General features: G+C 43.7%; 1 pseudogene; it reads left to right on the top strand.

The window, feature by feature from the left end:
• The first annotated feature begins 45,481 nt into the window (after window positions 1-45,481).
• Window positions 45,482-46,493, top strand: LOC134621114 (GTPase IMAP family member 9-like; annotated as a pseudogene).
• The last annotated feature ends 25,596 nt before the right edge of the window (window positions 46,494-72,089 follow it).

Raw genomic sequence — 72,089 nt, 5'->3', positions numbered from 1 at the left:
CACAAATATTATAATATAGCAGAAACACTATTCTATAGCAGAAATGCTATATTTAGAAAGAAAAATATAATATAGTACAAATACTATGATTTAGCAGAAATCCTACAATATAGCTTAATAACAATGATTTAGAACAGATAATATGATTGAGCAGAATAGTAATAACTTAAGTGAAAATATTGGAAAGGTAAAATGATAAGCTGAATAAAAAGGAACATGGTTAAGTTCGCTCAAAACTAATTTTCGTTCACCTGTGAAAAAATAAAATAAAAATACATTTAGAAAAAAAGAAATAAGAACAGCCAACAGATACACAAAATCAAATATGGATACACAAATCACCAAATACACAGAAAATCAAATATGGATACACAAATGTACAGAGAGAGACAAACACACGGGGTCTATGCCAGTCAACCAGTCTGAATATATTATATTTTTATCCACCAATGAGATGCTGCCTTAAAAAAGGTCTTTGTGTATGTCTTTCTCTCTCTCTCTCTCTCTCTCTCTCTCACACACACACACACACACAGACACACACAGCAGCAGCAGCAGCAGCAAGTGAACAGGGCCTGTTAACAGCATGTTTCTAGGTCAGTAAAACAGCTGTGAGCTTCTCAATTTGAATCCACCAATCAGAGAGGCTGTGTGCTTTTTCCCGCCAAAACTGGTACACCAAGTGCAGGCTTTTACACATGCTGCACAGAGAGAGACAGGATTTTTGCAGTCTATTTCTCATAGTCATGACTCCCCTCAAACAAACAGCCATAAATTCCTAACCGTAGGGGCTAAAACGGTCATTCTTAGACCGTTTTGTTCAGAAGACATGGGGGAATCTTGAAATGTTGACCATTTAAAATACAAATATGAAATATTAAAGATATATAACATAGATGATTGGTTGGCTTAGAAGCCATGAATGCCCCAATATGCAAATTTGAATGTGCCAGGGCTCAGATATGATTGGCTGGCTGGGAAGCCATGAATGCCCCAATATGCAAATTTGAATGTGCAAGCCCTCAGATATGATTGGCTGGCTGGGAAGCCATGAAGCCAACAATATGCAAATTTGAATGTGCAAGCCCTTAGATATGATTGGTTGTCTTAGAAGCCATATAAAAAGCAATAAAACTGTACTATGATTTGGTAGAAAAACTATAATTAATCAAAAATACTATATTTTTTAGCAGAAATACTAATTTCTGCACAAATCTTATAAAATAGTAGAAATAGTATAATTTTGCAGAAATGCTGTATTTAGCACAAATCTCATAAAATAGCAGAAAAAGTATGATTTAGCAGAAATGCTATATTTAGCACAAATCTCACAAAATATCAGAAATTGTATGATTTAGCAGAAATGCTGTATTTAGCACAAATCTCATAAAAAAGCAGAAAAAGTATGATTTAGCAGAAATGATCTATTTAGCACAAATCTCATAAAAAAGCAGAAATAGTATGATTTAGCAGAAATGCTGTATTTAGCACAAATGCTGAAAAGTGGCAGCAATGCTATGACTTAGCACAATAGTAATAACTTAAATAGAAAAATTGGAAAAGCAAAATGGACAGCTGAAGAAATGCTGAACATGCTAAGGGTCCCTCAAATGTAATTGTTAAATGAAAAAAAAATCTGTAAAAAAAAGTATAACAGTCACACAATCACAAATATGGACACATATAGAAACACACAAGCACAGAGAGACACACACAGAATCAAATTGAGTCAACCAGTCTAAATATATTGAATTTAAATCATACAATAAGATGCTCCCATAAAAAGGCTTTCTCTCTCTCTCTGTGTGTGTCACACACACACACACACACACACACACACACACACACACACACACACACACACACACACACAGGGAGAGAAAATCAAGTTTCTAGGTCAGTCAAGCAGCCAGGGAGCTGCTAAATTTGAATCCACCAATCAGAGAGGCTGTGTGCTTTTTCCCGCCAAAACAGGTGCACCTGTTTTCACACACACGCAGCACAGAGACAGCATTTCTGCAGTCTATTTCTCATAGTCAGGACTCCCCTCAAACAAATGGCTATAATTTCATAATCGTAGGGGCTATAACAGTCATTCTTACACCGTTTTGTTCAGAAGAGATGGGGGAATCTTAAGGTATTGACAATTTAGCATTAAAAATTAAATTATTGAAGATATTTGACTTCTAATGCACCATAACTGAGTAGAGGCGAAGAGAAAACTGCCCTGACTTGCCCTCGAACAAAGCTTTGTAACTCTAAATCTATTTGGAGTATCGATATCATTCTTTCACCGTAAGAGACAGCAGGCTTTGGTGAACAGTCATGGAAATTTTCAGGTCTCTGTGGGAATCCAAAAAAAAGATGCCTCATTTCCAGAGTTTGAAATCTGAAGAAATCTGAGCGAAGGACGAATTTCCTACCCTCAAACAAGTCTAACTCATGTGATTTTACGTAACTCTATTCCAAAGTGCATAAACTTTTAAAAAACTAGAAATGTCAAACTACATCAAAATTCCTTAGATATTTGGAACTGTTGCAACAGTGAGAAAAAGTCAGATGGAAAAGTTCTAAAGTTCAAATGTCTCAAGTGAAACTAACTTACCATACACAACATTAAAAAGAATGTTGGAATTTTTATGTGTATTGGGGTTTGTACGTGCTTTGTCTCTAGCGGGCACCGTAAATATACTTTTATTTATTCTCTCCACATAAAATGTAATAAATAAATCATATAATACAAAAAACAACTATTTAAAGTGAAGCAACACAAAACACTGCAAACCACAACACAAATATAAATTAAAATATGAAAACAAAGAGAAGATGCACATTCTCTGTCATATGGGCCTGCATGAATAAACTTTCTGAATCCTTTATCATCCGCAATTGTAAATAGTTGTGGATGATTACTATACCTTTCTAATGTGACGATGTTGTCCCTGGCTCTCTTTCTCTCTCTCTCCCTCCTGCTCTGTTCCTGTGCTACTGCAAGTGTAACTACCGCCCCTCCCCCCTCTTCCCAGTGCAAAGCACAAGGCTCGCGTGTGGAGTGAAGCCGAAAAAAAGTGCGAGAGAGAGGGTGAGAGAAAGAAAAAAAAAAATACCACACTCGCGTCGTTCACTTCAAAGAGTCGGCTCTAAGAGCGGTTTCGTTTCGACCAACACATCACCAACAACCATGATGAAAAACGCTGTAACACTCATTCTCGCCAGCCTGGGGACCACCATTGGGTGAGCTAAGCCGGAGTCCGAGCCAACCTGAGCCTCTGCAAGGATTGTGTACATAGCCCCTTCCCCTCCCGTGCCTGTGTTCTCCGGAGACCCTCTTCCTGTGCCCCCCCTCACCTGTATATATTCGCACCTGGTGTCTGTGTGTGTGTAAATAAATTGTGAACTCTAGTGACGGTCTGCCTCCAAGTCTCTCCTGAGCCTGACAGAATAATCCAGCCATCGTTATGGACTCGGCAGACCCAGCCTCGGCAGCGACAGCCCCCATGTCTCTGGAGGAGCTTCTGTACCGACACGAACAAATGCTAGTATGGCTCAGTGGAGAAGTGGCATCTCTGACTCAGGCTTTCGCCCAGCGGATTCCTCTGGCCGACAACCCGCTTTCTGCAGCCCCTCCCCAGGTAACACACGCTCCTGCCGTCACTACTGCAGCCACTGCTACTCCGGCTGCTAGCGCGGTAGCTTCAGTAGCTTCCGTGGTGTCGCTGGATAAGCTTTTGCCTTCACCTGAGGCCTTTTCTGGGGAGATGGGAAAATGTGCGGGATTTTTGTTGCAGTGTTCCATGCAGTTTCAATTATTACCGCATGTGTTTGTTACTGACGGAGTTAGGATTGCTTACATCACCCAGCTACTACGAGATCGGGCCCTGGCCCAGGCCCAGGCCCAGCTGCAGGATGTCTTACGATGACTTCCTGTCTCGCTTCAAGTCGGTGTTTGACAAAGGCTCTAGTACGGAGGCTGCCGGCTATCGTTTGATAAATCTGAAGCAAGGTAGGCGAAGCATGGCTGACTTTTCTGATGATTTCTAGACCCTGGCTGCACAGATCAAGTGGGGACCTGAGGCTCTGAAGACCACTCTGTTAAATAATATCCGTGAAGAGCTCAAGGATGAGATAATGGTGCGTGAGCTACCTGCTTCTCTTAACGCTTTAATGTCCCTGTGTATTCAGGTGGATGATCGCCTGCGAGCGTGCCAGAGCTCACGAAGACAGCCGTTTCGCGAGCCTCTGGCTTCTCGGGACCTCCAGCCCGACGCACGGGAGGCTAGAGCCTCCGGAACTGAGGAGGAGGTACCCATGCAGCTGGGACGCTCTCAACTCACTCCTGCGGAACGTCAACGCCGGTTTTCCGCGGGTGAGTGTTTGTATTGCGGTTGCAAGGGGCATTACATCTCTGCCTGCCCGGCGCTGGCAAAGGGAGGCGCCTGCCAGTAATGGAGGGGGTACTGGTGGGCGACCTGTCCGGCAACAAACCTCTACCCCGTCTCTTGCTGTCTGCAGAACTCACCCTTCGGTCGATGTCCCATTCCCTCTCTGTGTTAATTGACTCTGGTGCCGAACAGAATTTCATTGATGCGTCGCTGGTCTCCAAGTTCTGCATTAGCACACGGCCACTGCCTCATCCTCTATGCGTGTCCACCCTGTCCGGTCACCGGCTGCCAGACATCACACACATCACCTTACCTGTCACACTCACTCTGTCCAGTAACCACGTTGAGAACATTTGCTTCTGTGTGTTTAGAGCACCAGTGACCCCGCTCGTATTAGGTTATCCTTGGCTTTCACTACACAACCCCCACATTGACTGGAAGAAGGAGCAAATTATGGGGTGGAGTACAGACTGCCACATGACCTGCCTTCGGGCTGCCTCACCGTCTGTCCCTTCTTCCATCCCTGAGAAGTCTTCAAAAGCGCCAGAGTTATCTGCAGTTCCTTCCGTCTATCATGACCTCGCAGCTGTTTTTAGTAAGGATCAGGCGAGCTCGCTTCCACCACACCGGCCCTATGACTGCGCCATCGATCTTCTCCCTGGGGCTCCCCTGCCCTCTGGCCGCCTTTACAGCCTCACACAGCCCGAAAGGGAAACCATGGAGAGATACATCAATGACTCTCTGGCAGCTGGGATAATTCGCCCGTCGTCTTCTCCAGTGGGGGCAGGTTTCTTCTTTGTTGACAAGAAAGACAAAACGCTCCGGCCGTGTATTGATTACCGCGGCCTCAACAAGATCACAGTAAAAAACAAATACCCTCTTCCCCTCCTGAATTCCGCTTTCGAACTGCTCCAGGGGGCCACAGTGTTCAGCAAACTAGACCTGCGAAACGCATACCACCTGGTGAGAATCCGTGAAGGAGATGAGTGGAAGACCGCCTTCAACACACATATCAGACACTTCGAGTATCTCGTCATGCCCTTTGGCTTAACCAATGCGCCCGCGGTCTTCCAGGCTCTAGTTAATGATGTTTTGAGGGATTTTATTAATCGATGTGCTTTTGTTTACCTTGATGACATTCTCATTTTCTCTAAGTCTCAGGCTGAGCACGAGAGTCCCGTGAGGCGGGTCCTGCAGCTCCTCCTGGAGAACCGGCTGTTTGTGAAGGCAGAGAAATGTGAATTTCACGTGGACACGGTGGCCTTCCTTGGCTATATCATCTATCGTGGGGATCTCAAACCTGACCCTGAAAAGGTCGGGGCTGTGGTGGACTGGCCCCAACCACCGAACCGCCAGCAACTCCGACGGTTCCTAGGATTCGCCAACTTCTACCGACGCTTCATAAAGGACTATAGTAAGATCGCTTCACCTCTCACTAAACTTAACTCTCCCAAAGTTCCTTTTCAGTGGGACCTCTCTGCTCAGGAGGCCTTTTCCCTGCTAAAGGAGAGGTTCGCTACCGCCCCCATCCTCCGTCAACCCGACCTCAGGCAACCGTTCGTGGTGGAGGTAGATGCTTCAGACACTGGAGTGGGAGCTGTTCTGTCACAACGATTCGAAGGTACACTCCATCCCTGTGCATTCTTTTCTTGTCATCTCTCACCTGCAGAACAGAACTACGGCATCGGTGATCGGGAGTTGCTGGCGGTCAAACTGGCTCTGGAGGAGTGGAGGCACTTGCTCTGTTCATCGTGTGGACCGACCATAAGAACCTTGAGTACATCCGGTCCGCCAAACGCTTGAAACTCCTGGCAAGCCAGGTGGGCCCTCTTCTTCACAAGATTCAATTTTTCCATCACCTACAGGCCTGGGTCCCGCAACGTGAAGCCCGATGCACTCTCCCATCAGTTCTCCAGTACGGAGGGGGACCCTGATCCTGAACCGATTCTACCAGCTACCTGTGTTATTACTGACCCCGACCCGGGCACGGGGCCCCCTGGTCGGTTGTTCGTCCCTGCTGCCGTCCGCGCCCAAGTGCTGCACTGGGGCCACACTGCCCGGTTCACCTGTCATCCCGGAGCCCGCCGCACCATCACCTTCTTCCGGCGATTCTTCTGGTGGCCCTCCTTGGACAAGTACGCCAACTGTAAGCTGTCGTTGATCGTTTTTCTAAGGCAGCTCATTTCATCGCCCTCCTGAAGCTTCCTATGGCCCTGGAGACCGCCCGGCTGCTCACCACCCCCGTCTTCCGGCTTCACGGCATCCCAATGGACATCGTCTCTGATCGCAGGCCCCAATTCACCTCTCAGGCTTGGAAGGAATTCTGCACGCAGATCGGCGCCAAGGTCAGTCTCTCTTCGGGCTTCCACCCTCAGAGCAATGGACAGACCAACCAAGAGCTCGAAGCAGCACTCCGCTGTGTCATCTCTGCCAACTAGACCACTTGGAGCGAGCAACTTCCCTGGATTGAGTACGCCCACAACTGCCTGACCTCTTCAGCCACGGGACTGTCGCCGTTCGAAGCCTCACTAGCCTACCAACCACCCCTGTTCCCAGCCGTGGAAGGTGAGCATACCGTCCCTTCAGTACAACATCATTTCCGCAGGTGCCGCCGGGCCTGGCGGTCCACCCAAGCCACTCTGCTACGGACAGCGGAGCGCAACAAGGCGCTCGCCGACCGCCGTCGGATCCCTGCGCCGGACTATACGGTTGGGCAAAAGGTATGGCTCTCCTCGCGCTTTGTTCCCATTCGTGCTGAGTCAAAGAAACTTTCCCGAGCATTCATCGGTCCATTCGAGATCGAGGCCCTGGTCAACCCTGTGTCAGTTCATCTAAAGCTGCCTCGCAACATGCGTATCCATAATGTTTTTCATGTCTCCCAGGTCAAACCCGTGCTCTCCAGCCTGTTGTGCCCTCCTTCCAGGCCCCCTCCGCCCGCCCGGCTCGTGGATGGGCAGGAAGTGTTTAACATCACCTGCATTATGGACTCTCGGCGGCGGGGGAGGGGCGTTCAGTACCTGGTGGACTGGGAGGGCTACGGGCCAGAGGACCGTTCCTGGGTGCCCCGGTCGGCGGTTCTGGCTCCTTGTCTGCTCCGCGAGTTTCACCGGCGGCATCCGGGTAAGCCTGGTGGGTCGCCGAGAGGCTCCCGTTGAGGGGGGGGTACTGTCATGACCCTGTGCCTCCTCGGCTGTCCCTGTATGGCTACAAGTATGTTGCGTCTCTCTCTCCCCTCCTGTTCACTGCGCTCTACCGGGGTGGAGTCATGACGACTCCAGCCCCTGGCTCAAACACCTGCGAATAATCATCTCATCACCACGCTCACTTAAGGCGGCGACTGAGAAGGCTTCTTCGCTGGATTATTGTGTAACACTCATTCTCGCCAGCCTGGGGACCACCATTGGGTGAGCTAAGCCGGAGTCCGAGCCAACCTGAGCCTCTGCAAGGATTGTGTACATAGCCCCTTCGCCTCCCGTGCCTGTGTTCTCCGGAGACCCTCTTCCTGTGCCCCCCCTCATCTGTATATATTCGCACCTGGTGTCTGTGTGTGTGTAAATAAATAGTGAACTCTAGTGACGGTCTGCCTCCGAGTCTCTCCTGAGCCTGACACCCTTTGTCCTCCACGTTCTCAAACACCAGGGAGAGAAAAGGCCGTAACTGACAAAAGACCGCGAAGACTAGACGCTAGGCGGTGCAATCTGCTCCTCCCATTTTTTAAACGAGGCAATAGGAGCTGTTCACATTAAAAAAAACTTTATTTAAAAAGTCATTTTACACCCGATACAAAAATTTTAAAAGTCAAACAATGCACAAGTTTAAAAGAACAATTTTATTTTTGAAAAGTTTTTTAAGCATAGGGATGGTTAATATGTTTTAAAAAAATATATAATATTTATCAAATAATTGTCAGACAAATCAACATCGTAATAAAAATATAATTAATAAAATGTATAATAATGATAAGAAGAATAATAACAGTTTACCCACAAGCTCTTCTAACATTAGACTGCTTTTGAAAAGTTTCAATAGTGTCAATACACCATGAGGACAAGGGAGTTTCACAGTTGAAGTGTGACTGCTTGAAAGACCCCATTCCCTCTGCTTTCCACTAGTTCAAAGAAAATATAAATTATTTCTGGTTATATAATTTCAGGGCACAAGTTTGAAGAGTAACATTTTAACAGATCGGTAATATACTTCAGGAGCTTTACTGGATCTGATTAACCAAAACTTCCAGTTCCATGTAGCTAACTGTCTTTTCTCTAATACAGTAGAGTGTGTCTGATCTACTAAAAATCCTCAACTGCATGTTTGCTCAAGTAAATAGTCTTAATTGTTTGAACAACCAGTAATCCTTAATTTGGAAATGCCAAATCTGGATTTTGTCTGTGTAATTCACTTTTATCTTAGGTTTTTTATTTGTATTTTTTGCTTTTCTTTTTTTCTACTCTTGTGTCCGTTTTAATCACTTATTATTGCTGCTGTGACAAGTGATTTTACCTAAGATTAATCATGAAGTCCTTATTTTATCTTATCTGAGCTTCACCATGCAGCCTAACATGCAGAGTGCTGAAAGTTCAAATTAAGTACTTAAAATGAAATCTAAAATTAAAAAGTAACCAGTTTCAAACCAGTTATTTGGAATAGTGTGCAGAGTGTTTTGAGTAACATTGAATGTTCAAAAACATCAAAGTTCCTATAGTCTCACTTGACAGCTGGGTTGTAGTGTCTGATAACACATAACATCTTGAGGTCTCAACGTGGACTTTAAGTACATTCGCTAGCCAAGGCTAAATACTGAGAGGGTCAAAATTGAAGTGTAAAGAACATCTGACTGTACGTAAGGATAGCAATTTTGATAGACTGAGGTTTTGCGAAATATGTTAAAGTTAGGGTGATTCGTTAGAGTATGGTACCCATGGGTGCCATCTGCAGGTTATAAAAGAGGGTACTTTCTTATAGATTCTTTTTACAATTTGACTTTCAGAACTCCCTGGGTTGTGTGCAATCTGTGATGGGCTTGTTTGGAATAAATCTTCCTTTATTCAAATAACACTTTCTCAGGCTCTTCACAGTAGACGAATCCTCACATAAGCATGTGCTACCATTTTGAACCAATGTACACATTTACCATCACTGACCCAACTAGGACCTACATTGGATGCCCACCCATATGGATTTAATGTGAGAAACCCAAGTGGGTCCCATATATACTAAACAATCTTGAGCCCATGTAAAATATATGCCCATATTAATTTAGCATAACCCATTTGGGGCCCACATAGACATGTTTTCAGGGTCTGACTTGCATTTGCCCATGTGTGACACATATAGTTTGACCAGGTAGGCCCTACCTATGTCATCAGTACCAAAAAATATATACTGATTACCTAACTTTGCCCCACTTGGGGCCCACAGCAAATGCTTTTCTTTAAATGACTGTGTTTGCCCATGTCTAACCCAGGTGAAAAACCCAAGTGGGTCCTACGTGTGTTTCCCATTTTGAACCAAGTGAAGTGTTTCCCATGTTTGACCCAGCCAGGACCTACTATATGTTTCCACTTGTTTTTGCCCATATGGCTTTCATGTGAGAAACCCAAGTGGGTCCCATATATACTAAACAATCTTGAGTCCACGTAAAATATATGCCCATATTAACATAACATAACCCATATGGGGCCCACATAGACATGTTTTCAGGGTCTGACTTGCATTTGCCCATGTGCGACCCATATAGTTTGACCAGGTGTGCCCCACCTGTGTCATCAGTACTAAAAAAATATATACTGATTACCTCACTTTTGCCCCACCTTGGGCCCACATAGACATGTTTTCAGGGTCTGACTTGCATTTGCCCATGTGTGACCCATATAGTTTGACCAGGTGGGCCCCACCTGTGTTATCAGTGCTAAAAAAATATATTGATTACCTCACTTTGCCCTATATGAGGCACACAACAACAGCTTTTCTTTAAAAGACTATGTTAGCACATGTCTAACCGATGTGGAAAACCCAACTGGGTCCCACATGTGTTTCCCATTTTGGACCAAGTGAAGTGTTTCCTATGTTTGACCCAGCCAGGACCTACTATATGTTTCCACTTGGTTTGGCCCATATGGCTTTAATGTGAGAAACCCAAGTGGGTCCCATATATACTAAACAATCTTGAACCCACATAAAATATATGCCCATATTAACTTAACATAACCCACCTGGGGCCCACATAAACATGTTTTCAGGGTCTGACTTGCATTTGCCCATGTGCGACCCATATAGTTTGACCAGGTGTGCCCCACCTGCGTCATCAGTACTAAAAAATATATTGATTACCTCACTTTGCCTCACCTGGGGCCCACATAGACATATTTTCAGGGTCTGACTAGCATTTGCCCATGTGTGACCCATTTAGTTTGACCAGGTGGGCCCCACCTGTGTCATCGATACTAAAACATATATTCATTACCTCACTTTGCCCCACCTGGGGCACACAACAACAGCCTATCCTTAAATGAAAGTGTTTGCCCATGTCTATCCCAGGTGGAAAACCCATGTGGGTCCTGCATGTGTTTCCCATTTTTGACCAAGTTAAGTGTTTCTCATGTTTGACCCAGCTAGGACCTACTAATAGTGCCCACTCGGGATTGCCCATATGGGTTTAATGTGAAGAACCCAAGTAGGCCCCATACAAAAAGCCCAGTATGAGCCCATGCCCACATGGTACCCATCCAGCCCGAGCAAAAACCAGGTGGGGCCCATATATACATGTTGGCTGGGTACTTACACTGAGTGACAAAAATGGGTTTGACCTTAAATGTTAATATTATAAACTTGTAGTCAAATGTTCTAGCCAATGAAACAGACTAGCAAAATGTATTTTAATCTAATTTATTATTTATGTGAATATAACAGTTTGAATGTATGTATTACAATATAACCAGATTATCTTATTACAAATAAACCTACTTATTTGTATATTTTATGTAATGTATCAAAGTGACTGCATCTGTAAGCCAAATTATCAGTGTTTACTCCAAAGTGTAATGTAAAAACTAGAGAGTGAAAATTTCAGAAGAAATTTTAAGTGTGCCTATGCTACTGCCAATGAGTTTAGTTTGCCATTCACACCAATAGAGGGAATAAAACGCAACATGAGTGTAGTTTGCCATTCATACCACTAGATCAGCTATTCTCCACCATGAACTATGGTAGAAACAAACACTGCTCGCGCCTCACAGATGACAGCTTACAGTCCTGTGTAAAGTTGAAGTGACTTCGTACAGCCCCAATTTGAAGACACTGTGCGCAGAGGTTCAGGAGCAGAAGTCCCATTGTACCACAGCAGACCCGACGATGTTTCCATGAACATGCTTTTTAGCATTTCATTATCACTTTTCACAAATGTTTGCTGTACCCACACAGCCGGCTCTAGCTTTTCAATTCACAGCCCGACAAACACACTAACACAACAGCCGAGAGAGCACAGACTTTAAGCCGGCGAGGCGTGATTGCAAAGGTGTGTTCGCCTCTCCTGCAGCAGCACTGCAGATCACGCTCCACCACACACATCAACCACATGAAATAAATATTTATCCAGATATTTTCAAATTCCAAAGGTGATATAAGGATGATGGCCCACTACAGTTTTTCTTTACTATGTGAATAATTTAAGTTCAGCTTCATTTAAAAGAGAAATTCACCTAGGTGTATTTCCTTTTTGTTATTTTTTTTAAGATTTCAAAATGTGTTCATTACATAAATAAAATTAAATTTTCTCTGTAGCACTTCATCGATTACATAAGCAACACAATTTAGTTGTTTATACAAAGCATAATGGTAAAAAAAGAAAACAATAACAGTGTTATCTTAATTTTAGATGTAAAAAAGTATTTGAGGTTCCCAGTGTTTTCTTTTCCATGGAAACTGTGTCCAAATCGCTCTTTAGGTGTTAAGGGTTGATGACCCCTGCACTAGACAACCCAAACGGAATACAGCTGATTTTCAAGTCAAATCAAAGTTGATCTCTCCTATATGAAGTGCAGCATACAGAGAGATGAAAGGACGAGGCTGCAGGTACATCATAGCAAAAAAAGCTAATAAAGAGAAATAAAAGAAGTAAGAAAATAAATATATGCTTAACCCTGATGCTCCCGCCAGGGGGAGCATTGGGGTTGGGGGATGCTGGTCCACCCGCGGAGGGAGGAAGGCGGTTGGGGTTGAGAGATCCCCCGAGGGGATGGGGGAGAGAGAGAGAGATAGAGGGAGGTGTGTGTGTGTGTGTGTGTGTGGGGGGGTCGAGAAACACCCCGGCGAAAGCACAACGTGTCTAGATAAGATGATAAGAGCGTGGATGGCGGGTACTAAGCGTGTTGGGGTTTGGTCGCAGAGGTGGTGTCTGGGCGTGCGCTGTACTACAACAAGAACAACAACAACAACAACAAGGTGCCAAAGAGAAAGAAGAAGACGAAGATGACAATGTCACGCACTAGACCGTGGGAGCCAAAGAGCACTAAGGTCAGTACAGGCGGACCGCTTTCGCCGGAAGTGTCATCGTCGTCATCGTCGTCCTCCTCCTCCTGCTCACCGTCACCATCACCATTGCCAGCGTGTTCGGCGTACGCGGGGTCGGCTCCGGTCGCTCCGTTGTTGCAACAGGCCACGTTTCGCTATCGAGGGCTAGGGGTCAAGGAAGACCAAGAGCAGCAGCAGCAGCAACAACAACCACAGGAGAACTCGGAGGAGGAGCAGGATGAAGAGGTCGAGGAAGAAGAGCAAGAAGCCGAGGGGGATAACCACTCGACAGCCTGAATGCTCTCAGAGGAGGAGCGCTACTATTCGGAGGATAAGGAGAACGAAAATGACGGGGTGGCGGACCATGGGTATGTGGCCGCACAAGATCACGGCTATGAAACGCCGTTGCAACTTTGCCAGGATGGCAGCTCGCAAGGCGAGTCGATCCGCCGAGAGGAAGAGGAAGAAGCAGGCGCTGAACCGGGGCAGGGGACTTGGGAGCTTTGGCAAGAGGATGATGCCGGCCGTGCTGCAGGTGGTGTTCATGATCCTGGGCGCGATCGTGGGCACGGCGCTGTCGGTGAAACTTGCGATGCAGATGTAGCCGACGATTACGACGACGAACAAGAAGACGACGATGACTATGAAGACAAAGACTATGAAGAAGAAGAAGAAGACAACGACGACGACGACCTCGACCCGCAAGGACGAAGCCCCACCGAAGAGGCCATGGCAGCGGCGCGAGACGAGGCCTCCTCGTTCATGGCCTACTTTCCGCCAGAGATAGAGGACTCGGTGATCGCCATGACCAAACTGGAAGCGGACAGGCGCAGGCCCACCACCGATGGGTGGAAGCCCTTGGGCCGCGTCGAGTTCCGGGCCTAGGTGGGGCTGCTCGTGCTCGCCGGCATGTACAGGTCCCGGGGAGAGGCCTGTGAGAGCCTGTGGGACGCCGAGAGCGGCAAGTCTGTGTTCAGAGCCGCGATGCTGCTCAAGACCTTTCGAGCCTAATCTAGCACGCTGCGCTTCGACGACAGAGAGACCAGATGAGCCAGGCGAGGCAAGGGCGGCCACGGCTACGACAAACTGGTCCCCATCAGTAAGTAAGTAAGTAAAATTTATTTATATAGCGCTTTTCACAGATAAAAATCACAAAGTGCTTTACAACACAGGAAATGGGAATATAAAAACAATATAACAGTAAATAAAACAATGTAAAAGGCCGTGCCCGCCATGTACCGCCCGGGACCGGAGGTCATCGTCGACGAGAGACTGGTGCCGTTCAGAGGTACGTACGTGGTGCGTGTTGTGTGTGTATGTGTTGTGTGCGTGCGTGACTGGGGGAAGAGAGGAGGAAGACAAGCGGGAAGGGCGACAACGCTAGCTTGCTTTGCTGTATTTGTGCTGGGTTCTGCGTTTGTGCTTTTTACATGACTTTATCTTCCACGCTTGCACGTGTGCTCTCTGTCAAACTCACTGTTTCTGCCCAAATCTCTCCCCACTTTCCCAAACCTCTCTCTATCTCCCTCTACGTCTGCCTCTCTCTCTGGCTGTGTCCGAATTCAGGGGAAGGATGCTTAAAATGCCATATTTGGATGCAATGACGTCACAGCGACGCGATGAGGACTGTCTGAATTCAAAGAGCACTCAAAATGTGGCAACAAATGTGTCCTATTTTTCCCCAAATTCTAAGGATGGTCCGATGTATCCTTCATGTCCTACTATATCCCAGGATTCATTGCGGGTCATAGAGGAGATTTGTTTCTGATAACGATGGTGGTCGAAGCAGGAGAGGAAAACACTTTCAAATGTAAGTATATGACAATCTGGTTGTACAAAAGTTACATGTTTATAGCGGTCGTTTTGTTAAGCTTTGGGCATCTGCATAGACATGTTTCTTTTATTTAAATAACTGTAAATCAGCTTGTATGGCGGGTCCCGCGGTTTGTCATGTAATGCCGCTTACATACAGCAAATTTTGATTTTTTCAAATTGGTGATATGTTGTGGGGAACAAAGACCAAACGGCTTAATTTATGAAAACGAGGAGAAAACGATCACCTCTTCACTGGGGTGAAGATTTGGGCCGCTACGGCGTGGATTTACAAGAATAAATCAATTTCCACGTCATATTCATATGAGTGCGATCCTATTAACCCCCATGCTGTACAGCAGCGGTCCCCGACCTTTTTGCGCCGCAGACCGGTTTATGTCAGACACGGACCAGCCTTTAAGGTATCGCGGATAAATACGACCACATAAAATGATCCGACCAAGACAAAAACGGTGGTATTTTGTAAATATAATAATAAACGTGACTGTACTGTGTAATTGTGTAACTTTATTTGCAGCGTCCTAGTGAAAATGTGCCAAATTGAGAGTAACATCCTCCTCTCTGCCGCTTAATGCTCTCTGGTAACGTGTAAATATTTCTTTCAAAATAAGACACAAAACTACAACACAGGAAAGACCCAGGGAAACAGAGTTAACAATAAAACCCTGAAAACCATAAATTTCATAGCGGAGCCTTAACTCTCGTGGCCCGGTACCAAACGACTAACGCACCGCTGCTGTACAGAAACTGTGATGTCCAGACGGTATTCTGCTGTGAAAACTTTGGGATTTAGGGATTAACATAGTTGCCATGGTGTCCTTTCTTCTCTCATTTGTTGTGTGTGATCAGGACAACTCTGGAGAAGATGGACCTGCAGGGGAAAGTCACCCCCTTGCAGGCCAGTAGACATGAGATAACTTTAAAGAATACAAAGTACGTATGTGTGTTATCTAGAAAATAATTCTTAGGAACAAAAGTTAATAAATGTGCAATTACTAAGAGTTGTTGTGGTGTTTTTATTTGCCTGCTGTCATTTTTGATTTCCTCTGCCTTTAGGATTGCAAGTATCCAGGCTCAGGAGAGGAGGTCAGTGGGAAGCCCACTGCTGCTACTTGGCCCTGGTTTGCCCTCATGGATGAGGTGATAGGACAGATGCCTTCCATTAAGCCTCTTTTCCCAATTTCCTCTCTCCCTGAGGACACTCCAGGGCCAAGCACAGCAGTGGGTGGCCAAAATAACAGTGATGACGAAGTGGCTCAGCCACCTACGACACGAACAAAGAGGAAAAGAGACAGTGATGATGAGCTGTTCAACAGAGAGGACATGAGGCAGCAAAGAGAGGCTGAGGAGAGGAGAGAGCAGGGAGAGGATGGACAGATTGTTTTCACTTCTAGAAAGATTAGTTTCCAAATGAGTTATGTATTGAGAAATATATTTCTTTTAATATATTTGTTACATTGTTATATGTGTTGCATTACTTTAAAGGTTTTATGTTATTAATAAATTGATTCAAACAAACAGTAATTGTAACTGAACTCAATTTGATTTACAGGCATTTGTAACATATATGAACATAACGCTAACTTTGAACAATATAACTTGGATATTTATTTGATAGTAATAAAGTAAATAACAATAACAATTAAACAAGAATATTTCAAATAAACAGTATGTAAAGATGAAAAAACAACATTTTCAGTTGTTCACACAGGATTAACCTGAGTGACCTGTTCCTGGACCGTTTCTTTAACAACTGTAATAGATTGCAGGAAGTCTCTGGCAGTGTTGCTGAATCTGCCCGAGCAAGATCAGACGTGGATGGGGTGCTGCAACTGAGACCTGCGGTTTGTCTTTTCTGGTCGGGGAGTGGAGAATCACAGAGGGTTGTCTGCAAAGACAGCTTTAGGATGCTTCCTCCCACTGTCCACTGCATCCTCCATCCACAGGGTTTGCAGGGCTGGCTCAATCAACGGCTGCCACACCACTAAGATGTTTTCAGAAATATGCAAGCAGAAGATGGTGAATGCTTTATTATTACTATAATACTTGTAACTCTGTAGCAGACAACAGTTTGATAAAGCGCTGTGTAAAACAAACAAACAAAAGATTAGATTTCAAAGATATATAATTTTATATGATACAGTACATGTGTGAGAATGACCGATGTTGTGGCAAAAAATGATCGTCTGCCACAAACTGATTTCTGGTTTTTGCCCAAAACTGATTGCTGGTATTTAACCTGCTATAATTAACTTGTTGGTCTATAATACGTGAAACATGTCAAATGTGTCCCTCATTAGTGATATCAAGTCACCTGCCACCAGCAACATTCCTGTAACAAGGTAGAAGCTGCAATCAGTTTTTGGCAGTGACTTTTATATGTCCTTTATTTATCCAGTTCCCAAACAATCTTGTTGACATTAGAAATTTATTTTTTTAAGAGTAATCTGGCCAAGAGGACAGCAGACAGCGCAACAAATAAATCAATTGTACCTACATTACAACCAGTTATAAAGATACTTGAAGAACAGGTAATTATTGTATATATAAAACAATCAGTATTATAATCAGTTTTGGCAGGCGAACGCTTTTTTGGCACAACGCTGGCAATAATTCAATTATCCGTGTAATTAGCTCAGTAATTCCTAAATGCGTGTAGATTAAAGGAAATTATTTTACCTGGATATGTTTGTCTCTGATGAGCCCAATGTACAAAACGTGCGGGCGACGACGATAAGGTTTTTTTAGCTCCTCGAGAATTAAAATTAAAACGGAGCGACATTTCTGGGTCCATTTTGAAGTTATCGCGCTGACCGGGAAAAAACGCAAGTAAGGGCGGAATTGAAGGCTAGGTTATGTTGGATACTCATTGTTTGTTCAATAAAGTTTCTATGGAGAAATAAAGGGGGCTGTCCACAGCTGCTCACTTCCTAACTACCTGTCTGTCTAAGGACACTACCTTGTGACGTAGGTAGGTAGTGTCCTTATGAGCATCCTCCCCCTGAATTCGGACACAGCCTCTGTCTCTCTCGCCATCAGGAAGGTGTCCGTTCAGACAGTACATGCCCAGCAAACCGGCCAGGTAAGGGATCAAGATATGGGTGGTGTGCGACGCGCGTTCCAGCTAGGCTTGGAAGATGCAAGTCTACACCGGCAAGCCCGGCAAGCCTGGCAAGCCCGACAAGCGCGGCCCTCCCGAAAAGCACCTGGCCACACGAGTGGTCGTGGACCTCGCCGAGGGACTGGCGCCGGGACGCAACGTCACGTGCAAGAACTTTTCCACCTTGCGCGAGCTCGCCGACAGGCTCTTTTGCCAAAGAGGGCACACCGTGCTGGGCACTCTGCGATCGAACAGACCCGAGATCCCCAGAGAGCTGCGCTGCGTCAAGGGCAGGGCCGTGGGCTCCGTCAAATCCGTAGTACTCGGCGACTCCGCGGCACGAGGAGAGGGAGGAGGAGTTGGCGGAAGAGGCCCAGACACGATCATCCTCTCCTACGTGGCCAAGAAGAACAAGAACGTGTTGCTCCTCACCACTGCTCCTCGTTACCACCACCACCACAACCACCGCTCCGGCCCAGAGCCCCGGCCTAGCCGCAGCAGCAGCAGCAGCAGCAGCAACAGCAAAAGCAGTGGCAGCAGCAGCAGGGGCGGCAGCAGCAGCAGCGGCAAACCTCCCTTGGTGCTGCATTACAACCGCACCAAGGGAGGCATCGACAACCTGGACAAGGTCGTGAGCACGTACAGCTGCAGGAGAAAGACCTGCAGGTGGCCCGTGGCCCTTTTCCACAGGATGGTCGACGTGGCAGCCTACAATGCGTTCGTGCTCCGCTGTCGGCTCCTCTCAGCGCCTTGTACGACACACACAGGGGCCACCTGTTCCTTCGAGGCACACTCATGTCCGGCTGTTCTATTCTGTTACTGTTGTATCTGACGATCGTGTTCTTCGGATCTACGCTTCTGTTTGAGGCGAACACATACCTGGGACTGCTCGTCATGTGCGGCTGTTAAGAGATTTTGTGATGTTTTTCCTTTTCCTTATAATGTTTCATTTACTCAGTTTTCCTTATAATGTTTCATTTACTCAGTTCTCCTTTTTCTGTTTCATTTACCCATTAAGAAAGGCCTGAAAAGCACATAGTGTTCACATATCTTTATGTTTTGTCTTTGCTTCTTCTCACACACATACACATGAGCCCTGCAGTATTCGCTGACTCCTGTGAAAGTATCTTGCAGACACCCTTGGAAACAGGACCCAACTGGCTTCTGTTTTCCTCGAGATAGACAATACACTCACACACACACATATATACACTGTGTCCCATACATGCCCAGATTGTCTGTTACAGCCTGAAAAAACAGGGAATGCTACGATGTATAAATAAAGCTGACTGCAAAGCCTCGGTGTGAGTATCACCCGATCACTCACCCGTGCGCACGTAGTTCTCTGAACAAAACTCTGACTGTTTCTGTATTCTTTCAATGTTTAAAAATGTCTTGCCACTGACATTTAATTGGTCCTTCGAGCCGGATGGTTTATTGATATTATTGTATCATCTAACTATTCACAGACGGAGCCACCGGATCCTGACGTCGTGAGTACCTGCACTGCAACCACCGTTTCTAGCGAAGCGAGGAAAAGCCCAGGGTCGTACATTCGCCTACTGGCCAGTGTCTTATACAGGTCCACGACGCCAGGTTCTCAGTGACGCCGGGAAAAAGAACACAGCGCAACATTGAAGGTGAATATAAAGCAGCCAGAAACACTTTGCGTTGAATAATCGATTTTAGGCTGACACTGCTCAAAGTAGAAGGGTCCTGTGTGGACCGAAAAGGCAAAGGACAGACGTGTTCTGTGTAAAGTAAATGCTCGCCCGTGTAAGACGAAACAACCTGCCCTGTGTGGGCCCGTTTCGCGACATAAGTAAGGGTTGGAAGCCAGTATATCTCACGCTCGCCTGTGTAAGACGGATTAACACGCCCTGAGAGGCTCAATCCGCAGCAAAAATAAAGGTTGGTAGCCAGAGAAACGAGAGTGTCAAATAAAAATAGGATTTTTTCTAAGCGCGCTGAATGTTTGTTGAGGAGTAAGTGCTTCATTGAATAGGAGCTCTAGGCTCCTGCACTACTCCTAGTGTTTTCCTGTGAGTACTGAATGGTGAGGAAGAGAAAGGTTGCGCATCAACGCGTAAAATTAAGTCCGCCCTGAATTTAGTTCAGGGTAGAAGGCTGACTTAATAAACCTCCTCTGACTCTAGTACCAGAACGTCTCACAGTGTGTGCTGGCAGTATTAATAAATCAATAAAATATAAATATTGTATCGACTAAATAAAATTAAAATGGGTAACGAAGCTTCAAAACTCACTGCTGACGAGCAGTGGTTAGAGAAAGAATGTCCAGGCGCCGGACAAATTAGTGCATGTAGATGGAGAAATCCAAAAGAAAACTAAATGTCCTACATGGGAGGGACAATGTAGCCCCTCCGCATTGACTAAATCAAAAGAAACCCTCCAAGCGGAAATAAATACTGAAAATAATCCTAAAAGAAACCAAAGGGTACATAAGAGCTGTAATATTTTAAAGCATGGAAAGAGGAATGAAGTGGAATAAACAAAAGGTTAAATTAAAATAGAGTTTATCTAATGTATTCAAATTAATAATAGGAAGGATAACAACCTGTGTACTGGTATTAACAATGAAATATAGTTGGCATGACGAACGTGCCTAGAATGAATAGAATGCATAAATCCAGATAATTCACACGAAAGTATATCAAATGAAAAAGAAAAATCCATAAGGTATATTATGGCTGTGTCATTGTTCAGCCAAGGAAAGTGTGTCTCCGGCTTGGGTGGGGGTGAAACTGCAGATCACCCCCAGCCCTCGATGGATACATAATAAAATATATATATGAAATATTATAATAGACGATTGTATATTTGTAGTATAGTAGTATATTGTAATATACTATTGTTAAAAGTAGTCTGAATCAAGCTTAAGGTTTGCTCAAACTCAGTATAATGATATATGAGATGAAGAAAATACCAAATCTAATCAAGTGCATAGAGACGCTTGACCTGCTTGTAAACCTGTCATCTTAGATGAGTTTTTGTTAAGATGAAGAGCAAACCTATACTAACAACTAATAAGCCAAACCCTGTATACAACAGCTAAAGCTACAGGTTTGAGAAGTTGAATTAAATATATGGTCACTGCTAAGCTGATGAGTAGGTTACACATTTTTTAGAGCAGGGGCTGCATAAGAACACATCAGAGGGAGGGAAACAGAGCTATTAAAGCTCAAACATGAAGCTGTCTGTGAGCTCAGTTTTTCCCCCATGCTTCTGATTTGTCTTTGGCAGCAGCCTTTTTGCATCCTGACTCGTGTGTAAAGCGTTCAAGCCATCAGTCATTGTTTTTGTTTTGTTTTTTGTTTTGTTGGGTTGAAAAATGAATAAATCAGTGATCATACTTGTGGATCACAGTGGCACATAATGATTAGGCATATGATTTACTAATGCAGATGTAATAACTTTATTCTAAAATTCAAGGAGAACAAACAAGAACAACATCTTCAGTTGTGTCTTGTTGTCGTTCTCTGTGTAGTGCGCTGAACTTTGTTTGTTGTTTCTTTTGTTTTTTGAAATGTTGCCTGAGTGATGAGTACTGTAACTTCTGAAGTAGCTCTCACCATGCGACCTTGATGATGATAAGTCCAGAGCCAGCTGAGAGCTGGGTTGTCTGTTTTTGTTTTGAAATGTAATTTTGTGTTTCTCAGCAAGGAACAACTACAATTTCATTTTCTGTTTTTGAGAAAGGAGAATTTAAAATAATAGTAATAATAATAATAATAAAACAAAGAGTGATGTTTTGTTTAAGTGATGCAAACTGAAACTAAATACTGATTACACAAGAAGTATGATGTGGCCTACAGCAGTAATGATGTGGCCTACAGCAGTAATGATGTGGCCTACAGCAGTATCATGATGCACTCATTTTGTTTACAGGTATAATGTAATGTAATCTCACAACTACTACAAGCACTTTTGCCTTTCTTAGCACACGCGAGTGAAGGGCAACTGTTAGAGACATGCCTTGTTTGAGGAAAAGTTAAAATTAACCTGCCTACAAACGCAATGAAAAAACAGCTTACACTCATGAACACGTGAAGATTTTCCAGCAAGGTTAAAGCAGCAAGAATTAATATACACCTGTTGTTAAATGATGAAGTTTATCTATTACTAACAAATAAACCCTCTGGGTTGCAGGACAACAATTTAACTTCTTCAAAAAGAAAATAAAGAGACTGGTATGACCAACCAGTGATTAAACAACAAATTTGATGGTTAAGAGACAAATTGTGAGATGTTTTCTGCTGATTGAACGACACATGTGATTACTGACGGAAGGAAAATTCCTTTTTGTGCTTTTAAAAATGATCTTAAGAATTTAAATATCTACCTGTGTTGTCCTTTCAACTTGGTGGGTTATCAGTTGATTACATCGTGGGAAAAAAAGGACTGTCGAGAGAAGGCTGACACAGGGCCTGCCCGGTGGTTCTCCCCTCTATTTGTATCACAGCCAACACAACGTCTTTTTCCTGTTCGTACACCTCTGTTTGTTTTTGTTTTGTTTTTGTTTTGTTTTTGTTTTGTTTTTTCTTCTCTTTATGTTTAATTACAGGCTGCTTTGCCGGCCCTGAAAGCCGAGGCTGACCTGGACTCCTGCTCTCCCCTCTACCACCTTCGACGTGACCCTGACCAAATGTTGCAGCAGCTGGACTTACAACAACAATTTCCTGAAAATGTCAACAGGGCTGCGATCTTATGCAGCGGAGACGGAGAGCGGTAAAACCAAGGCCCGTTTCACTACACGGGGGAAAATTCCCAGACAGCTTCAGCTGACAGAGCTGTGACGAGACGCCTGCCAAGCCGAATGACAAGTAAGGCCGAGCAAAAGAATGCTGACCTTAACAATTCTGCATTAACACTGTGCAGGACAGTGATGGACCAACACGGCAGCAAAAAGGGCGTGCCAGAGACAGGAGGAGCAACTGAGGTCGAATGGACAAAACACAGAAGAAGATGCAGTTTTCACCTGCGGTGAGCATGGACACTGGAGAAAAGGACTGTCCCAATTGAGGTCAGAACCAGGACAGACTGAACTTTGGACAGCAGCAATGGTGGCAAGCGGACTGAAAAGGAGGAGGGCAGGACCCCAGGGCACGCTTCAGGCTGTGGTTTACCCAGAACACCAGAACAGGAAAGTGATGAACACACACACATCTACATACACCGATTCAGAATGAAGTGAAACACACACATGAACACATGTGCGCTCGTTGCTAGAGGGAGAAATGGTGCACACACACACGCTTATGCACTGAAGAATGCTTTGCTCGCAAATGCTTGTGCTGATATGCAAAATGCTGCACACAAACATCCCAATACATAACATTTAATAGAAGCAATTGATTACTTAAAATGTGTTTTATGTCACCCAGAGGATATTTATGTAGATTTAAGGAACAAGGTCTAAAATTGTCGGGTTATGAAAACAATGTCTGTGCGTGAGGTCTGTTTATGGCTCAAGGTCTTGATTGAATTGTCTATTGTACTACACACTTCGTAAATGAAGTAATATCAAAAGTCTCTGAAGCACTGGGCTTCAGTATAAAACATCACTTCTCATATCACCCGCAGAGTACCCATTACAAGCGAACCGATAGACAAATCCATAAGAGAAACAACACTAGCAGAATGGATGACAAAACTGTTAGAAAACAAAGAAATAGTTTTGAACAATCAACTGCCAGATGATTCTCTTCCAGTCTCTTCCAGGTTGAAACCAGGAGATTGGATCCTGATAAAAGTGCTCCAGAGGAAAAAGTGGAGCTCCCCGAGGTGGGAAGGACCTTACCAAGTCCTCCTGGCCACACCAACAGCCTGCAAAATTGCTGAACGACCTTCCTGGATTCATCAGAGCCACTGTAAAAAAGTGAGCGACAGTCCACACTAAGACGCCAGCACCCCTGCCTGTTAGTGATCTGGGAGGTGGAGAGAGGGCTGTTTGGGTAAATCCCGCCCTTGTTCTTCTCGCCCCTAGTCTACTCACTCACAGGACCAGGTGTGTTCGGTCATCATGAAGACCATACTCGTTCTGGTGGCCAGTGTCACAATTCTGTTGGGACTGCTGTCACTGATTTCAGAAGAAGAAGGACAAGATTGACACATGACACAATACATCCAGACGACATGACACAAGATCACAACCACCCATGGATGAACAATGCCTGGTACCGTTATGTGTACAACTCCACAAGAGACAGAAACTATTACATCTGTTCGCACATGCCTCTTAATGCAAAACACCTGATAATGTGCATTCCACCAACTTGTCTGACGCACTGAACACGCTACGTCAGCTCAGACGAGTACAGCAGCAAGATTACACACACAACACCGAGGACTGGCTCACATGGCTGCTTAGCGGGTCATGGAAGTCATTACTCACTAAAGGACTAACATTCGTTGGAATGCTCCTTATGCTACTTTGCTTATTTTCCACATGTGTACTGCCTTGTATTCGGAGTATGATAAGCAAAATGTTTACTGTAAGATTGCAAGCTTATGTTGCATTATCTCAAAATGAACAAGCTCAAGAAGAGGTACAAGTTGAAGAAGATGATTTTTAAGCACTAAACTGCGTAAACCCAATAAAGTTGATCATGTACGTTTTCACAAAATGATACTCTAGTTGAAAATGCTTCTGCAAGTGACTAGTAGTTGAAGTACATAAATATATATGAACAACAGCAGGGAATGTTAAGAGATTTTGTGATGTTTTTCCTTTTCCTTATAATGTTTCATTTACTCAGTTTTCCTTATAATGTTTCATTTACTCAGTTCTCCTTTTTCTGTTTCATTTACCCATTAAGAAAGGCCTGAAAAGCACATAGTGTTCACATATCTTTATGTTTTGTCTTTGCTTCTTCTCACACACATACACATGAGCCCTGCAGTATTCGCTGACTCCTGTGAAAGTATCTTGCAGACACCCTTGGAAACAGGACCCAACTGGCTTCTGTTTTCCTCGAGATAGACAATACACTCACACACACACATATATACACTGTGTCCAATACATGCCCAGATTGTCTGTTACAGCCTGAAAAAACAGGGAATGCTACGATGTATAAATAAAGCTGACTGCAAAGCCTCGGTGTGAGTATCACCCGATCACTCACCCGTGCGCACGTAGTTCTCTGAACAAAACTCTGACTGTTTCTGTATTCTTTCAATGTTTAAAAATGTCTTGCCACTGACAGCGGCTTTGTCCTGTTTGACACTAAGCTCATTATCGAGAAAGCAGAGAACGGGACAAGGACTACATCTGGCACTGTGTGACCTTGTTTATGGATTTCATTAGCATTTTTATGAGACTGCTGATCATGCTTTCCACGAAGGAGAAGAACAAGAAGACGAAGACGGTCTCTGAACGCATTCTGTGCAAGATAATACCGACCGATGTGTGAAATGAGTGCATGTGTGCAGTTACATTGCCTGAAAGAACACAAATGCTGTATGGTTTTGTTCATGATTGTTTTATTGTTGACAATAAACAAAGACAACAACATTTTATGTGAGTTGTTTGTACGCTTGGTGAACAAGGTTTTGCTAGAGAGGAGGTTAATGCAGAACGCCGCGTCTCGCTTTAGCCGGCGTTCTGAGGACTTTGCGATTCCTCAGCTGCAATACGTTGATGTCGTCGGGCTCAGCGATGGCTGGCTTGTCATCAGTGTCGGTGCTCTGTGAGGCAGCTTGGTTCAGCCGCAATACGTTGGTGTCGTGGGGCTCGGCGTTGGCTCGGCTGTCTGCGGTGTCCGTGCTCTGGGAGGCAGTTTGATTCTCAGCATTTTCGGCCACATCGGAGGCCATAAGCTCTGTGCCCAGAGCGTATAGGCAGATATAGCCCGTTACCTCCATCATGATATTCCAGACTGGGTCGATGTCCACAACGCCTTGTCTCAAGATGCGAGCGGTCTCGCAGGGACACTTAGCAGTAGGTTCTACCTTGACTCTCACCGTGAAGTCGTGGTCCATTTCAAGGGTGAACCACATTTCGTAATCGTCCTCAGCCAATCCCACATTGTCGTGGCCTGCGCATTTGGGATCGCCCGAATCCTCGTGTAACTTGTCCACAAACCTTGCTATTGTCCTGGCGGTAGCATACAAATCCTTAGCGTACTCGGCATGCTCAATGGGGTGTTCGTGCACATGACGAAGCATAGCCAGACACCAGACGTTGTTTCCCGTAGCACTCAGCGGGTGTCTATACAGAGACATGTTAGACATCATGACCTTGAAAGTTGCAGTAAACGGCTCGACCGTCTTGGCGAACTCTGCAAACGTGTTCAAGTAGACCTGCCGTTTTGCGTTTGAAGTCGCTGACGAGTGCGCACCGTCCAAGAGCACCAACTGCCCGGTCGGGTTCATCTCGGTGTATTTGTGTTATGCTGCTATCCTCTGAGACTCCTATGTCTGGGTGACAGTGTGACTTGTCCGAATGCCAGTGAGCGTAGAACCAGGGGTTCAGTTTTATGTATTCTGTTTAACCATGGGTGGAGTTTTTGCCAAGACTAGAGAGGAGTAAGTGGTTCAATGTTGTTGTGAAACACACAGTCATAGACACGGTTGGTTGTAGCATAAGGTTGTGTACACAGTTTTATTTCAGCAACCGTCGTAGACTCTACTAAGCAACAAATGTAAATAAATGCTTTAATGTAATGCTTATTATATGATTCTGATGCAATGATAAAATAACAGTAAAATATCTCTTCTCACTCCCTCTCATGACCTCTGGATTACTCCAGAGGTCACCACACTTAGTTTTGTGTCACTCCTCGACCTACACAGCCGCTTCCATGTCCATTAATTGCATCATGGGCCCCGGAACCACCATTCCCAGGTCCACTGCCCTTGCTCTGACCCTCTCAAGCCGTCCTCTGGCTCAGGAATGAGTCAACAACCTCAGGTGTTCAAAGAGGCGTTCTCACCACCTTACCCCGGTGAAATCCCCCTTACACTCGTCAGACACATCGTCTGGTGTCCGTTCCTTTCTCTGTAAGAGACAGAAAACCAAAACACCTCCCTGCCTAATCTTCATAATCTAACTTTATTGTTCATTGTTCTTCCAGTACTGCAAATTTGGTTTAGAATATCATGTTCAGGGCTCTCTGACCCAGCGACTTATTCTAACCATAATCTATGTGTGTGTAAGCGTGTTTGCATTTACCCCTCTGCACTCAAGGCCAATACCTACAATATATCAGTCCGGACAATCACGCCGAACGAAGCTTATGACCTTCAAGACCGAGCGCTAACTCATTATGAGCACATTCGCAATGTGTGTATGAAAATTATTAACCACTCATTGTAATCAAAAACAGCAAAAACAAATTAACCATTTTGATTCCAACATTTGCCCCCCTTTTCACAAAAATCATGTGTTTCCTTCAGCCTACCGTCCTAGAGTTTCCTCTCCAGTGTGATACTCAGCATCTCGTGAACACAGGCATTTTATCTTCTAAACGTTATTCAGTTTATTTCAATCATTAACTCTTAAACATGGAAATAATGATTTATGCTCCTCACTGGTTCTCTACAATTAGTCTCGAAACCTGTGGGTCAGTATTAAATTATTAAAAACACAAATCAAGTCATAAAAAATCTTCATATAACCCTTGTTTGATGTTAAAACTCAACTTCCCCCCTTTTGACACAATCCCTTGTGTCGTATTCATCCGAGCTAGAAAATTAAAAGAAAAGGTTAGTGACATCATATCTCAGAAAGTATCAGAATTCTCCTCTCCCGCGTCGTTGCTCCAGCCTTGTCTTCCTGAGCTAGGGAATGAAATCAATTTAGTTATCATGTTAGATCTGTTACACTCCAGGCTCTGCCCAGAGCCTGCATCCGCAGAATCGCCTAGAAACAAAACCTGTATTAATATGAATTTCACATATAAAAACGCCTTTCTAAATTTTTATTTCCCCCTGGTATTCCCTCGCTGACCACAGCAGGGGAATCTATGCCTTGATTCAGCCATGAATCCAGCTCACCTGATTCATCACTGAGCCCAACCGTCACTGGCATCTGATAGTGTGGCACTGTATATTCTTCTCTTAGTGTCACTATTTTCAATCTGTTAATTACAATTCTTGAACCTGAAGTAGACTGTGTTTATAACAAGTCAATACAGCTGTAAATGTGGCCAATTATCAGTCAATTAACAGTCAATAACAAAATGATAGCTTTTGATTTATGCATGTTTAAGTCAACCACTTACCCAGAGGATCCTCAATCCCAGAAAATTTCTTCTCCCCCTTTAATAATGTCTGTCATCCGTCCATGCCCTGGTAACTGGGCTATCCAGAGCTGTATCATTTTGAAATATACATACAACAAACCATGCCTTGGTCACACCAACCACTCTCCACCCTGAGGATGTCCAACACCATCCTAGTCTGGACTGTGAAAGGTGACTTTGACGCCGACTGTTTCAACAATCCAATTTACTGCCTTCCCTGGTCAGGTTAACCAATGTCTGCACACTAGTATAAACATAATCAACATGGTCATTATATTGCATGTTATTTCACAGTATTATAGACTCCAAAACCTCCATCCTTCTGTGGTTCACTAAATTATGTTTATCCAGAACTCCGTTCTGTCTCTAAATTTTGGAGAATTTTCATTCCTTCTCTCACACGGCGCCTAAGTGGCGGCCTTGGCTCCTGTTTTATCTCCTCCTGATGAGATGAGGCAGAAAACCTCTCCGGTATATTCTGCTCTCTGCTAATCAGACAAATAAGGTCATAATTCTCTAAAAACAGTATTTCCTATAACTCCGCAGTATAATGCATCATAAAACAATATCATTCATGCACAATAAATCAGCAGTCTGATGTAATACAAATCAGTTTAACAAGTGTAATAATTATCACCTTCTTCTAATTCAGGAGAATAATGCAAACTAAAACTACATAATAGTTTCACAATCTAGTTTCACAGTATAATAATCTTACAATTCCCCCTTTGTGATCTCTTTTTTAAAGAGATCACCTACACCTCATAATCCAGTTTTGCGAGGTCCATTGCTTCTACCTAAATCTAAGGTCCTCTGTCCCCCTTTAACGAGTGGACCCCCTGTATAATGACTTCTATGCTAGTACATATCAAATGCAACACAAACTAAATTTACAACAACAACACAGTTTTTAATTATAAGAATTCAATGCAAATCTATGGTTTTATCACCCGCATCGGGGCTTACCTTTCCCACTACTGATAATATTTCTCCCTCGAATATTCGCAATTGCCCTCCTTTGGTGGCGAAAAGCTGTTGGTGTGGTCAAGTGGGTGCTATAGGAAACAAAAGCTCAGGACAGAACAGTTATCAGTCATGTACTTCATACAGAATTTGCATACATTTTGATTTCATATTGATCCTCTGAGTGTAATGGTACATTTCACTTCAATTTATCAAAAGGAATTTTATAAAATACACGAAACACAATAGGATTTCTTTCTTTACTTTGCTCTTGTTCTTATGCAGCACCACATCCTATCACATGCCCCTGTCGGTTATATTCTACTTTTTAAATTCCTGACCATTTCAAGAAAGAACCTAATTCACATGGACCAGTGTGTGTTATTACATATCTGTTATTCTGAATGTGAAGTTTTCCATTTCCCTGTTGTTCATACATATTATTAAAACTTTGGCTTTTTCTCTATAAAAGTTCATTGACTCTTTACAGTGGCCTGTTATGGTTAATAATAACATGTTCAGTCATTAGTAAAATCAAACCTTTCCTTCACTGTAGCCTTTGACATTCCCCAACATTTTAAGGTGGATATAATGTAATGACTTTAATCGAAACACAACTAATAAAACACAATTTTCTTAATGCAAACATCAATAACTCAAAATTAGCAACCAAAGGGTTAAGTCTGCAGCTCCACACTCTCATGTGAAGCTACATTCTCCCCCTCCAGTCTCTGTTATCTTCCTACAAAAACAAAGCAAGACAAAACATCCACCCTTCTCTCACAGGCTGGGTGAATTGTCTGTGGAATTTATTAATCCTAAAGTTGGTGCAGTCTTTATCTCAGTCTCAAGTCAGTTAAAACTTTTAGTCGTCAGTCCATCACAGTCCAGTTACATGCATACATTCACACACATTCATACCAGATATTGCTGATAATGGAATCTCACGCACAATCTATTTGAGTATCCATCACCAGCAAGATGACGTCATCATTTTAAAGGAAACAATTCCTTGTTTTTCAGACTGGATTGACTCGCTGCAATCCTTTTAGACCCAGGACTTCTCATGTGATCAGTGTCCCATATAAGTGAATTTCTCCCAAGTCCATTTTAATCATGGAGAAAAACACTTTGCGACTGTTTTCAGTAAAAATGTTTCATAGCGCTTTAAAGTTCAATCTCTCAGGCCTCAATTAAAGAGCTGATTTGTTAAATCAGGAACTCATCAAATACCAAAATATCACCACCGGTGGATCACCCCTCTCAGATTGCCTTATTTCAGTGCTCTGTAACAAAAGCAAAAACAAACGTCACCAATAAAATACTAATACAATACCAAATACTGGGGCCCGTTGCAGACATGTCCATGCATCTCTCTCTCTCTTAGAGAAAGAAAACAACCCAAACCTCACTTATAAAAATCAACCTAGCGCTAAGCAAAACCCTAAAATCAACCAAACCTTCACCAGACAGTTCTCCTCCCTCCCGTGACAATATTGTGTAGGAATACAGGTACCATAATTCCTTTTGCACTGAAAAAAAAAACCCATGTTGGATTTTACTTGATTCAATAGTGGACACTGGTTGCACACAAATATTTTGCATTGGCAGAAACTTAAACAACTGAGTTAAATCAATAAAACTTTTTCATATTCAGTAAACCTGTGCCTTTTGTGTTCATAAAACACGATTGAAACGTGTTCAGATGAAGTAAGTTGAGCTCTTGGAATATTTTAATCCTTCACAATTCTGTCAGTTTATTTCAACACTATTCAATAACACTTATCCAAATACTACTTGGTCACTTAAATAGTACATGTTCTCTTCATGTTACATACTGTTCAACAAAGTCTAGGTCCTGGTTACCATAAAAATTGAATGGGCCTACAACAACCATCCTCCTATCTTTATCCTGGTTGCAGGAGGGCTGGGAAATAGCCCTGAAGAGATACATTACTAGGCGGGGACAGCTCGCCAGTTTAAAAACAAATAACCATTTACACTTACATTCACTGGTAATTTAGAATCATCAATTAACCTAGCTCTAATAACTGCATGACTTTTAACTGTGGCAGGAAACCAGAATACCCAAAGAGAAACCACTGCAAACTAGCCAGACTGTGGACTTGAACCCAGGACGTTCTTTTTTTCTTCCAGTGTGTTCCTCCTTCAATTAAGTCTCCAACACCAACATGTGGTGCTCCGAAATAAAACTCACACTGTTACTTCATCATTTTCACTCTGTACCACACAGGCTGTGTGAAGCAGTCAACAATTCAGTCGAGGCCCTGAGCCATAAACAGACATTGTTTTCATAACCAAACTGCTTTAGACCCTGTCCCTTAAATCTACACAAATGCCCTCTGGGTGACATGAAATGCATTTAACCAAAAAACAATCAATGGCTTCTTGTTGTTGTAACAGATTCTGTGTTTGGATGTTTGTGTGCAGCATTTTGTGTATCAGCATAAGCATTTGTTAGCAAAGCATTCTTCATTGCATCAGCGTGTGTGTGTGTGTATCACTCTTCATTGCACAAGCGTGTGCATGTGTATGTGTGTGGATCACTTCTAAGTGAATCAGCATTTCGATTCAGGTGTGTGGTTGTGTGTGTGTCATTTCTCACTCAATCAACGAGTGCACATGTGTTCATGTGTGTTTCTCTTCATTCTGAGTCAGTGTATGTAGATGTGTGTGTGTGTGTGTGTGTCTGTGTGTGTGTGTGTGTGTTCATCACTTTCCTGTTCTGATGTTTTGGGTAAACCACGGCCTGAAGCGTGCCCTGGGGTCCTGCCCTCCACCATTTCAGTCTGTTTGTGACCATTGCTGCTGTTCAAAGTTCAGTCTGTCCTGGTTCTGGCCCCAAATCAGGCAGTCCTTTTCTCCAGTGTCCATGTTCACCGCAGGTGAAACCTGCATCTTGTCCTTGTCCAGCTCCTCCTGAGCCATGCTCAGTTTCTGCTCTGATGCCTTGAGCTCTTACTGAGGGCAGAAACCTCAGAGTCTTTTCCGTACACGTCATATTCAAGCTTATTGATGTTTTCCTTGCTTTGCTACGAGGCCTTCTGCACCTTTGCCTTCAGCTTAGTTTTCTTCTTGTGCTTTTGTCCATTCTGAGGTGCCTCCTGACCTCAGTTACTCCTCCTGTCTCTGGCATGCCTTTTTTGCTGCCGTGTTGGTCTGTCACTGTCCTGCACAGTGTTAATGCAGAGTTGTTAAGGTCAGCATTATGTTGCTTGACCTCACTTTTCATCCGGGCTTAATGGGCGTCTCGTCACAGCTCCGTCAGCTGAAGCTGTCTGGAAATTTCCCCCATGTAGTGAAACGAGCCTTGGATTTAACGCTCTCCGTCTCTGCTGCATGAGATCGTTTTCCTGCAGCACTGTTTACATTTTCAGGTTGTTGTTGTGGGTCCAGCTGCTGCAGCGTTTGGTCAGGGTCACATCAAAGATGGTAGAGGGGAGAGCAGGAGTCCAGGTCAGCCTCGGCTTTCCGGGCTGGCAAAGCAGCCTGTAATTAAAGATAAAGAGAAAAAACAAAAACAAAACAAAAACAGACGAACAGGAAAATGATGTTTTGGCTGTGTTATTCAGAGAGGGGAGAAACACCGGGCCAGGCCCTGTGTCAGCCTTCTCTCCCCCTTTTTTTGTTTTTTCTCACCATATAATCAACTCATAACCCACCAAGTTGACAGGACAACACAGGTTCATGTTAAAATTCTTAGGATCATGTTTAAAAGCCCAAAAAGAATTTTCCTTTCTTCAGTAATCACTTATATTATTCGATCAGCAGAAAACATCCTCACAATTTGACTCTTAACCACTAAATTTGTTGTTTCAACACTGGTTGGTCATACCAGTGTCTTTCTTTTTGAAGTTAAGTTGTTGTCCTGTAACCCAGAAAGTTTATTTGTTAGTAGTGGATAAACTTCATCATTAAAACAACAGGTGTCTGTTAATTTTTGCTGCTTTAACCTTGCTGGAAAATCTTCACATGTTCATGAGTGTAAGCTGTTTCTTCGTTGCGTGTGTGTGCGTTTGTAGGTGGGTTATTTTAACTTTCTTCTCCAGCAAGGCATTCCTCTAACAGGTGCCCTTCTCATACATTTCTTTGGTTGTGTGTGTGTTTTTATCTTGTTTCCCAAATTTTGATTTCCCACCTTAAATAACAGCATTCCTTGTCTTCAGCCAGGAGTTAGAGCTTGCTCGTGAGATTCAGGGACACATGGTGCCAACAACAATTTAGCCAAAAACTTGCCTGAAAATTTCCAGTGATGGTAACTGATAACCTGAGGAGAAGATGTCGTTTAAGCTTCTTCTCAGGGTGGGGACCAAGTAAGAGGTCAAGGCTGTAAAATTTTGAGCCAGTCTGTCGTCCTAATCCTGTTAATCTATCGTTTTGCCGTTGTACTCAGGTTTCCAGGTTGAGAGAAATCCACCTGTATTAACACACTAAAACATTCAATTAGTATTCCATTTCTGCAAACAGCCATTCACTTCATCTGCCTAGATTTTACTCTCTCTTCCTCTGGGTGCATACTTCACACAGTCTGGCAGTTGCCTTTTATGGGCATGCAGAGTTCCTGTCACACAGACACACAGTTGCTCACAGCCAGCAGCTGCAAAGCCGTCTTCACGTTATCTATCTGCACACTCAGCCACAATCATTCGCTCCTCAATATGAATGTATAAAACCAGTAGTAATTATGCCTAGAAACACACACCTTCAAGAAAATTCACTGTATTTAATCCTTTATTCCTACTCACTGTGACAAATGCAATTCATGTAACGGAAATACCCTATAGGTGAAATTTCAATTCGGCACGGCCCTGAAATAAGCATGCCTTTTATCTACATAAAATGAAGTTGCTACACCACATATAGTGGTGAACTTCGTGCTTAATCACACCCTATATAATGATAGAACCAAAGAGTAAAGTAAATTAAATCTAAATGCTTATATTATTGAACTGAAAGAATAACCACTTAAAAATCTTATAAAATCATGCTTCACACCACAAACATGAACCAAATCATTTTATGATTTTATCAATTACAAATAAAATTTTCTTTAAAGTCTATCTGTAAGTACTAATCAATTCAAACTTTTCACCAGACTTATGTTAAACTGCCCCTAACAAGTCCACTTTATTGCGTGCTCATAGATTTTCTTTTATCAGAGAGATTCACCAAATGTACTTTGTTTAAGCTTATTGCTCTGTCACGCTTATTAGTGGTTCATGACTGCTTAAAGCCTATGTCTGAACTTGACCACAGAGGCAGAGCATCATTCAATCCTCCAGGATGGCAAACTCCACTTTCTCTGTATCAAGATAGCTCATACTCTAAATACACCATACATTATACTAAAGCCAAACGGTAACTTGATTTATCAAATATATCTATCTATGTGTTTTCAAGCTGAGAGAAAAAGAAACTCAACCTTTTATATGATCAGGTATACATTACTCGAATCAAAAGCATTTTCAAACTCTAAAACATCCAGCTTTGCATCACAAGAGAAATATGCCAACCGCAGCCATTAATCATATATCCACAACAATAAATCAAAACTCATTCATGCTCTTATGGTGAACAGAACCAGCATCTTATTTACAGACTTTTAACAATATATGCAAATCATGATTATAAAACGTTAAACAGGACGTACAAGCCCTCTGTGCGGCTCACAGGAGCCACACACAGTCTAAAAATAGCTAAGCAGCGCTGTCATCACACAGAGCCTCCTTTCACACCCGGCTCTCAGTTTGTTACAAAGACGTCTTTTATTTACAACTGCACAGATTATCAGGCCTATTAACACCTACACAATTTCGACAAATTTACTATAACCGCCTCTAACGGACAAACCCCAGGTTTTTTGCGTTCAATTCACCAGTATCAGCCTCAAACTGTTTCTGTCTGATTTCTAAAATCCCTAACCGAATTTAAAAGCGTCAACCAACCCAAACTTTGCCTAAAGCTCTATTTTTGGCATTTCACAGCCAAGGCTTTTCATAAGTTTTAAGTTAAGGTTACACGCCCGAAGTCCAACTTCTGCTGACCAAAAAAGCACAACAAAGAGCCTCAAACTCTTAGCTTGTTCCAGGCTGCCCTGTAATCTGCAGTCAAGCCAACTGTGTTATCCCTATTCGTTGATAGGTCGATGGTTCGCGTCCGAACCAAAGAGGGAGCACAACCTCCGGGCTTTGCGCTTCTTAGCAGTCCAACTGCCGTTCTAGAACAATTTATAATACTTTGAAGCAACAGTCAACCCCTCAAAACAAGTGTATGACTGACACAGGTCCGACCTTATGCCCGATGGGGCCTCTAACCCACTAAATATTTTTAAACAACAATCAATACCTCTGAACAAGTGTATGATTGACGCAGGTCCGACCTTATGACCAATGGGGCCTCTAACCCACAAAATAACCAATTCCCTAACATCTACGTGAGCCTCTAACTCACTTTCATTGTTTTACTTTTCCTTATTCACTTTACTCAACATTTGGGACTCTAACCCACTTAAAACTTTCATTATGTCAACTTCAACTTCTCATGAGCTTTTCACCAAAATCAAAACAGGCATTTACCAGTAATTTCAGTGAGCAGACTTTTAATTTTGTCAATGTCCAATTTGGCACACTTCGGAATGAATCAACAGGTAGTGCCTCACCTTTTTAGATGTGACCGGTCTGCCCCCTCACTTCAACTCACTGGCTCGCGCCTGTCCGTTCGACCACCTCGGACCGTCCAAGCCTCTACATTCAACTTCCACCCCAATACACCATCGGACGAGCCCCCAAAACTGTTACGGGTTCAAAATATTGGGGATGGATACAAGAGGAAAACCAAAATAACAATACTGGTCCGGCCGAGTCAAGTCAAAACGATGATTTTAATGAACACACGCGTGGGAGACGAATACTGCACACGGACAGGATCAATCTCTCCGAAAACCACACAACAATAGTTTTTATGAACATCAGGGTATTAGAACGCCCCCTCATGCGTAAAGTAGGTACAATACAATCAATGTTGACAACTTTTAACCCATTGGAAGAACATCTTCTTCTTCCCGAGGTCAGATCCTTCCCAGTAATCTTCCACTCTGCTTATCCCCTGGAACAAACAGTCTCTCCTGCAAGCACAATCAAACAGCTACAAGGCCTTGCAAACTGTTTTCGAAATATTTGAACTCTCCCCTATACATGGGCCCACTCTTCATATGTGCAATAACCTAACTGAAACCATACAGATAATATGTTAAATAAATGTTCTAATCAAATGCCACTATTCAAAGCTTAATAAAAGAATATAAATGAATAAAGGATAATAATGCATAACATGGTATATGTGTTTTATAAGCGTGTGCGGCCTTCTACGCTCTGAGCCACTTCCCTCAATAGATCAGTCAGACATCCCGCTGACTGTAGCTTTTAACCCTTACTGACTTGAGCACAACTCCATAATAAGCACCAAGCAGCAATATGTATAAAGATGATCATAGTTACACCTGCAATGAAAGATTATATGATTATACTAACACCTGTAAATAGAAGATTAACATGAGGTTATAACAATCACTGTCAGCCAAACTTTAATATAATGTCAATAGCTTCAATAAATGCTTTAATGTAATGCTTATTATATGATTCTGATGCAATGATAAAATAACAGTAAAATATCTCTTCTCAAGAACAAATAAACAAAAACAAGAACAAATTGCCTATGGCATCAAGGCTTTGCGTTCATGTTAATTGAGTGTAAGCTGCTTTCTTCATTGCAAGTGTTTGTTACAATAGGGTTTAATTCATGCATCTTATCACTGAGTTCTAAATTCAAACTATCTCACTTCTGACTCTTCCCAAAAATAATTTCACATATAACAATTTGCGTATGTGTTGTCTATTCATTAATATAGTTGTCAATTATTTCTGTCATTATTTTTACCTTCTTTTGTTTATGACATGGCGGACATCTCTAAACAATCATGAGTTCAGCCTTCAATTTCAACCCAATTATACCCTGTATTCTTGCACTCGCACTTTCCCAATTATTCTATGCTTTTGACGCTGTACTCAAGGTTCCAGGTTGAGTGAAATCCACCTGTATTGACACACTAAAGCATACAATTAAAATCCTTTTCACCTCTTCTTCTTTTCTTTTTTAAAAGCCTCCATTTGCTACATATGCCTAGAGTTTAACTCGTCTCTCTCTGTGTTCTTTCTTTACACACTCAGTTCCTTTTATGGGCATTTCCTGTCACAGACACACACACACGGTTTCCTGTCACCGACAGGCACACATTTCCTGTTTCTGCAGACTCTGTCTTTCATTGTATTTATAGTCTAAAAACTCTCTTTAATTCTACTAAAAACAATCTAAATCTCTTGATCTAAAAACGATACACCTTTATTTCACACACAGTTTTAAATTGAGCTCTTTCAGACATCAGGAATCATCACACACATTGCCTTTTCTCTCAAACTTCCACTTGTTCCCTCACTCTACTATGAACCTTTGTACTATTATACTTACTAATTCTTTATTATTTTTGTACAGATCACACCCAATCACTCAAAACCTACTACTCACAGCATTTACACAGTTAGAATCACTCAAAATATGCTTTCATATTCTAATGAATTCAAACTCTATTTATACGATTGTAGTGAGCAAGACCAGCATCTCCATGCGCATCACCGCTCCTCATTAGCTTGGTAGTGTCCACATATTTAATTCAGCTTCTCATTAGTTGTTAGTATAGGTGAATCTGCAGCTTCACACCTTCCCAAGCTGGAGACATTTGCTTTTCCTTGGCTGAACAATGACAGAGCCGTAATATACCTTATACATCTCTCTTTTTTATTTGATATATTTTCGTGTGAATTATCTGGTTTCATTTATTCTATTTAAGGTCAAGGCTAGCGACTACGTGGAGGAAGATCGACTAGCGTCCATCAAAAACATGGCAAGAACACTGGTCGGACATTACAATCGAGACAGATGGACGGCAGAGTGTCGGACGGGAAGCGCAAAAGCCGGCGGTTAGGGAAACCAGAGACCGCTACCCTCTTGCTCCCCACCTGGATTTCTGTAGACGGAACGCGGACGCTATAGACTATCTCACCTTGAAACTGCTAAGTGACACCAACTGGTCAGAAAGGCAGTGTTTCTGGTGACCGGACAAGACTGGAGTTTCCGTGACGTGTTGTGTGAATCTAACGACAAAGGTGTGGTGTTTCATCTGAACGACGAAATCAAGGACATTGGAACCGTAGCCAGACCACCCGGAGTCCACAGGGTATACGTGGCATCGTTTGCCAATCGACCGCAGGAGGGACACCTCGTGTTTCTGAAAGCTGCGTGTCGGAAGAGCTCGAGCACAGAAGCTGATACTCTGATGGTAGAACTTGAGGTATGCACGGCAGACTCAGACGCAGTAGCCGTGCTCACGGCTTGCGGGCGCGAAGGGCTGACATTGCGGATGACCAACACGAGCTACGATCGCACTCGCCCAATGCACAGCTCCGCGTTTGGCGACCTGCTCACGGAGGGGCCCGGGGTTGGCGGTTCACGGCCAACTGATGTGGACTTTGAAGCCTGCAAGCCGAGATTCCCTACGCTGTACGACATCGTGGAAGACGACGATCACGTCGGGGAAGAGCTTGAGCTTCTGCACGTAGAGTGGGAAAGTCTCGTTGTAAACAAAGACCAAGACTCCACATTGCCACAACAATTAGCTAGGTATTTCTATCTGAGTGGAATAAGAGGCTCCATGTACGGCGAATTTCTCACCAGATTGTTCAAGTTAAATGCAACCGATAAAGCCCAAGTTGCGCGTAAGATACTAGCACGCCTCGCCGTGGGTCCGCGGGGGTTGAAATCGAAATCGGCATTCGTTGACACTTTTGAGTTGTTACCCGCATGTCACGATGCCGTGGCCTCTGAGGGCTCTGCTGTGAATAACAAACGATGTGGTGTGGAGCTCACTGTGGAGGACGATGCGCATGTTGTGAGTGCAAAGAGACTACACGAACACATGAACAAACTTATCAAGCTGTACATGGAAGGTAAGGTGCCTCGCTTCAGTCACGGCAGGTATCTGCGACTCACCAAAATGGGCTCGCATCTCTACGTTCGCGTCAAGCAAGACGTCGCGAAGCACAAACGTTTAAAGCATAAACTCCTCGTCCTTCTTATCCTGTTAGGCACGGATTACACCCGCACGTTCCGGGGACTCGGACCCAAGGGCGTTCTGAAGGTTGCTACGAACGATCGCTTCGCGAGCTGGTGTGACGATCTAAAGGCTGCGTGGGATAACGAAATTTGCGCCGCATCTTTAGAACAGTACCACGCCCTCTATAAGACATTGGCTTTCATGGCTAAGATCCCTGACAAAACACAAGCCAGTTGGACTCCGACGCGATCGTCGCTGACGTTCAGAACTATGAGATATGTGTATGACCTGTGGAGCTTGAAGCATCCTAAAGGGAGCGATGCTTATGGTTTCCGTGCAGACTTTGTTATGATTTTCGCCGAAACGGCGTAAGTTCGGGGTGGCTGCGTTGTGTGCTATGTATTAAACGTGTGTGTTTATGTACATGGGGGTATGTATCTGTGTGCCAATAAAATTAGGAATAAACTGAGACCATTGACTTGTTTGTGTAATTTCTGTTTATTTCACAACCATCAATTCCAACGTACAACACTCGAAATGCAATACAAAAGTAGCTAATAAAAGCAAACATCACACACTTTCACACTCACGTTTTCCGTACTCATTCAGCGGTCAGTCGATCCGCATGCAAACTGTGCGTGCCTCCCAGTCATCCAGGCCGTATATGTGCACGTTGTGTGAGAGCAGTATATGCTGTGTTTAGCAACCGCTGGTATATCTGCATTATGGAAGGCTTGTGAATCATGTCCAGCATTGCATTTTCACACGAATCGATTATGTATTCTCTATCACGTTGATAAGCTGTCTGCGACACATAACATGTAAATGTTAAGTAAGAAGCTGTAGTCGGCGATGGCTTTCGATACTCGGTCGAGCCCGCTTCCCAGCGCTGACTGCACGTTCTCCGTTAAGGTGTGAGTGGCTTTGGTTCGCTCTAGTGGAAAGCAACAGACAGGGTAACTTAGCATCGATGGAAAGTCAGCGTTTAACGTGTCATCTTTCGAGTTATAGTACCTGGGGGACCTTTCACTCCGCGCTTTTACATGCTCTCGTACAAGTCCTTGTTGTTAGTCTGTACTGTACGAAGAAACTCCGCAGCCCGCTCTTCGCTCTCCAGACAGTGATCTGGAGAGCGTGTTTTCCTCACTAGGTTTGGGGTGGAGAGCAATTTGCACACCAAGTCGTAGTTTTGGAATGCTTCCGAGGCGTCCTCGACTATGTCGGATAACGATTCGTGGCACTCTGCTATGTCGTGCCTGTACGCTTCGAGTTTCTCTAGGCTCATGTTCGCGATCCACGCTTAGCCTTAGATAGCTTGAGATGAATGCTGCACTTCGGGATGCTAGCTATGTTAGCACGACGACACATGGATAATAGCACCATGGGGCTCTTGTAAATCTCAGTCAGCTCCTCGTTCTCTGTCGGCTACTGTATCTCAGTTGGCTACTGTATACGGTTAATGCTGTGTTTAGTAGGCGCTGGTATCTGGATTATGGAGCAAGTTGTGTGTAAATCACAGTCGGTTGCTTTATCCAGGTCGGCTGAATGATGTATCCAGGTCTGAATGTCCAACAGCACACATTCATGTCCTTCTTCTTCTTCTTTGTCCTGCTCCGTACACTGGCTGTATGCGAAGTGTGCATTTCGTACAACAAAGAAACAAACCAGATGTGTGTAGTAAGGAAGCAGCGACACTTTATTTTGTGAAAAGTATATACAACAACAACAACAACAACAACAACAACAACAACAACGATATGTAGTGTGCACAGACACATTTAATCACAACATGCACCCCGGTGTTTCTTGGACAATCCCCGTTTCGATCCCCGAGATCTCTCCCGTTGTGAAGAGTGGTGTGATAGCGTCAGTTTTCTTTTTTGTGAATGTTTCCCCTGTGGTGCAGCATGCGAACATTGGGTTAGGTCACTACAATGCTCTCTCGGTCCACCGTGTGTAAGAGGTGTGTGTCTCCGCAATGCAATCACTGTTCTACCGTTGTCTGGGTCCCCACGACAAGGCCTCGAGCGTCGGTTCTCGCTGACCATTGTGATCATGGTCACAGCGTAATCTCGTTTCAACATGTCGACCGTAAAAATGTCGTCTTTGAAAACACGATTGAACACATAACACGCCTCCTTCCTCTCCCAATCTTCTTCCAGTTCAAAGAGGTAGTCCCTGTCCACTGTATCATTTGTCAGAAGCACTCGATCCTGATGAAACGTAGTCCTAGTTTTGCAAAATGAACTCATGTTCTTAACAGGCACACGTAGTCTCCAGAATACACCGTCAACCTCGGTCCATTGAATGTGTGCCGCGGGCCCACGTTTGCTTCTTTGAGGTGGCTTTCGTTGTAAGCCAGGTCAGGAGCCGCTTCACCCAGCGCTTCGAGTAAAACAGCTCCGTAATACAAAGGCGCCGAGCACACATCTGTGGAAGGTTAGATTGTCCAATGCCTTCACACCGGCTGTAGCTTCCAACACCAGCGAGCGAAGCGGGTCCTCTGTGAAGTCTAATGTGAATGACAACCTAGGACACTGCCGCGGCAGTCGCTCGTTCGCGTCCTCGTAACACTGACCCATAGCATTCTCCCATTCCTCCTCGTCGGCGCTCTGCTCGTAAGACTCCACCATAGCCAAGGTGACTTGAGACCAGAATCCAGCATGAGAATCGGGGGAGTACGTGGCTAACATGTTGTACAGCATTTCAAGTGACAACGTGACAGTGCTCACTTTTTTATTCACCTTCAACCGACCTCTCTTTACGTGAGAGGGAAGCTGGCTATGGAACAATCTGTACGTGGACAATTTACCCATCTTCACCTTGCTGTTGACAGCAGACCTCGCCGGCACTTTACACGTCGAACACAACATGAGCATCTCGTGTGCAGTGCCACTGTCGTCCTTGTTGTGCTCCGCCGAGAAAAACATGTCCTCTATCCCCGAAACAGACAGGGTGCCGTTTTTGATAGTCGTCTTGAGTTTCTGTTCGTACACCTGTGTTAAAATGTATCCCAACACCTTACATGCAAACCTTCCCTGTGAGTCGAGGGCGCGAGGACATATGTCCGGTAGACAGGCCGCAGTGCACAGTTTGTACACGGCGTTGGTCTCTAAGCATATTTGTCCGAACGACAGCTTGTTCAGCGCTCTCAGTCTGTTTTCGTTCAGTGTCCTTGTGAACGATTCACAATCCGTGAAGTCGGCCTTATCGGGAATACAAGTACAGGGAGGGATCCAAATGTGAAACACAAAATGACAGGGCAGCTTCATCGCCTCAGCGAACACCAGCTGGTTTATGCGGAAAGCAACCCTCCGGCCCACCATCCCCGCGCACTCGATGTGCATCTCGTAAAATGCGCTGTCGAACCGCAGTCCGAATTGCACGACCTCGGAGTCCGCGAGCATCGTAGCAGACTATATTAGATTCTGTCTGTATAGACAGAGTGCTGCGATGCGATCCATCTTCCGCTTCTCCACCACGTCCCTAATTTGTACAGTGCTTCGAGTGCGAGTGACCTCTTTGGGGTGTTCAGATTCCATTATCAGACACCTGTCCGCTCAGGCGTCGCTCATGAACCCCATGGTGTTTGTGTTCCACACAAACCCGCAGTTGCCAACAGCTTGGAATTTCACCGTGGCGATTTTGCCTGTGACAGGGTCTTTGGTCACGACGTCGCTTTCTAGGGTGCTGGTGTCCAACAGATTTTTGAACGTGTTGGGAATGACGTTCGATTCTCTGTCGATCGATTTTGTGTTTTTCTCGTGCCTTATGTGAGCATCGTCTATCATCACCATGCAAGCATTCCTGTTCTGATTGTACTTGAAGGCCTGCATCGTGAACGAAGTAAGCCTCTCGATGCAATCGCTCACCGCGCGAAATTGATACTCCAGCACGTTGTTAGCGTAGCTTTTACCTTCTCCCGGACCGGTGATGTTCAACAGCATGATACGTTCGATTGTGTATCTGGGTGCGGTGTTTGTTATGATGTAATTAAAGGTGTTCAATGCTTGAAACAGTCTAGCTATTGCCAAGGTTTCACAGAACGGGTATTTGACTACTGCCGGGTCATACACCTTTAAGCTGGCGTACTCCCGTTGGCCGTCGTCACAGACTGTCCTGCATAGCTGTAGATGTATGTCCGGTAGGTGGTGTCCGAGAGAAAGAGATGTGTTGCCTCGACTCCCATCTACAACTTCGTGTAAACCCATATACAGGGAGTGCAGAATTATTAGGCAAGTTGTATTTTTGAGGGATAATTTTATTATTGAACAACAACCATGTTCTCAATGAACCCAAAAAACTCATTAATATCAAAGCTGAATGTTTTTGGAAGTAGTTTTTAGTTTATTTTTAGTTTTAGCTATTTTAGGGGGATATCTGTGTGTGCAGGTGACTATTACTGTGCATAATTATTAGGCAACTTAACAAAAAACAAATATATACCCATTTCAATTATTTATTTTTACCAGTGAAACCAATATAACATCTCCACATTCACAAATATACATTTCTGACATTCAAAAACAAAACAAAAACAAATCTGCGACCAATATAGCCACCTTTCTTTGCATGGACACTCAAAAGCCTGCCATCCATGGATTCTGTCAGTGTTTTGATCTGTTCACCATCAACATTGCGTGCAGCAGTAACCACAGCCTCCCAGACACTAATCAGAGAGGTGTACTGTTTTCCCTCCTTGTAAATCTCACATTTGATGATGGACCACAGGTTCTCAATGGGGTTCAGATCAGGTGAACAAGGAGGCCATGTTATTAGTTTTTGTTCTTTTATACCCTTTCTTGCCAGCCACGCTGTGGAGTACTTGGACGCGTGTGATGGAGCATTGTCCTGCATGAAAATCATGTTTTTCTTGAAGGATGCAGACTTCTTCCTGTACCACTGCTTGAAGAAGGTGTCTTCAATAAACTGGCAGTAGGACTGGGAGTTGAGCTTGACTTCATCCTCAACCCGAAAAGGCTCCACAAGCTCATCTTTGATGATACCAGCCCAAACCAGTACTCCACCTCCACCTTGTTGGCGTCTGAGTCGGACTGGAGCTCTCTGCCCTTTACCAATCCAGCCACGGGCCCATCCATCTGGCCCATCAAGACTCACTCTCATTTCATCAGTCCATAAAACCTTAGAAAAATCAGTCTTGAGATATTTCTTGGCCCAGTCTTGACGTTTCAGCTTGTGTGTCTTGTTCAGTGTTGGTCGTCTTTCAGCCTTTCTTACCTTGGCCATGTCTCTGAGTATTGCACACCTTGTGCTTTTGGGCACTCCAGTGATGTTGCAGCTTTGAAATATGGCCAAACTGGTGGCAAGTGGCATCTTGGCAGCTGCACACTTGACTTTTCTCAGTTCATGGGCAGTTATTTTGCGCCTTGGTTTTTCCACACGCTTCTTGCGACCCTGTTTACTATTTTGAATGAAACGCTTGATTGTTCCATGATCACGCTTCAGAAGCTTTGCAATTTTAAGACTGCTGCATCCCTCTGCAAGATATCTCACTATTTTTGACTTTTCTGAGCCTGTCAAGTCCTTCTTTTGACCCATTTTGGCAAAGAAAAGGAGGTTGCCTAATAATTATGCACACCTGATATAGGGTGTTGATGTCATTAGACCACATCCCTTCTCATTACAGAGATGCACATCACCTAATATGCTTAATTGGTAGTAGGCTTTCGAGCCTATACAGCTTGGAGTAAGACAACATGCATGAAGAGGATGATGTGGACGAAATACTCATTTGCCTAATAATTCTGCACTCCTTGTAGTTGCTATTGGATGTGTAATACACAGAAGAAACAAGACTCCATGTCTGCCGCGAGAGGTTACGTTGTAATGACGGGGAGTGTTTGAAATTTGTCAAAGTTTCAACAAAACACACCATGCGAACCGTACCCATTATACGGTGCTATTATTGTGTATTTTCTTTTGAAAGTGAAATAACAATAAATGAAGGATGAACATACACAGAGTGTTGTTCGTTTTATTACTTGCATTGTACACAGTTGACATTATGTTCACGATCCATGGAATGGCAGTACGTGCTGCCATTGTAGAGCAAAGTCTTGTACACTTTGAACGTCTTATCCCCTGTCATCTTGGTCAGCGTGGAGCTCAAGAGTACATGCTTTCTCAGGCGTGCTCACGTAAAAACACGTATTATCACAGTACCCCTTCCAGCTACTCCTTGTTTAAGTGCGGGTTACTGCGTCTCTCACAACGAGCATGAAACATGGCAACAGTTATCTCCTTTATACTTGTCTTGTCACTGACACTAAGCGGACACGTCACTCTGTGTCAGCAGAAAAATGACAAAGGTGGGTGTAAAATGGCCTTGTTACCTCACAACAACACACCAAACAATGAATGCATTGCTGTTCATGGGAGTCTTTACGAGAATGTGAATGTCACCCGCAGGTTCTCCACCCCGTCCGCACGTCAAATTGATTCTTGTGGGCAAGACCAGGTCTGGCAAGAGCGCGTCTGGTAACACGATACTCGGCGATAGCAACGCTTTCAAGGAGGACATGTCACCCGTTGGCTGTGTGAAAAAGGAGGTGGACAGAGACGGCGCCAAAGTCCTTGTGATCGACACTCCGGGGTTGTTTGACACAACCAAAACACAATACGATGTGAAAAGAAAGATCGAGGAGTGTGTCGAACAGTCGGTACCCAGACCGCACGGATTCCTTTTGGTAATCAGCCTAAAGTCTAGGTTCACACAAGAGAAGCGGAGCAGCATAAAGTGGATTCGAGGCAACTTCAGAGAAGACGCTTTCACGTACACCTTGGTCTTGTTTACACACGGTGACTTGCTAAAGGGTAAATCGGTGAGAGACTCCGTGAAGGAAAGCAAAGAGCTACAAAGAGTGATAAACCAGTGTGGCGGAAGGTACCACGCGCTGAGCAACACTCAGAGAGTAAACCAAACCCAAGTGGATACTCTGTTGAGTAAAATAGAGGACATGGTAGAATTCAACGGAGGTTAGCACTACAGCAACGATATGTACAAGGCAGCTCAGAAGAAACTCGAAAGAGACAGGGAGCGTAAGAGGAAAGAGCAAGACCAAATGCGAAAAGAGCATGAAGAGATGATTCAGACAAGGGAATGGTGTAGATTCTTCGGTCTTACGTCTGTGGCATTATTTGGAGCCGGAGCATACTTGTCCTCTTATGTGCTAATGGGGATCGGTGGGGCGCTTGGGTATTCTCAGTTTAATTGTTCTGTGGTCATGTTCAGTTAGGTAGGCTAGCTACATTAGGTAGTTTGCCATCACACACAAGATTGTTTTGACAGAACTGTTTATGAAGACAGTATGCTGAGAATCGGTGTTCTTCACCAAATGGATATACAAGATATCGACCGATATTAGGAGTCTGTTTCTGTCCTTGTTGTGTGGATCATGTGGTATCTGTGCAGTACAATAAAGGTGGAAACCTTTATTTAACTGTTATTGTGTGGTGTTTTACACTGTTACTGTGTGGTTTTTTACACCGTTCCATTTTTATCGAAACAGTCATACACTGAGCTGGGTTTGATTCCTCTATACACCAAATGTCAAATGAAAACTCCGTACAAGATCACAGTGTACGTTTGTTTATTCACGAATACAGCAGCACGTTGAGGTTACATATACAGTTTTATATCACAAGTAAAATAGATTTATCATGGTGCTGCTTTATGCAAAAATATATACACACTGTATGAAAAGAGCATGAAATATCCCCTCTGTCCCCCCCCCATCAGCAACGTCTAGGCATTATGTCCGGTACTTGCTCGGCTAAAAACTCGTCTGGGTAGAGCTGAACGTTTTGAAGATTGAGCTTTAGCAACTTGACAGCACTCGGAGATATACCCTTTATGTTGAAAATCGGGGTTATGCGTACCCTCAGAGGGTACGGGTTCATCTTGAGCGTGCTCTCCCACTCGTCCTCTCCCCCGAGATCGTCCCCTCCTATCTGCACGTATCGAGACTGTTTGGATATAGACGACAGTGCTTTCTTCTGATACTCTGACAGCCCTTCCGTGTTACACCGTGACATGCTACCACCGGCGCTGGCTCCACCGCCAAAGCCAGAGACTTCGACTTTTGCTCCTCTGTCTCTGCAGCGCTCAGCAGCATTGTCTAAGCTGTTCTCAGCGTCCTTGTTGCAGGTAGAGAACACCTCAAACTAGCTGTAAGATCTCCAAAAGTTGAATCTGTTCATCTGGATGTAGCGTTTTGTGGGAGAAACGTTTCGTCACTCATCCAAGTGACTTCTTCAGTCTCAGCTGACTGCAGGTTTCCCCAAACCTTATAAACAGTACATTTGCATAATGACTGAAACCAGCCCACTGAGGGAACAATGGGCTGTGAGGTCAGTTCCTTAATCATAATTATGCAAATTCCATGACCATTGATCAACAATCACTGACCAAAACCCACTGATCAAAGAACACTGATCAATGGCCATGAGTACCATTCACAGAGAGTTGGGGAATGGCTGCAATCACAGCATTGTAAGATGGCGAAAGATGTACCCTTAGGCCCCCTCCTCGATTCAGAGATGGTCTTTCCCTTTTCACGTAAATTATGATTAAGTCCTTGGTGCCATGCGATTGCTTGGTCTGCGACGTGTCAGCTGATGCTCTCTTGTATTCTCTGCTCCCTCTCAGACACTGGATGGCCTTGTGAAACTTGACATGGGCAGGCACCGTGAACTCATTTTGTTGCCTGCATCTATGCAAGAACCCCGAGAGCGATACGGCCTCCAAGTTTCCCAGTCCTTTGCTTGTCACAGCGTAGCCCAGCGGAAAGGTGTACACGGAGATGGTCGAGTCACAGTGGTTTATCAGCAACCGGTCCGCTATGTACAGAGTTCCACCTATAAGTGTGCTCGATAGGGTCACAGCTATAACAGCATACAATACGATATTCAGTCGAACCCCCGCTATCCTCCTCTCACCGACCCTACGTACTTGGTCGTCCTCACTGGGCAGTCCTGTGCAATTGGGCTTGTCCAAGATGACAATCTCATCATGCGAGACAGCGGGCACGGCAGCCTCTCTAGCCGGTCTACTCAGCCTTCCAACTAACCCTATAACCCTGAGCTCACGGGTCACCCTCTGACCGAAGAGGAGAAGTCTATCGACAATGACATGAGCGAGGACGAAGAGGTCGAGTATTCTACCGTGTTCGCTGCTCTGAAAGAAGAGGCCGCTCGCGTTGAGAGCGGGCGAGACTTGTGTCAAGACAGCAAAGACACATTCTTGGCAACCTAACCTAATTCTAACCTAACCAGCGGTTACGTTGTTACACTGTTGCTGTGAAGAATGTAAAATAAAGCAGAGTCCTATCAAAAAAAAGTGTTGTATACACAGATGTCATGGTTTATGGTCTATGATATTTTCTAGAAAATAAAGTGCAGTAACAATCAATGATGTCTGTTAAAACCACCGTACAACACATGCATATCGTCCGATGTTGTTAGCCGTCCAAGAGGCATTCGGTTCTCAGAAAGTCTCGACTCCAACCGTTACGGTTTCCTCTGCTAATGTACCAGTTAGAAAAAGAAACAAGCCGTGGGCAGTTGAAAAAAAACACGTTTAATGTTTTGTCATAACACACGCAAACAGAATAACTGATACAACACTCAATCTGGGACACTCGCTGTCACACATACACGTAAACACCACAGTAGAGGTTGTATTGACAAATCATTTATTGGGACATACACGCATACGAGGCACTATGTATCAAACTCCAGATGTCTCAGCTTGTAGCCCGTGGTGTTGTGGGCAACAATCGGTTTGGTTTGCAATTCCTCCAGTCCTCCATTTTTGTACGATACACATCACCACCACCAGACACAAAGCTACAGTGCACAAATACACCATTGTTGACATTAAGGCCCAGAGCAAAACAGCGTTCGGCCAGCCAAGTGCGCGAAGAGTTTGGCGATCCCCCACTCCCCAGTGTTTGACAACGTGATACCCCGTGTCTTCCTACAACACCTCGTAGGTGAAGTTCCCCGTGTCAGATGGTAAGATATCCACACCAATCCGTCTTTGAAACGTGTCGTCGTTGTTTGGGAGAGTGTCAAACACCTTTAGACCGTCGTCAGTATTGAGAACTCGGCCATTTCTCATCAGCCTCATCAAATGCAAGTGATCACAAACTCTCCCAGTGTTCGGGCAAATAAACCCGCCAACATTTCGGCCGTCTCACAGCAAAGCTCCCCGTCCGGCCGACAATCCCACCCCCGGCTGCCCTGTTCCACATCGACCGCATATAACCAGCTAAGACCTAGCCATCCCCACGTCTGTCGGTGTTTGTAAGAAAAGAAGCTGTAACTGAGAGGTATCTCACTTATAGTTGTGCAATGTGTGTGATTTTACATACAAGCAGAAGCGGGCTGTGCGTGTTTCGCCGCAATGGAGTAAGTCAGTGTTTGTGGTTTTAGAAGAGCGGACGACTAGACTGAAACACCGTTGTCTGTATTGTACCATTGGCTACTTTCCAATAGAATGTAATGTGATGACGACAAGGAATAAAGAGCAGTGGATGCAAAGATATCGTTCTACCATGTGTTTGTTTTGTCCGTCACACAAGTTAGTGTCTCTGTCGACCGAGCGCCTATTCAGATTTAAATTTATAATCTGAATACGTACTTCCTGGCCACATTATTTTATAGAAGAGAAGGTCTAACTTTAGGCCTACACGGTCTTGACAGGAGGCACAGGCCTGTGCAGAGTATGCTTCTGCAGAAGCGAAACTGAAACCAGAGTCTAAGTGCAAGTTAAGAGCAGGTTATTTTATTATGCATTTATCTTTGATTAAGCTTTGATTAAGCTTTAAGTAGTTGTATTAGATTGGAACATTTGTTTTATACATTTTACATATAAGTCAAAATCGGCACACACATAGTTTCAGTTGTGCTGGCCTTCTGTCTAGTGGAAAGGTTACAAGGTCTAGCTGGGGAGCTGAGAGGTGAAACAAAGTGCAAGCAGAAGCTGACACACACATACACCCACATACACACACATCGTAGATAGACTCAGTTATATAGGTAAAAGTTAATTATGTTTTGCTTGCAACTGCAAAAATTGTGCGTGCATATGTGACTGTTTGATGAAGAAGCAGGTGCAGGATGTTCCAGAGACAAGCGAGAGCGAAGGCGAGCGTCCGGGGACAACAGGAAGACACCTGGATGGAGACGAGACGATGTTCTTTTTAAACTATGTTAAAAGTCATTGTGGTTTTGGACTGACGTATGTTTTACTGAATCTGCTTGGCAACAGAAGGGGGGCTGTACTGTTTCACCCCTATAAATATTGGGTTCTGACTATTGTAAGGGAGTTCAACACTGAATCTGTACAGTGTTGGCTCCACGCTGCATGTATTCATTAAAATGCCGTCTAATTGCACACGGCCGGATCAGTGGTGGTTATTTTGGATTCCTCCTCAATATCTGGACCTTAACATTTGGGGGCATCGTCCGGTGAGAGGGGAATTTTGGAGGTGTAGACGGAGAGATCCGGGGTCCGTGGTGATTAGACGGGCAGACGCTAGTCAGTGGTGAAAGTGAGGAGGCATTCCCCGGGGCATGCGGGGAATGCCTTCTCAAGGTAAGACACTGCCTGTTGAAATATATTTCCAAAAGGTGTCACATTGGGCATGTCAAATTAAAGCCTAATCACTGAAATTACTGGTGAATGTCTGTTTTGATTTTGGTGAAAATCTCAGGGAAACTGAAGTTGAAGTAATGATAATGAAATGAAAGTCTCACGTAGAAAGTAGGGAATTTGGTCATTGTGTGGGTTAGAGTCCCATTGGTCATACAATCCTGAAGAAGTTTGTCGGAGGTGACGCTCCCTGCTGGATAGAGAAATTTATCCTTCACCTAGCGGCGACTAGGGATAGTTTCGGGCAACATCCGAGGAGTACTGGGGAATCTCCGAAATTGTTGGGGATTGTCCTCAATCTTGATTCTGGTTCGGATTTATAGATTGTTGTTCAAATTACTCTAAATTGTTCTAGGACGACAGCGGCGTCTGTTAAGAAGCGCATTTTTCTCCTTGGTAACGCTTGCGCCTGGGCAGGACGCTGACCCTTGACCTACCGGCGAGTAGGGATAGTACCGTCGACAGCGGGGAAGAAGTTGGGAACCTTCAAAATTGCTAGGAGTTCGAGTCTCCTATCTGCGCTTGTTTGGCTACTGGTAAATTAAGTTAGGGTTAGAAATCTGGACAGAGCAGTTCGAGTCTGGCCTGGTGAATTGGTCGCAAAAAAGCAGAGGCTTTATCGGTTGGACCGTTAGGATAAATTCATCTAAATTAGGTAGGAACTACAAGGCCTAAAATTTGTGCAGTTGTAATTATAAGACGTCTCTGTAATATAAATTAGGAGATCTTTGTTTGAGTGGAATCTCTGTGTCAGCAGTGCACTGCCGGATGTGCACTGATGGTGTGTGTGTGAGAATGCAAATGAGGAGCGGTGACGCGCATGGAGAGTGTTGCTTTCAGTTTAGAGTGTGACTGAGCTTTATAACTATTGTCTGTAAATTTTGCTAAATGCCTGTGACTGAGATGCTGGTTTTGCTCACTAGAATTGTGTAAATAGAGTGTGAATTGATTACTGTAGATGTATAGGTGTTGGCTGACTTTTGATGGATATATATATATAGATTGAGTGCATTGTACAGTACCTAAGACCAATATATTATTTTAAAGTAGTAACCTATCTTGAGCCACAAATGCTGGTGTGTTTTATTTTTTCAGTTATGTGTGTGCTGTGAGAATGATTAGAGGTTTAAATTGTTTTTCTTTGACTTGCTTTTATGATTATGAAAAGCATGTCTAAAATACTCCTAGGAGAGTGTATTTTGAGTGATTTTAACTGTGTGAATGATGTAAGTATTTGAGTGACTGTGCGTGATTTGTATAAAATAAGTAAATAGGTAATAATAACACTCAGGAGGTTGATAGTAGAGTGAGTGAAAAAGTGGAAGTTTGAGAGAAAAGGCAGTGTGTGTGAGACGATTCAGGATGTCTGAAAGAGGTTAGAATAGTTAAAAGTGTGCAGGAAATAAAGGTGTATTTTAGATTAAGATTTAGTAGAATTAAAGAGGGTCTGTAGACTATAAATACGATGAAAAACAAAAGAGTTAGATTAGTCTGAAGAAACAGGAAATATGGCTCTGTGTTTCTGTGTGTGTGTGTAACCGGGGCTGCATGCCCATAAAAGGAACGGATTGTGTGAAGAGAGAACCCAGAGAGAGAGACGAGTTAAACTCTGGGTGGAGAAAGCACAGAAGAGAAAAGAAATGAAAAGGATATTAATTGTATGCTTTAGTGTGTTAATACAGGTGGACTTTTTTCAACCTGGAACCCTGAGTACAGCAGCAAAAGCATAGATCAACACAATTGGGAAAACAGGCCAATTTTTTGGCTAAAAGTTGATAGCTTCACCTGTCACTTTGTCCGGACTCTGAGAAGAAGCTTAAAGGACAGTTAATCTCCTGAGGAAGACCGACAGAACATCATGGAAGAATTGACTGCAGCCAAAAGGCAGTGCAAGTGAAAGCATTAACACTGACGACAACTGATGAGTCCAGCAGTATGAATGAAAGCACGTGATGCAATATGCCCAGTTGCTGGTAAAGAGCAGTGTGACTGGACTGGGAGGCACTGAGTCGAAGGCACAGAACGTGATATTTTGCCAGACTGGGTCTCAACTTAAAAGAAGAATACTGAAACATCAAAACAGAGAAGAAACAGACTGTGTTTGTTGGAGCTTTGAAGGCCGGACAGGACACTGTGAAGAGAGGGACCGGTGTCAGGTGAAGCAGGACAAGTTTGACTGCGAGAATATAGGATATGATTGGGTTGAAATTGAAGGCTGGACTTGTGATGGTTTAGGGAGGTCCACCACGTCACAACAAACAGGTAAATAATAGAAAAGGTAAAAATAATGAAAGTAAATAACTGACAACTACATTAATGAATAGAAAACACACATGCACAAATTGTTACATGTGAAATTATTTTTGGAGAGAAGCAGAAGTGAGATAGTTTGAATCTAGAACTCAGAGGAAAGACGCATTAAGTAAAGCTGATTACAATTTAAGATGCAATGAAGAAACAGCTTACACTGCATTTACATGACCCCATAACGCAAGGAAGAACACGCTTACATACATGACATAAGTTGGTATTTCTGACCAGAGAGAGAGAAATGGGTCGTTTAGGTACCCGTGATAATAATGAACATGTCTCAGTTTTGTTATTTTCAGGAGCAAAGCAGACCTGGACCAATTCTCCACAGCAGCGGTCGGAAGAAATTATAGGTTAACATCAATGGATATGTTAAGGCAAGTTTCTGGTTGAATTGTTCACAGCATGATGTGTCCAGGAACCTGAAAGCAAGCCCTAACTCCTGGCTGAAGACCAGGAGGGCTGTTATTTAAGGTGGGAAATCGAAAAGTTTGGGCTAGTAATTCGGGGAAGGAGAAAACTGACTGTTTAACTGGAGAATTGTGAAGGAGTCTGAATCCCTGGAAAAGCAACACATACAAAATGATACATACAAACAGAAAATGCATTAATCTTAAGAAGACAAAGACAAGCTCGTGAAGAATAATGCAGAGATAGTGATTAAACTTGGCTAAAGTACACAAACATATGCAATTTAATCAGCTTGCTAATTGTATGAGTGATAGAATGGTGTGAATGTTTAATAAGATAGATTAAAGCTTGAAGTTGACTCAAAAGAAGTTAGATGACAAGGGAGTGAGTTATGGAAAAAACAAACAGAACAGTGATTAAAGTAGTTTTTATAAGAGTGAGTTAGGAGTGCTTTTGCGCTGAAGGATCAAAGCAAGTGATTAGTATAGAAAGAAAATGAAAATAATCGAATGATGTGATAAGGTTTAAACATGCATTTTTCTTGTCACAGTAACTTCTTGAGATATGACTCAGTATGCAAATTAGCTGGAGTGAGTGGTGAAGAAGACACTTCCTGTGTGCGTGTGAGACTCAGGCTTTCAGTGAGCAAACGGAGCAGTGACTGAGAAGGATTATTGGGCGAAATATATAATGGTAAAGTAATAGGATAATTGATTACGGTGGTCAGGTCTGTTCAGAGATGCAGATTTGGACAGGAAATTTATAATGTAGTGATGATACATTGTTGTAATGGGTGTATACCTTATGCTGAATCTAAGTATGGTGAAGTGTCTAGGGAGACGTTGTGTGGAAAACGGTGCAGCTTTTGACGGGGTTTTCGGTGTGTTGAACGGGTGACATTTGGGATTGGTTAAGATTTGTGAGGTTGCTGTTTTTATTTTAATAGAAGGAGTTTTAATGAACATGGACATGTCGAAAAGGGCCCATAGTTTTTGTAGTAGTGCACTTAGAAAAAACCTGTCAGGTGATTTTGTTTTGTACTTTGATGAGCTAATAAGCAGCTCTCTTTTTCTCATTTTTTGTTCTGAAGCAGGCCTGGAAGAGGGTGAGCAGCGCTGACAAAATTCTCGGGAGAACAAAATGTAAGGTGGGCTTTTCAGATTGTAATTGGCTGAAGAGGAGTCCATCGTGGGGACCTGATTGGCTGTGAGTCTCTGTCTAAAAGGATTGTAGCGATTCAATCCAGTCAAAAGCCTAAAGGACTATTTTCCTAAAAAGGACAACGAAATAAAACAAATGATTGAGCTCATTTTGCTGATGTGGAGTATCTGATTATTTGGAGGCTCGATATCAGCAAACATCATGTGTGAATGTGTGGGAGTGAATGTGAGTGACTGGACCAAAGAGGGGATGAATGAATGTGGACAAACAGTTTACCATGCCAGGAAGAGAAATGGGATGCTTTGTTTTGCTTTTGTCATAAGCAGGACAAGGGGGAGACTTAATTCGGGGGATGCTGATTTTTGAGTTGCTTTGAGGGAATTTCTGTTTTACTGACTGGGGTTAGATTTTGGTATTACAGTATATTGTTGGGTGAAGGCTTGATGCTATAGGGGAAACATCTTTTGATATAACTGATGTTACAATTAACGAAAGAAACACGTTTCATATTTTGCTGCTATTTCTGCTGCTATTTTTATAATGTATTTCCTTGATGATTGTGCTGTTTTGGGGTTTCTTTCTTATAACACAGATTGGATCATAAAGGGGGAGAGTTGGTTATGAAATGTAAAGTACAGGTTTTTGTTTCCAGGAAGTTCCAAGGATCCAGACTTTGCATGGAGTAAGGAGTTTGAGAAGATTTGACATAATGATTAGATTGATTTTATTCCTTAAACACAGGTTTTTAGGGCAAAATACCTGGGAGGAGGATGGCTGTAGTGTTTGAGTGTTTAGAGAGATGATATGACTAACCTTTTTTCCCTTTAATTTTTAAGCTTGGGTGATGCATTTTGAGTTTTATTTGGACACACATGTGAAGTCCAAATAAAAAGGGGGATTGAAATGGGTTTCAGTATGATTTTATAATTATTGGGGTTGATAATTTAGATATGGTAAAACTGAGGCAGAAATTGTTAGTTCTAAGAAAGGATTAAAATGAACTGAATTCTGTTCAGAAGATAAAATGTCGGTGCTCATAAGAAGCTGTACACGAAAACTTAAAGGGAAACTGTGGGAATAATAATAATAACGGGGAAGATTAGTGAAATTTTGATGAGCAGAAAATGTTTGATTTATTTTTATTTGTAGAATAAGCTGTTATAATGTAGGCTTTAGAAACAGATATTAAATAGATTTATTTCTAGGGTAGAGGAGAGCTTTTTATGAGGATGTTAAAAGTGTCACTGACCCAAAGGAATAGCATTGAAGATTACATACATAGAAATGATTTCATACACATTGCATTTTGTGCTTATTAAAGAAATGTTGCTCAAGTCAATAACTGAAGGTCAGAAGCTTTGTTTGGCGCGATGTCCAAGCAATTTATTGTGCAAGATGACAGAGCATGGAAGGCCGCACACGCTTACAGACATATAGAGTCCATAACCACACATGACAGTATTGATTCCAGGCCAAAGGCCTCAAATCCATTTAGCCTCTGTTTGAATAGGAGTTTTGCTTGTAACTAAACTGTGTGACATGTAAAATATTGCGATAACACATGCAGCTCTAAATTAGTCTTATTATATAAAATGCAGTTACAGAATAACAAATGCTTGGTGAAGTGAACAAGTTTTTTGTTTTAAAACAGAAGTAAACGGGGAAAGCTTATATATATTTTGGTTAACTCTGATAAAGTATAAATTAGAATGTACCCTTACATTAAGAGCAGCAAAGTGAAATAAAATGTTATACCAAGAACCAGAATAACACAGGAAATGTGAGTTTAAAATGAAGTTAGGGTTAACATATAGAACTTGTTTTTAGGGAGCTTTTAGCTAGGATGAGTGATTGATTATATGCTTACACTTGGCTGATTAGAATGGTTGTTTTTTCTTTTGATCCTTTAGTAGAATAAGTGTTCATGATGATTTTTCTTGTGAAAGGTGAGTTTAGATGAGAGTTACATGTAGCTGCGACAGTACAGGATGTTGATGATCAGATAAGGGGAGCAGCAGGAAATATATGCGGGGGCGTGAAAGCAGTGCTTTAAGACTGTTAGAATGTTGTAGATTACAATAAGTGCTGTTTAAGACTATATATAAATAGAAGTCAGGAAGAGTTTAAAGTAGGATTGAAAGAAAACTAAACTGGGTGAAAAGGGGGTGAAGGAAGTAGATTTAGGACCGGTCACAGCTTATTTGTTTGATTTATTTGTTGTGGATAGAAGTAATTATGACAAAATAATGAGGAAATATTGAAAACATACAACCCTTTGAGGGGACAGATAGGGTGAAAACTAGGAATTGTGTTGTGTTTCTAGGGAAACACAAAAAGGGGGAATTATTGAGATTTAAATTTATAATCTGAATACGTACTTCCTGGCCACATTATTTTATAGAAGAGAAGGTCTAACTTTAGGCCTACACGGTCTTGACAGGAGACACAGGCTTGTGCAGAGTATGCTTCTGCAGAAGCGAAACTGAAACCAGAGTCTAAGTGCAAGTTAAGAGCAGGTTATTTTATTATGCATTTATCTTTGATTAAGCTTTGATTAAGATTTAAGTAGTTGTATTAGATTGGAACATTTGTTTTATACATTTTACATATAAGTCAAGATCGGCACACACATAGTTTCAGTTGTGCTGGCCTTCTGTCTAGTGGAAAGGTTACAAGGTCTAGCTGGGGAGCTGAGAGGTGAAACAAAGTGCAAGCAGAAGCTGACACACACATACACCCACATACACACACATCGTAGATAGACTCAGTTATATAGGTAAAAGTTAATTATGTTTTGCTTGCAACTGCAAAAATTGTGCGTGCATATGTGACTGTTTGATGAAGAAGCAGGTGCAGGATGTTCCAGAGACAAGCGACAGCGAAGGCGAGCGTCCGGGGACAACAGGAAGACACCTGGATGGAGACGAGACGATGTTCTTTTTAAACTATGTTAAAAGTCATTGTGGTTTTGGACTGACGTATGTTTTACTGAATCTGCTTGGCAACAGAAGGGGGGCTGTACTGTTTCACCCCTATAAATATTGGGTTCTGACTATTGTAAGGGAGTTCAACACTGAATCTGTACAGTGTTGGCTCCACGCTGCGTGTATTCATTAAAATGCCGTCTAATTGCACACGGCCGGATCAGTGGTGGTTATTTTGGATTCCTCCTCAATATCTGGACCTTAACACGCCCCATCGAGAAATGCACAGAAATGTTCGCACACAACGCACAACATCAGTGCTATTGACATGCTAGTAACCTCGATCAAATACCAACAATGCTAGTCAGAGTACGAAATGGAGGCCCATGGGCCGGATACCCAGGTAATCCTAGGTATCCCCAGGAAACCCCAGCGAGCGCCGCCTTTCTGCCGGCAGCCGCAATCCGCCTAGCTGAAATAAGTGAGTGTTCGAGCAGGCTCTATGGCGGTTGGCCAGCGGAGGCCGCTGTCAACCCTGATGCTCCTGCCAGGGGGAGCGTCGGGGTCGGGGGATGCTGGTCCCCCCCGCGGAGGGAGGAAGGCGGTTGGGGTCGCGAGAGGCCCTGAGGGGATGGGGGAGAGAGAGAGAGAGAGAGGGAGGTGTGTGTGTGTGTGTGTGTGGGGGGGGGTCGAGAAACACCCCGGCGAAAGCACAACGTGTCTAGATAAGATGATAAGAGCGTGGATGGCGGGTACTAAGCGTGTTGGGGTTTGGTCGCAGAGGTGGTGTCTGGGCGTGCGCTGTACTACAACAAGAACAACAACAACAACAACAAGGTGCCAAAGAGAAAGAAGAAGACGAAGATGACAATGTCACGCACTAGACCGTGGGAGCCAAAGAGCACTAAGGTCAGTACAGGCGGACCGCTTTCGCCGGAAGTGTCATCGTCGTCATCGTCGTCCTCCTCCTCCTGCTCACCGTCACCATCACCATTGTCAAGAAACACCCCGGCGAAAGCACAACGTGTCTAGATAAGATGATAAGAGCGTGGATGGCGGGTACTAAGCGTGTTGGGCTTTGGTCGCAGAGGTGGTGTCTGGACACGCGCTGTACTACAACAAGAACAACAATAACAATAACAATAACAACAACAACAACAACAACAACAACAACAACACGGTGCCAACGAGAAAGAAGAAGACCATGTCACGCACTAGACCGTGGGAGCCAAAGAGCACTAAGGTCGGTACAGGCGGACTGCTTTCGCCGGCGGTGTCATCGTCATCGTCGTCCTCCTCCTCCTCCTCCTGCTCACCGTCACCATCACCTTCACCATTGCCAGCGCGTTTGGCGTACGCGGGGTCGCTCCGTTGTTGCGACCGGCCACGTTTCGCTATCAAGGGCTAGGGGTCGAGGAAGACCAAGAGCAGCGGCAGCAGCAGCAGCAACAACAGGAGAACTCGGAGGAGGAGGAAGAGGCCGAGGAAGACCAAGAGCAGCGGCAGCAGCAGCAGCAACAGGAGAACTCGGAGGAGGAGGAAGAGGCCGAGGAAGAAGAGCAAGAGGCCGAGGGGGATAACGACTCAACAGCCCGAACACTCTCAGAGGAGGAGCGCTACTACTCGGAGGATCAGGAGGACGAAAACGATGGGGTGGCGGGCGATGGGTATGTGGCGGAAGAGGAGCACGACTACGAAATGGCGTTGCAACTCTGCCAGGATGACGGCTCGCAAGGCGAGTCGAACTGCTGAGAGGAAGAGGAGGAAGCAGGCGCTGAACCGGGGCGGGGGACTTGGGCGCTTTGGCAAGAGGATGACGCCGGCCGTGCTGCAGGTGGCGTTCATGATCTTGGGCGCGATCGTGGGCACGGCGCTGTCGGTGAAACTCGCGACGCAAAAGTAGACGACGATTACGACGACGAACAAGAAGACGACGAAGACTATGAAGACAAAGAAGAAGAAGAAGAAGAAGAAGAGAACGATGACGATGACGACCTCGACCCGCGAGGACGAGGCCCCACCGAAAAGGGGGTGGCGGCGGCGCGAGACAAGGCCTCCTCGTTCATGGCCTACTTTCCGCCAGAGATAGAGGACTCGGTGATTGCCATGACCAACCTGGAAGCGGACAGGCGCAGGACCGCCATCGGGCCTACATGGGGCTGCTTGTGCTCGCTGGCATGTACAAGTCCCGGGGAGAGGCCTGTGAGAGCCTGTGGGACGCCGAGAGCGGCAGGTCCGTGTTCAGAGCCGCGATGCCGCTCAAGACCTTTCGAGCCTACTCGAGCGCGCTACGCTTCGACAACAGAGAGACCAGACGAGCCAGGCGAGGCGAGGGCGGCCACGGCTATGACAAGCTGGTCCCCATCAGAGCCATGTGGGACGAGTGGTGCGCGAGGCTGCCCGCCATGTACCGCCCGGGACCGGAAGTCACCGTCGATGAGAAACTGGTGCCGTTCAGAGGTACGTACGTGGTGTGTGTTGTGTGTGTGTGTTGTGTGCGTGCGTGACTGGAGGAAGAGAGGAGGAAGAGGAGCGGGAACGGAGACAACGCTAGCTTGCTTTGTTGTATTTGTGTTGGGTTCTGCATTTGTGCTTTTTACATGACTTTATCTTCCACGCTTGCACGTGTGCTCTCTGTCAAACTCACTGTTTCTGCCCGAATCTCTCCCCACTTTTCCACACCTCTCTATCTCCCTCTACATCTGCCTCTCTCTCTCTCTTTCTCTGTCTCTCTCTCTCTCCCTCTCTCTCTCTCTCTCGCCATCAGGAAGGTGTCCGTTCAGACAGTACATGCCCAGCAAACCGGCCAGGTACGGGATCAAGATATGGGTGGCGTGCAACGCGTGTTCCAGCTACGCGTGGAAGATGCAAGTCTACACCGGCAAGCCCAACAAGTGCGGCCCTCCTGAAAAGCACCTGGCCACTCGAGTGGTCGTGGACCTCACCGAGGGACTGGCGCCGGGACGCAAAGTCACGCGCGACAACTTTTACACGAAAGAGGCCACACCGTGCTGGGCACTCGATCGAACAGACCCGAGATCCCCAGAGAGCTGCGCTGCGTCAAGGGCAGGGCCGTGGGCTCCGTCAAATCCGTAGTACTCGGCGGCTCGGTCGGACGAGGACGAGGAGGAGAAGGAGGTGGCGGAAGAGGGCCCGACACAATCATCCTCTCCTACGTGGCCAAGAAGAACAAGAATGTGCTGCTCCTCACCACCACTCCTCGCTACCACCACTGCTCCGGCCCCGAGCCCCGGCTTAGCCGCAACAGCAGCAGCAGCGGCGGCAACAGCAGCGGTGGCAACAGCAGCGGTGGCAATCCTCACTTGGTTCTGCATTACAACCACACCAAGGGAGGCGTCGACAACCTGGACAAGGTCGTGAGCACGTACAGCTGCAGGAGAAAGACCTGCAGTTGGCCCGTGGCCCTTTTCCGCAACATGGTCGACGTGGCAGCCTACAAGGCGTTCGTGCTCTGGAGGGAAATTCACCCCGACTGGATGGCAGGCAAGCTCAACAAACAAAGGCTCTTCCTCGAGCGGCTGGGCAAAGCGCTCCCGCGCTCCATGATCGAAGCCAGGGCGTTAGCGCGAGGAGGAGGCCGAGTCGCGGCCCGAGGTACTACTACTGAGGCTGATAATGCTGATGCCGCTACTGCTGCTGCTGCCCGTACTACTCGTACCACCACCACCACCACCGCCGCCGACGCTACGCCGAGCGACTCCTCTCCGGTCAAGAGGCAAAGGTGCCGCGTGTGTCCCAGGAGCAAAGACGTCAAGACCAAGATCCTGTGCCACGATTGCCAAGTGTACGTGTGGACCAACTGCGCCGTCACGTACTGTCTAGGGATGCACCGATACCGATACTGGTATCGGGTATCGGGGCCGATAGTGTAAAATGTGTGCGTACTCGTACTCGTAAAAGTTAACCGATACCATGAACCGATACTAATGTAGCCCGAATTGGAATTTGGGAGTAGATACTCAAAATTCCCATGGACTTGAACGCCCCGGTAACATAAGGTGTTCACAGTTATGTGATGTAACTGTACCCTGAATTTAATTCGCCCTGTAATATGTCACAAGGAAAATACAGGTAATTAATTAGAGCAATCAAACTGTTATGTTAATCATAAAGTATTATTGTATGGTATGTAACTCTGAAGGGAGTTAAAATATTGTTCAGAGTTCTAATTTTCTGGAGGCCCCTGAAGGTAGCATAAAATGGGACCTGTGTATCTGTTGCAATGGAGGAGGAGAAGAGAACGGCATGGAGAGATGCACGAGGTTAGCTGAGCCAAAGTAAGAGACTCGGCTAGTTTTAGTGAGGTTAACTAGCACAAAAGAGTGTATGACTAGAAAGCTAACCGTGTGGGAGCTTCGCAACAGAGTGTGGGTGAAGTGACTTATTGTTTCAACGGTCGCACCACCATGGAAAACTGTGTTTCCAGCTAAGACCGCCGAGGCTAAAGGCTAGCCTGGACTGCTTGGCTGTGCCACAGAGGCAGCCGCTATGTACTGTCGGAGAGCTGGACAGTGACGGTCTAACGCGCTGTAGCAGAAACAGCATCGGGTCCGCAGGGAGTGGATTTAGTGTGGGACTGGTGAACGGCGACCTACCGAGCAACGGAACTGTAAGTCAGACTTTCGTGCTCTTACTGGGGAGAAGAGGATTTTTCTCCATCGTCCAGCGTGAGAAGCAAACAGGCCTGCAACAAGTGTGAATGTGAGTGTGTGTGGGGCCCATGTGTGAATATTGTATGTTTAGCGGAGTTATAAAACGTGTTTTGGAGTGTATATTAGTGAGTCACTTACCAAAAGGTGATAACATAAGTTGGGTTGTTTAATATAATTTGAAAGGGAATTATTTCATTTATACAGTGTATTTCATTTGGTTAAGGAAATGGAATATCATTTGAGTTTAAAAAAGGGATGTGTTGTACAGTATTTGTCTCTGCCCTTACGTTCAGTAAACGTTTCGTTTGTGTTAAAGAGTTGTCTGGGGTCGTTTCTTTACTACTGGTTAAGTTTAACTTGTGTGTGGTAGAAGTATCGGATTTTGTACTCGGTATCGGCAAGTACTCAGATGCAAGTATAGGTATCGGATCGGTTTGAAAAAATTGGTATCGTTGCATCCCTAGTACTGTCCCAATTGCGCCGCTTCATGCACTGCCGCTTCCCCGACGTCGTAGTAACACAAGCGCCCCTCAGGGGTCCTAACGACCCCCTAGTGACCCCAACCCTAAACATCATAACACATATGCCCCTCGGGGGTCCTAGCGACCCCCACCCTAAACATCATAACAAATATGCCCCGAGGGGGTCCTAGCAACCCCCCCCCCCACCCTATCACTATCATCATCATCATCATCATCATCACCATCATCACAATAACACACACGACCCTCGGGGGTCTCCACGCCCCACGCCCCGAGAAGAGGCGGGCGCACAAGTGTTAAGAGATGTTATTAATCTTGCATTAACCCTCTGGGGTCCAGGGTATAATTGCCCGTTTTTGACTACTTTCGATTTTACCTCTATATTTCACCTTTAAAATATGTTTTTCTTGCCTTGTTTGGTATCATTATTTTCAGCACCTCCTCAAATATCTGAAATTTTAGTTATTTTTTCATTTTGGTATACTATATTAGCACAGTTGATCTAAATTCAGACAAAAAAATTCAAAATCCGAGTAGAAAAAAGTTATATTTTTTACTGTAAAACCCACAAACATGTTTAACGAATCATTTTCATAACTTGAAATGCAAATAGAAATTGTAAATTTCTAAAAATTATGCACAAGTTTTGCAAACAACAAAGTTATATGGTACCATTTACCTAAAAGTGCAGCCAAGGCCTCAGGCATTTTTATATAACCATTTAAATCTATTTACAGAACAATCAGGTGTTCTGCATCATATAAGAGGGCAAACAAATGATTTGTGCCAGTCCAAAAAATGTAGTTTGTGTTCAGTATAAGACAGAGGAGAACACCACAGGCCTAAACCCTGCAGGTCTGACAGCAGGAGGTGTATCAGTCCAGTTTTCCATGTGGGAACAGCGATTACACTGGAATCTCCCTCTGACGGCTTTTTTTGGAGAAAATATGAAATTCATCAGTATAACTGACACACAATACAAATCAATAACTACACAACACACTAACTATGGCCTCCAAACACGCTAAACGTCACTAATGTCTCACATATGAAAACTCGCTCTCTCTCTTTCTTTCGCTCGCCCGCTTTCCGTCGCGGGTGTCACTCCTAAAAACTTCCCCTTCTCCCTAAACAACCAAATGTCACATGTTGCCATATAATTTTTTTGATTGGCTGACATGGTAAACTCTAACACCAATAGGGAAGGGGTGTTTTTTCTTTTCTTTTTTCACTCGCAAGCGGAGAGTTTTTGCTAGCGCTGTCTGTAGAAAACGCAGTTTTTACCATTCTTCCCGCTGTAAACACCACTGTTTTGTTCAGAAAAAAAAACATTGCGTGTATTTTTGATCATAACTCTGGTTTTACGTGGCCCATCGACACAATTCAAAAACTGGTACATAGTTTGAAGTCCACACTTTCGACCCACGTTGAAATGGAGACTCTGAGTCGCTGCATCTTGTAGCTGTGTCGTCTTAAATTTGTCATGTGATTTTGACACGCCGGCGCGTCCGGTGACCCCATAGGGTTAAATATGTGTTTAATTCTCACTCTCTCTCTCCCTTCCATTAATTAACCTGCAAAAGAGAAACATACGTGCAGAAGCTTATGGACATTTTTTTAAGAGAAACAGAGAAGCAGCTCTTATAAGCAGCAATTGGGGAAAGTGGGCAGAGACTCAGGAGCGAGCTAGAGACGGAAAAAAGAGGCAAATTCTGCCATTAAACAAAATGGGCATTGAAAACGTAAAAAAATTATGTAAATTCAAAAATAATATTTTACAAGATTTATTTGCTACAGATAAAAATAGAAGAACCTTAATTCTATAAGTTGAATAAATATTCCAAACGGTATCATTTGAATTTGAAATAATGGTTTAAATTCAGAAATAAATATAAGGTCATTATGTTAAAATGTAATGTATTATTATAGGTCATTTAACTGTCTTCTCCTGAACACTAACCCCAAGGAGCTGGTGATGGAGTTAAATAGACCTGAAAAAGCAGTGCAGGAAAGACTGCAAAGATGTGGAGTCAGATAAACATTGTACAGAGATGATGAGGAAAAATTTGTATTCAAAAAATGGAGAACAATAAACACAGCCGCCAAAACATCCTCACAGGACAGCAGGAGTTGCACTCAGAGGTTCAGGAGGATCTTTATCCCCACTGCCATGAGGTTTTTTTTAACAGTGACTGCTGACATGTTCTTCTCACATGCATTTCATTTATTCTAATACATGTTGGTTGTAATCATATGAATTCTGATCTAAATGGACTTGTCCCCATTCATTCACCCCTGCTGCAGTGTGTTAAAGGTTTCATAAAGTGGAAGCCCTTTAATACAAAAAGACTTGTCCTCAACTATCTGTAATTAGTGCAAGGGTGGCTTCTACACAAAATGACACAGGCAGAGTAGTAGTAGTAGAGACTTTGCAAAGAGATGCAACATTACAATGGTAACATATAGGAAAAAGATGATTTATACATGAATAGCCCAATAATTTGAGAACATTTTAAAGTTTGAATGGAGTTTCTATGTGAAAGTATGAGGAAGCAATTAAGTTTCAGAAACAAGCAAGTTTTAGCAGAATTGTGAGTTTCCCATTCATTTCAATGGGACAAAAAACTTCATAAAAAGCTTAATATTTTAAAAAGTAAAATAGTAAAAAGTACCAAAAGATATAGCCGTAAAGAGCAGAAATAGCAGAATATTTTAAAATTTGAATAGTGATAATGGTACAAAAATCATGGAACTAAATTAAAGTTTAAATGCCTTAAAGCATCCACACAATAAAGTATGAAGAAGGAAGAGAAACAAGAAATCCATAGTGTGGATGCTGTAGGCATCCAGACAATGACATGTGAGATGAAGAAAATAAGGAAAATTTATAAACAAATTAACCCTAATAATGTCCTCCAGATTTCCATACACCTGTTGTCCTCTGGGGTCAAAAATGATAACACTTCATTTGAGTGTTTTTTTTTTAAAGTACAAAGTATAAACTGTCAATCAATTTAGTGTTACACGTTAGTTGTGTTAATGCCTCACAGGCAACCTTTCTTTATTCTTGTTGCTTCCGTACGTTTTTTGGCCCTTAACTAGTCCCCCAGTTGTTGGGTCTGCGCTTCCACAGGCCCCGCTGGTTTAGAAACATATTCTCGTTAACGACAAAAACAAGACGAACATCTTTTACTTGCTAGCAAGGGAGGCCCCGGCCGGTGTCTCAGGAAGCACTCTGAATCCTACCGCAGGCGAACCTCGAGGACGGCCTCCTCTCACTGCCTTTTATTCAAAAACTCTCACAATAAACAATAGTTACAATGGTTTACACAAGTACCTCCCCTTGTAAACCCCCGTTGGTTACAAAGACAAATGTTAAGGGTTCAAATATTGAGGATGAGAGTAAAAACAACCATGGTCCAGTAGAGCTTGGTCAGACAATTGATTTTAATGAACACACGTGGGGAGATGTACACTGCAAAACATCAGCTGTAGATCTCCGCCCAACAACTACACAGGAATGGTTTTATATCATCAGGGTATGTTTACTGACGCCCCCTCATACGTCATCACATGCATCAGTTTCAAAACCACAATGACTTTTAACATAGTTAAAAAAAGAACATTCTCTTCGCCTCCAAGCCAGGTGTCTTCCTGTGGCTGATCATGCCCTCGCATAGCTCGGAACATCAGACGCAGTTCTGCAACAAACTGCAAGCTTTGCAAAACTATTGTGTGTGTGTGTGTATCTTGACCTCAAATGCACTCTGCCTCACCTCGCCGACTAGCTCCTGACCTCTCACCAGACAGAGAGACAGAAGTCACTCTCATATGTGTAATAACCGAACTGAAACTCTTTATATGTAATCTATTAAATAAATGTTTTATTCAAGAACCTCTACTAAAAGCTTAAACAAAAGATATAAATGAATAAAAAGTAATACTGAATAACCTGGTTATTCATTTAAGATTATAAAAAGCATTCAAAAGCATTTAAGATTATAAATTCAACTCAACAGTTTAAAGTGGTTATAACTGGAGCTGTAATAAAGGTTAACATGATACCAGTATGTTTAAACATCTGAATGCGATATCAATGCAATGGTAATGATGACGATCACAAACAACAGCAACAAAACCATCATCATCATCATTATCATCATCGTTTATTTGTATAGCGCTTTACGAACACACAAGGCAGTCCAAAGTGCTGAACAACACAGATTAAAACAACTACCAATTTAAAAATACGATAAAATCATTACATACAATAAAATAAATAAGAAGGTGTCAGTTTCCTACAGAGTTAAAAGCCAGGGAATAAAAATAGGTTTTCAATCTGGACTTAAAGACCTGCACTGATGATGCTAGTCTAATTTGAAGGGGAAGGTTATTCCAGAGCATCGGAACCACAATTGAAAAAGCTCGGTCTCCTCTGCATTTCAGCCGCGACTTAGGAACCGACAGCAACAGCTGCTCAGCTGAACGGAGCGAGCGAGGAGGAACATGTGGTTTCAGCAAATCAGATAAGTAAACACGGGCCAGACCATTTAAAGATTTAAAAACCAATAAAAGGACTTTAAAACGAACCCTAAATTCAATGGGAAGCCAATGCAAGGAAGCCAGAACTGGAGTGATGTGATCGAATTTCCTACTACCGGTTAAAAATCGTGCCGCCGCATTTTGCACTAACTGCAGGCGTGACAAGGTGCCCGACCCGGCCCCTATTAAAAGGGAATTACAATAGTCCAGACGTGAGGTAATAAAAGCATGAATAAGAGTTTCCAAATTGGGTTTGGAAAGGAAAGGCTTAACCTTCGACAGGTTTCTGAGGTGATAAAAAGCAGATTTTACCACCCCATTTACATGACCTTCAAAAGTAAGCGCGGAATCAAGTTTAACACCAAGATTAGTGATTGAACTTTTCAGATGAGAGGTCAAATCACCAAAATCAACATCTGGGGTATAAGTAGAGTGATGCGGGCCATATAAAATTGCTTCCGTTTTGCGATCATTAAAATTCAAAAAATTATTTGCCATCCATAATTTAATATCACTAAGACAGTCAAGCAATGATTGACATGGGGAGGTATCCAAATGACTAAAAGGTAAATAAAGCTGACAGTCATCGGCTTACAAATGAATTGACACTCCGTGTTTACGAAAAATCCCACCAAGGGGGAGTAAGTACAGCGAGAAAAATAATGGCCCAAGGATAGATCCCTGGGGCACACCCCAAAGCAGAGGGGCCACAGAGGAAGTGGCCAGTCCCAGTTTGACACAAAAACTCCTTTCGGAAAGATATGATTTTACCCATGACTATGCCAAATCATAAATTCCCACACAGTGATGTAAGTGGGAGATCAGCAGGTCGTGGTCCACTGTGTCAAATGCAGCTGTCATGTCCAATAGCACAAGCACAGCATATTTACCACGATCAGTCGGAACAAGAATGTCATTCACAACTTTAACAAGAGCTGTCTCCGTACTGTGAAAGGGCTTAAAACCAGATTGGAAGATTTCAGACAGTTGCGAGTCATTCAAATAATCCAACAGCTAGGTATGTACAATCCTCTCCAAGATCTTGCTTAAAAAAGGAAGCTTGGAGATAGGTCTAAAGTTTGACATAGTAGAACTATCAAGGCCAGGTTTCTTAAGTAAGGGGTGTATGACTGCATGTTTAAACCCACTAGGAACTTGACCGGTTAACAGACTAGTATTGATAATTTTCAGGATATAAGGTCCAATGATGGGAAATACTTTTTGGAGAAAGCGGGGAGTAACAACGTCATTCGGGGAGCCACAGGGCTTAGCATGTAGCACCAACTCCTCTAAATCACGCAGTGAAATCGGTGCAAAAGCAGGAAATAGGCTTGAGCAAGGCGCATGCATGGTCGGATCAACAATAGGTGGGATCAGAGGCCTCAGGCTAGCAATCTTGTCCACAAAAAAGGCAATAAACTTATTGCACATAGCCTCAGAGGACGGCAAAAGGTCTTTACCCTCCAAGTTAAGTACAGAATTTATCGTACTGTATAAAACACGAGGGTTATGAGAGTTGGCCGAAATAAGTTGAGAAAAGAAGGAGTGTTTATCAGCCTTAACTGCCCTCTGATAAGTTTTCCAACTAATCTTTAAGGCTTCCAGGGACACATGCAATCTATCTTTTTTCCACTGTCTTTCACATTTCCTACATTGTCTTCTAATACCTCGGGTACGATCTTTTAACCATGGACTAGTCTTAGATTTACATTTTCTTAGTCTCAAAGGGGCAACAACATCAAGCACAGATTTACAAGCAAAGTCAAAATATAAAAGTAGGTCATCTGCAGTGGGCAACTCAGGGGCATAAGACATTAATTTGTCAAACAGTATAGAAAACCGTTCGGCAGAATCAGAGCCAAAGGCACGATAACATCGAACAGGTGCAGCCTGGTTTGCAAAAGCGTTAGAAGGAGCAATATCAAATAAGATAGGCATATGATCAGAGAATACTGTATCTTCAACACGTACATTGCAAACAGATAAACCATAAGATAAAACTAAGTCCAGTGTGTGACCACGTTTTTGAGTGGCACCACTAACAGATTGGACAAAATTAAAAGAGTTCACTAAGGCAAGGAAGTCCTTGGCCAGGGGCTTCCCCGGACAGCAAACGTGTATGTTAAAATCACCAAGCAAGAGGATCTGGTCATACCGTGATGCACAATCAGCAAGAAACTCTGAGAACTCTGATAAAAACACCTTGTTATATTTCGGCGGGCGATAAACAATCGCACATAACAACGAAGGCGAGTGGCCCAGTTTACATAAACAGAGTTCAAAACTGGTGTAGCGAGACGAAGGGAAAATCTGCTTCAAGTCCAAGTGAGCCTTAAAAACAGCAGCAAGCCCTCCTCCGAGAGCTTCGGGTCGCGGAGGAGGGCTTGCTGCTGTTTTAAAAAAGGTACAGTCAGTGGGTACTAGTTCAATGAAAGCTCTTAACTCACCGGGAGAAATCCAGGTTTCAGTCAGGAAGAGCAAATCCAGAGCACGAGAAAGAAAAAAAATCATTTAATATGAAGGTCTTGTTTGCCACCGAACTGGTATTTATTAGACCCAGCCTGAGAGGAACTGGGTCCAAAACTTCCGAGGCATTAGCAACCAGATCCACCGGTCGGAGGTTTTTCTTGTCAACTCCACGCCAGTGCATATGTCGTAAAGGAGAGAGTTTTGCAGGACCATTTTCGAAAGACCCAACAACAGGAACCAGCCAGGAGTCCACCGGATCCAAGGCACGCAATGGCACCAAGAGTCGCGGACAAAAACGGCGGATGCAGCGGAGCTCATGGGGAAAATGAGAAATCCAGGATTTCAGCTTCACAAGACGACCTCTACAGTTACCCCGTCTCCTGCGTTGCTTCCGCAAAACCGGTGACGGTGGTAGGGAACGCCAATATGGTGGCATTGGTTCCAGATAAGGAGGAAAAAAGCCTTGGTTGTCATATTCAGGCCGGTCAGACATCCGGATGGATAAACCTATCTCCAATAATGTCTGGCGATCATAGGAAAAATACAACACACATGTAACGCAAAGTTAACTAAAAACAATAAAACAAAACAAATAAAAGAGAGCGATAGACGGCGTGCCAAACACACAGGCGCCATCTTGTTTTTTTTTTTACCTCCCTGATCTCCATACAAGGCACTGTATGTATGCGTGTGTGTGTGCGTGTGGTAGACTTGTAGTCAAGACCGCCTAATCCGAGACCAAGACAAGACCAAGACCAGAGGGTATCGAGACCAAGACAAGACCAAGACCAAGACCAAGTTGAGACGAGACCAAGACCGAGACCGAGTCGAGACGAGACCAAGACCAAAACCAAAACCGAGACAAAAAAGGTCTTTAAACTGCAGCCAGATGCTGCTTCGTTTACGGGTGTCAGGCATATTTATGTGTTTTTGCTTTCGCACAGCCCTCCTCACCGCTGTCTACTGTTTCGCTCACTTACTGAGAGGACAGACGCATGCTCCACTTGACTGTCGCGTCTCTCACCCTCTCTGTTTTTCACATAATGATATTATCCTATATCCTCGCATGTGATTGGCCACAATATGGAGGGATTGGAGCATAACTGAGCCACTGTGTGAGAGCTGAGCAGCGAAAGGAAATTAAGTGAGGGTAGAAATGACTGAAAGATTATTAGGCTCTGTTTTGAGTTTTGTTCAAAAAAGAATGACTTCATATATATATATATATATATAACTTCTATATACATATGCAGGACACCTTAAACTAGTTTTTTAATTAAGCAGCAAGGCAGAACAAATTTGGGCCTGTATCAAGACACAGGGACTAAACCCCAATTCAACCAGACCCAGAACTGATTTGGAATTAAAACAGGACTACAACAGTAACGAAGACAGAACCAGAATCAGAACTAGATGATAGTAGCACTGAAAATCATCATAGACCTGCACTACACTTATTTTTTATTTCTACCAAAGTACACTATTTAGATTCTGAAAAGTTTATATAATTATTTAGCCTTGTTGTGCAAACAAGCCTGCATAACTTAATAAATATAGAATATGAAAAATAACAAATGGTATCTAAAAAGAAGCACTAGGTACTAGATACATGTTCTGATGAGTTTTGGCAAACAACCATTTGACTAACATGTGTGTCTCACCTGCTCTTGTTCCATCTCTGTTCTGTCCTCATTCTCTCTCTCTCCCTCGCTGTTCCTCTCCCTTCTCCCTCTTTGTGCTGACAATCAAGCCAAACACCAACATCATCAAATATATATACAGTTGAAACCAGATATTTACATACTCTTCAGATAAAAACACAAACACTTTTTTAATTGTAACATCAAATCAGACTAAATATTTATTTTTTTAGATTGATAAATATAAAAAAACATATTTGTTAACTTTAAGAGTAAAGAGTGAAACTATCTGTATTTCTTAATTGTAAATGGCACCAAATTGTATTCAAAATTGAGCCACACTTATGGAGCTCCACAATTCTTTTCCTGGTGTTTTGGTTGACATCTCTTGATTTTCACATGTCACAGAAACAGGCTCTGTGTTTTGCTTTATATGCATCCACAGCTGAGCCACCAATTTACTCAGATGGACTCTTCTAACCTATCAGAAGCTTCTTAAGCTCAGAATGGAATCGTCTGGAGTTTTCTTATTAATTAACAATAAACTTAGTGTATATGTACTC

This window comes from Pelmatolapia mariae, linkage group LG23 (assembly GCF_036321145.2).
Source record: "Pelmatolapia mariae isolate MD_Pm_ZW linkage group LG23, Pm_UMD_F_2, whole genome shotgun sequence".
In the NCBI taxonomy this organism is placed as follows: domain Eukaryota; kingdom Metazoa; phylum Chordata; class Actinopteri; order Cichliformes; family Cichlidae; genus Pelmatolapia; species Pelmatolapia mariae.
This window is presented reverse-complemented; position numbering and strand designations above follow the sequence as displayed.